Source organism: Peromyscus eremicus, chromosome 9 (assembly GCF_949786415.1).
Source record: "Peromyscus eremicus chromosome 9, PerEre_H2_v1, whole genome shotgun sequence".
Lineage (NCBI taxonomy): Eukaryota > Metazoa > Chordata > Mammalia > Rodentia > Cricetidae > Peromyscus > Peromyscus eremicus.
In genome coordinates, this window is record NC_081425.1 from 19,973,242 (window position 1) to 20,045,330 (window position 72,089).

Consider the following 72,089-nt stretch of genomic DNA (forward strand, 5'->3'; position numbering starts at 1 on the left):
AACTTTGGTACATTTCACCCAATGTACAAATGAAATTTTCACAGAACTAGTAAATTCATCGATAAAGTTAATAAGAGATTTCATATATAATGCAAAGAAAGAGATCGGTGTCTAAAGCAGTGCAGCCCAATCCATGAGGGGACAGTGAGGAGGAGGAGGAGGAGGAGGAGGAGGAGGAGGAGGAGGAGGAGGACACTTGGCGGAAGTTTGTTTCTTCCAGTGGATTCCGGCACTCAGGTGGCACTCCTTTACCCTCATCTCATTTTAGATTGTAGTTTTTTAATAAAATTTACTCATTCTGCTGTTTAAAAATAATTCCCAAATTATTAAAACACAAGCCTCAGAAAAAGCTTCAGCTACTGGAGTTAATATCTCCCTCCATTTTACAAACTGAGAGATCAAGGCTTAACTTCATGTGACTTTGTGAAGATCACCCATGGGGATGATGTTTAATCTTTGCATTTCACACAGTTACCCTTACAGGATAAGGTTAAATATTTAAGGTTAAATTTCAATTAAATGTCACCAAATCTATTAGTTAGTTTTCATTCTGATTATAAAACACCCTGACGGGGCTGGAGAGATGGCTCAGTGGTTAAGAGCACTGGCTGCTCTTCCAGAGGACCCAGGTTCAATTCCTAGCACCCACATGGCAGCTCACAACTGTCTGTAACTCCAGTTCCAGGGGACCCGACACCCTTACACACACACACACACACACACACACACACACACACACACACACACGCAGGAGAAACACCAATGAACATAAATTAAAAATAAATCTTAATAAATAAAATTTAAAAAAAGAAAGAAAACGCCCTGAGCAAAAACAATTTAGGGGAGGAAAAGGTTATTTGGCTTTCAGTTCCAGGCTGAAGGCCATCCCTGAGGGCAAGTCAAGGCAGGATCTCAAGCAGCTAATGACATCACATCCACATCCACGTGTCCAAAGCAGAGCAGCTTATCTACCACATGCAGCATGCCTGCTGCTTATGCTCGACCAGCGTTCTTCACTCTGTGCAGTTCAGAGTTCAGCCCATGAACCAGGTGGACCCACATTCTGAGTGGGTCTTCCCACCTCAATAAATATCAAGATGAGCACCTCTTCCCCCCCCACACACACACACACACTAACACTTCCACAGGCCAACCTGATCTAGATACTCTCTCATTCAGGGTCTCCTCCCAAAGCGATTCTAGGTTGTGGCAAATTGACATCTAAAATATCCAGGGCAATAGTCAAGTATTAAATTATGTTAGCAGTCCAGAAAAATACTACACAAACAGGAACAAGGTAGACCTCATTGGGAACTAGCAGGAACATTCCTGTTATGCGATGGGCGTGTGAAGAGAGATGCTGAGAAAGAGAGAGGTGGAAGAAAGAAAGCCACCAGGGAGTCCTGTGCACCCCAGGGATGAAGTCTTGCCTAAGAAGGGCAGGTTCAAAATTGCCCTTGGTGGAGTGAGCTAGGCACATCCTTACTCCAAAAGCACTCAAAGAATCCTTATTTGCACAATACTATATGTTGTCACTTGAGTCTGCTGGGAAGCAGTTCAATGTTAACCCTGTCTTCACTGAGGCAGTAGGATAAAAATTTGTCTTCCAAACAGACAGACTTGGGATTAGCACTCACACCCAGACCATAGTTCTCATTCCTTAAGCTTCACTCTAAACCACGTTCTTAACTCTATTCCACATTTGAAGTTAACCTTTTCAAATAGACATTCATGTTCTGCTTCCAGCTTCATTGAAAAACACTTGACAGGAGCCAGCAATCCAAGATTTGGGCCCTAGCTGTGCGATTAACTAGCTGTGAAAAAAAAAGCGTCAGGAGGAAAAGCTTCCAATTAACTGGCTGTGAAGTCCCTGGTCGCTAGGAGAAACTGCTGCATATGGGATAATTTCTTCTGCTGTTTACACTTTGCAGGCACTACAGAATCTTGCTGACAGCAGAGGAACGCACCCACACCTCATAGCTTTGAGCAAAACGGCGCAGAAGTAGCGTTCCCTTCTTTCCCATAAGGACAGAACTCAAGAACCGACAGGAAAAAATTTGTTTCATTGCTCTGTCTGGTAAAACAAGCATCAGGTTGAATTTGCGAGTCTGCTTCCTGATTATTTTCCTGTCTCTTGTCTCGGGTCCCTTTTAGGCACAGTAGGAAAATCCCCGTAGGGGTTTGATGACACTTCAACGCACAGGAAGGGCTGCACAGCACACAACGGAGGAGGTCTTTTCATCCTTTGGCTGGGCAATCCCTCCGCCTGAGAAGAAAGGATCCTGCCCGTCATGTTGACTTGAAACTTAACAGCAAAACAAAAAACTAAAGGCAATTCCCCCCAAACCAACCAGATTTCAAGTACCACTATGGGACATTTCTGTGAGAAGTCAGCATATTCAAAGTCAGGTTAATACAGAACCTTGCCCTAGTCTCCAGCTCCCAGAGTGCCATGGGGTATGTTAGGATCTTAGTTAAACAGCAAATAAACAGCTTCCTGTGGGACACAATTCTGAGCCAGGACTGGCCCGTCCAGTGGGCAGCTGGGGCTGACACTGTCCAGGGATCGCCCAAAGGGAAAGGTTGTGGCAAGGTCGCTCAGAAAACGCGGGAGGAGTCTGGCGGTGATTGATGCTGAGGAAGGGACGAATGAATAAAAGTATTTGTCTGGGGACAGCAGAGACCCCAGTGAGCTGCTGAAGACCCACTGTCTGGCATTCTCTCAGCCTTTCGTCAGAGCCAGAGCTGCCTAAAGCTGAAGGCGGCGTGCTGGGGAGCAGCTGAGATCCCGCTGCCAGCTGCAAGCCCCCTGGTCGGTTCGAGGACCTGGGAAGGAGGTTCCCTGCTGGTGGCTCTGAGCCTGGGGCTTCCAATTCGTGCGAGGTAACTAACCACTCTGATTTAGTGATGAAATTAAAATCTGTGAGACTGGATCTTGCACTGAGGCTCCCCGCTTGGCTTAGTAGTTTGGGGACTTGGAAGTAAGTAAAACTTACACGTCACAGCGATTCAAACTGAGACTGTGTTGTAAAGCGACTGAGGGAAGTCACTTGGAAAACACGAGAGCTGATGCTCATATTCGCTCAGTTCGTGCTGAGTGCATTGACTCATGCCCTTGGCCGCTAGGTGCCGGGTCCCTACGCTTAGCTAAAACGGTCTTGCTTGTTCCCGGCAAACACGAGTGTTCTCTCCCTGGGACACCCAGCCTCCCCTGTCTGAAACACTCTTGTCAAAATGCTCCGCCCCATCGCGACTGGTCTACGGCAGGGCCAGGAGCTGGGGATTAAAACGCAGCGAGCAGGGTCAGGAAGGAGACTGAATGCGGGCGGGCGGGCGGGCGGGTGGCGCACACCCAAGTTCCCCATTGGCGCGCAAACTTAAGTTACTGTTACGCGGGTAGTGGCGGCCGGGCTAGTGTGAGTGCTTGCAGAGGCGTGGCTGGCTGGGGTAGCTGACAAAAGTGTCCTGTCTTCATTCCCCTGTTGGTCTCCAGACTGAAAACAGCGGAGCGGCTACCGGACTCTCACTAAAGCAAGCTGTAACATGCAGCTGCCCGCAAGCCAGCGCGGACGCGCCTTAGTGGCGCTGCTGCTGGCCTGCAGCTTGTTGGGAGTTTGGGGAGAGGAAAGAGGATTCCCACCTGCCCAAGCTACACCGTCTCTTCTGGGGACTAGAGAGGTAATGACGCCACCCACTAAGACCTCCTGGACAAGAGGTTCCAACTCGAGTCTGACGCGTTCCTTAGCACCTGCGGAGGTGCCCAAAGGAGGGAGGGTGGCCGGAGTCCGGCCAAGATCCTTCCCTCCTCCATGCCAACGAAATATTGAGATCAGCAAGACTTTTAAATACATCAACACGATTGTGTCCTGCCTCGTGTTCGTGCTAGGCATCATCGGGAACTCCACGCTGCTGAGAATCATCTACAAGAACAAGTGCATGCGAAATGGTCCCAATATCTTGATTGCCAGTCTGGCTCTGGGAGACCTACTACACATAGTCATCGACATCCCCATTAACGTCTACAAGGTAATGCACCTGATGTGAGGGGCTGGAAGCGGGATGGCGGGGGAGGGGGGAGCGGGGGGGGGGACGGGGGGAGCGGGGCGGGGGGGGAGTCGGTAAGTGAAACAACCTTTGAAGTATGGGGAAGGGCTTCCTCAAGGACACTGCTCCTCTCCTGCTAGTGACCACTGAACCACATTTTCTTCTGGGTTTTTTCTCAGCCTCTGACAAGTGTAGCTTTTTGAGCAGTAACATTGTTATAATTGGAGACCTGTTAGGAAAGAAGAACTGGAGTTCCCCAACCCAAGCATCCTGAATCAGGGGCTCTGGAGCAGATGATTGCAGTTATATATTTTAAAAAATCCTTTCTGTGTGACTATGACAAATTTAACGTTTGAGGACCACAAGTCCTGAAGTCAGTCTTTCTAGGTACAGTCTCTAAAAGCATGGCCCACTAATTGGGAGTTTGTTAGGAATGCAAATCTTCCCCAAATAGATTTTACATCTGTAGATGGGCAAGGTTATTTTAGAAAGCGTTGTTTTGAGGACCCAGAAAGTAGGGGTCCAGTAAAGTTTTAGGAAACAAATGGCTTGGAAGAAAGAGGCCCAGACTGGTGAGTAAGTAAAATGTAACTCCTTACTGCAAAAATCCTTGGATATTCTTCATGGAATAAATATGTTCGGTTAGATGTGTTACTTCCTTTATCCATTCCAGCAACCCATAAGCAGACAGCTATTGTCATTTTACAGATGCCTAATCGGAGGCTCAAGGGCCCTCCGTGAGGCAGAGGCGGCCATCAGGCTCCAGTATGTCAGATCCCGAAATGTAAGCCTCCTGATACTGCCTCTGTTTATTTCATGGACAAGACAAGAGGAGAACTCTGCAGTAAAGTCTATAAAATTTTCAGTAGTAACATTGCTGTGATTTCCACAGTTATCAGAAGAAATAGGCTCAGAGAACAAGGCAGGACATGAAGATCCACAAAGTTGACTCCAGGTGGTTTGGGAAGTTGGGACACATCCTGTGAATCTCATTTTCTTCCACTGCCCAATAAAGTTTCTAGTGCTCACCTACAGTGAATTTGTGATGTAAACAAAAACAGACCAATTGAGAGAGCCAGACATGTTTAGAGTTGTGCAGACGTGTAGCACTACTTCCCATTCTTAGCAATAGAAAGTCACACATAAAAACAACCAAAGTGTAAAGGAATGAGGGTGCACTTTGTGGACCTGTTGAAGGCCAGCCCTGGCCTCTGTACACGGGTTGGGGAAGGTCACGTGGAGTACTACAACCTAAGTGACATGAGTCGTTATCACAAGACAGCCCTTGACATTTCCCTTTGTCGGTCTCTGGGAATCCTAATCCCAGTAGCCACATTTTAAGGGAATTCCAGACATTTCTGAGGCTTAGAGATGGGACATAGATTAGGATCCAGACCCTGGAGGAAAGTGCCACCAGAAATTTAAAAAAAAAAAAAAAAATGCTAAAATCTGAGGTAGCAAATGCTTTGACAAACTCCATGGGTTTGTCTGGAGACATACAGGCTGAACAGTTCCTTAAGTGTAGTCACCACTCTGGGAGGATCAGCAGTGACCCGCTTACGTCCTATAGAGTGGGAAGTGAGGTCTTTCCATGGTGGCTGAGGGAAGCATGTCAGTTCAGCTCTTCAGAACTGAACTGGGAAGGTTTGCAGTGGAAAGTGTGAGAAATTTAAAAAAGAGTGGAGATTAGAATCTACTTGCTAGGTATGCACAGAAAGTTGATAGAAGTTCTGTTGGGAGCAGCCTTGATTTACCTATACGTTTAACCAAGTTACAAGCCTCCCTACATCACCTAGCCATTGAACGGTTGTGTGGAAGATGGGGTTAGGAACATTTTCTTTCCTGGTGTTGCCACCAGACCAGATATAAATTGACTCTTCTGAGACCACTGTGCTTTCTGTCTGGTCAAATGACACTTTTGATAAACTTGAGAATCTCTGACTGAGCACGCAGATTTCTTTTCAAAGTTCCTCTATTATTTCCCTGGGAAGTTATATCCTTTGCCCTGAAGCTATTCAATATACTAAAGCTGTGTTTTTACTTCTGAAACAAACTGATGAGTCATTATATATAAAACTAAACAGTTAGTCATCTAAATCGGTCTGAAACAAACCCAAGTCGTCAACTTGGGTCCCACAACTATGAGTGTCAGTATGAATTCCTACAAATCCTGCATTGTTGCCTTTGGTTTAGTTTGGGGCAATAACAGTGGCCACTATTTATTGGGCAATATGTACTCATTTTATTTAATTAAATTACTTGGATGACGTGACTCAGAATGTGTTGCTATCAACCCTGATTTAAGTCACTGAAGAGGTGAAGAAGTAACTTGCTTGATATCACTCCATCAGAAACTGATTACTCTGGGCTTGAACCCAGTTTATGTTGTCCTAGTACCTGTGACCTTCCCTATCACACTATACCAAGGATGCTAAAACAGAGCACATCCTTCTCCAGCCTGAACTTCCTTAGAACCTCAGTTTGAGTGCACAGGTGGAATTGTGACACATGATCACATTAAGTAAGACACATGGTAAACATTTTCAGAATTCATTTGAAATGTCAGAATTGAAGTCTGGGAGTCCTCTTCAGATAGTCTATAATATACATTGTTAATAGGTGCTATTCTAAAGACTATTTGCCAAAACACCTAAAATGAATTAAAAGTCATTTTATTCCCCTAAAAAATTATGGCAGCAAGTAACTTTTAAAAATATGTCTTTAGAATTTCAGATCATTTGGCATTATCATTCCTAAAGAATAACTTTAGTGAACTGTGACTGCTGTTTTAAATGTCTTCCAAAGTGAAAGCTTTGGATTGCTAAAGAAGTAAGCTCTAACTCTTTGACAGGTTGTTATAACTCTCTTTGGAAGTCCAATATATGCAATTTGGGGGGATTCAGAGTCCCTCAGCTCTTTTACTGATATGCCCTAGCAGCTCAGAAGTATCTTTTTGAATCTATTGCATTCATCTGAAGGTCAATAAATACAGAGTTCCAAAATGCTGACAAGCCATAGAATGTCACAGCTACTGTCAATCCTTGAAGTCACTCTAAAATGTGGGCAAGGTTTTACATGAATTCTGGCAAGGAGCTGACAACCTTGGGAAATCTGCCTGCCTTGCCATGCCTTGCCATGCCTTGCCATGCCTTGCCATGGTCATGCCCTGCTTCTTTACAGCACAGGGTCCCTAGAAACGTTCAGTTGGAGCCATTCTGCTCTGTGGTATCCTTTATCAAGAGGACCCTGTGCTGAATGCCAGGGGAGAGTTTCAAAAAACTGAGCAATCTGAAACTATTAAACACTTCAAACACTCACGTAAATTATGTGTGAAACAATAACTTCTTTGAATCCTTCACATTGGGATGCACAAGGCTGTGCTTACATTCCAGAACATAAAACGGATGAAAACATGGAAAATCCAATCATCCACAGTGTATATTTTAAAATGACACAAGGATATGATACCAAATGTCATATGAATTTGTAGATAAATAAGTAGACAGATAGCATATGGCCCTCGGCCTAGTGCATAGTAAGCAAATAATAAAAGCTATTAGAATGTTTGTGTTTGTATATTAAAATACGAAGGGAAATTGATGTTTGGAGTGGTTTTTTTCATCTTCTGTCATTACAAACATGACTATAAACATCACAATTCATACACACGAGTTTGCACACATGCATATGTGTAATTGCCTCTAAAGGATAAATTTCTAAAACTTCAATTGCTAAGTCAAAAAGTGTATGTATTTGCAATTTTGATAGATTTTGTCATATTGTGTGTTATTATTGTACTCTTGGTTCTGACTACTACCTTAAATAATACCTCTAGGTTGATCTGCATATCTTAACATCTGTGATATGTTTGTGTATATATGATGACATGGCGTGTATATACACCTGAACTAAAAGCTACAGTTCAAATACCCAATATAAGGCTTAATCTCTCCTTATTCACAAGCTGCTTACTATGCACTTCCTACTTACACCACAATGATGGAGGCATCTACTCTGTTGCACATAAGGACCTGCTGTCTGACCACTGAGTTGCATTAGCCCAGGTATCAAAGCTATGTAGAAAGCAAAAGAGTTAAGAGTACCTCTGGATGCTAAAGTGCTTTAATATTTTAGTGATTGGCTGGTCCATTGCTTCGATTTGGTTTGGTTTAGCAGTAAAATATTTTTAAAAGATTGGTGGATGGCTGGGGATAGATTTTTAAGTTCTTGAGCAAATAATAAGCTTTTGAATTAATTCTGTATTTTACTTAAAATGTGGTTCTCTTTTGTATTGTACTTACAAGAATAACTGAATATATATAGAGATAAGTATATAGATATAGATATAATTCTCAAATAATTGCTTCCTTTTTGTGTAAGCAAGTTGAACTTTATAAACCCTGCTTGTAAACTGGAAGGCATATTGGATTTTTATGTTAACTGCTGTGATAAGGATCTAAATGGAATCTGTGTGCAGTGGTGGTCAAGAGCTGAAAATTAACCTAGGAACACACTGGAGTGATGTTAGCTGGCCTTGCTTTTAAGACTGGGTATGCCACCATAAGAGAGAGAACTATAGAGACATAGTCCTGACCGGCAACATTTCTGGTCCTTAACATCTACTCAGGTATGTTGGAGCACACATAGCATTAAAATGCTGGCCTGTCGAAATGTAAGAGTCCTTCACTGAACCCTCAAACGAGTTTTGAATGAAGTGACCATGGCAGGAAGTCAGGCATTTTTTTTTCTTGTGACACCATCAATTATCATTATGAACAAATTCACTTTTCTCACTACCCTACATAGATCCCTTGTAGTTCTTAACAATTTTGAGTAAAATTAACTCATTGGAAAAGTAAACATTGAGGGACCAGCCTCAGAGTTAACTTTTGAGGTGACAGTTTTTCTCCCAGTAAAGCTGAAGAATATGTAGACACAGCAGTAGAAGAGGGCTCAACGTCACTGGGAGGAAAGTATCGTCATCCTCCAAATTTAATAACAATGCTCTCATTACCAGTCAAGTAACTGAGATATTTCAGTTATATCTTAGTGTCATATGAAGATACAGTGATGGCAGAAGCATTTTGTGCCAAAAATGAAACCAAGGTGATCTTTGAGATTTATTTATTTAAAAAAGAAAAAAAGAAGCTCCAAGTAAGCACATGAAAATTAGTCTCTTTGGAAAAAAAGCTAATACATGGGAAAGCTATTGTCTCTGGGTAACTTGGAATCTATTAACAAACAGCTCTATGCACATTCCATATAGTGGCTCCACCAGTCAGTAAACCAGTCAATAAGAGAGGAATGCCTGTGCACAAGTGATGTCATACAAAGGACATCAGATCAAGGGGCTTTTCCACTTAGAGTTTCTACAAATGTCTAACTAGAAAGAAGCGGGAAAGTTGATCCCTTCTGTTTGAGGGTGTTGGCCAAACCAAATAACAGATCAATAGCAGATTCAAGTAACCCAGAAACTAAAGACGTCACGTCCCCAGTGCACTGTTTCACATGTTGGCTGCAGATTCCTGTGACAAAATGCTAACAAACATTGGGATCTTCACAGTGAAAGCTTACATTAGCCTTTGATCTGACACTTGAACACTCCATGAATTGAAGCCTCTACAATTGCTGTGTAAAGTTTCTTTCAACATTGTAAGGTTTATCTATCAAAGGCTTCACGTTATTTTCTTTCCTTATTCACGTAGAGTGAGTTGTTCAAAATTGAAAATATTTTCATAGTTGTACAAAACGATGACATGGCCAAGCTCTTGTGTCAAGGCCAAGACACTCTGTTCTTCATTTCACAAGGAAAACCATATAAGGTTATCTTTGTGTAGCTAATATTCTATAGTTGATTATTTTTAGAGAAACATGTCAAATGCTAATAAATGATTAAGTGATTTAGAGTGTGCTGACAGAGAAAGCCTGAGCTGAAATAAGATTTTAGCTGTAATTTATGATGTGAAACAGTCTCCTTCAGAACTTTGCAAAGTCTTCAAGAAGTTGGCTATGTTTCTCGATGCATACCACTGTGGTGTCTGAGTATACCTTGGTCCAAACAAGACTGATTCCAGCCTTCTGTACTCTTGGTGGTTTATATTAAGTTCTCATTCTTTCCCTGTAGACTCTCCAGTGAAAATGTAGAACAAGAAAATGACCAAAACATGGTGGAGAATGTGGGAAGGTGAATGGAGAGTAGGGGTAGAAAAGGCTGGTAATGATCATTCTTGAGGCAAAAATGTATCAGTCAAGTTGACTGAAGCATTTTTCCAAGCAATTCTCTCTTTGGGGGGGCTCTTGCTCCACTTCCCCACTTCAGTTTCACTGTGGATTCCAGGAAGAAGACAAACTAACCTCAGAATGTTTACACTGTACACAGCCTCTTCCCCTCATCCCGCGATTTAAAGGGCTTTCAGGTTTTGTAGAACTCAGATATCTGAGCATAGATTATCAGTGTCCCGTAAGTTATTACACAGACATTGCTGGGCATAACTATGGTATGAAATGACTTAAAAACCATTGTTACATTCATTCTGTCTATGTTTATTCTGAGTCCTATGACTAGAAGGACCCCAGTTCTCCAGTCTCTTTTGGAATTAGGGGGGATCTTCTTAGGAGATCCAGCTCAGATAAATGAACCTAATGGTTTTGCTCTTTCTCTTAGCTGGATTTCTTAAGAATATATAATGTGTCAAGAAATCTTTTAACCACAAACTGTGGATATGTTTTTAAGTTCAGATAATAGGACAGTAATAATCTTTTTTTTTTTTTTTGCCATGCCTGTTACTGACTTAGAAACAAATTTCATTGTGATAGTAATAGTGAATATGTTTGAGGTAAACTTGAATTTCTCCTAAGAAGCATTTTCAATATTTTTGTATTTCTGACTTTCCTAGAGATTTGTTACAAGCACTCTATTGGACACCACAAAGCCAGCATTCCATTCAGTCACAAGGGGAATGCTCCGATGTGTCAATAGATAAAACAGGTTCCCAGGGCCTCTGCTTTGCACAGCTATGCTTGGCACTGTGCACACTGGGATCTACTTAAGTGCTGTCCTGAAGGGCATTAGTTGATATAATTTCTGGCCACATATTTCTAGCCCACATAGCCTAATGTTTAAGAGACTATTTTGATCCAGGCTAAGCGCTTGTAATTTATGCTTGTCCTTGAAGGCATGAGCACATTATATATTATATATATATATATAATATATATATATATATATTATATATATAATGCTATGGACTTAGCCAGAAAGTTAGCATAAGTTCTTTCAGTGTAAATAAAAGCAGTTCAGACAAGGATGTCCATGAGTGAGAATGTCCAATCTTATTAAAACAGTAGCTCAACCATCTCCCACCAAAATAAAACTTATCTGCTAGAGGAAACTGAGATTTTTTTAAAAAAAGAAAACACTATTTTTTTTCCCAAAGTTTGGACATGTAACCACCCCATTATTCCTTAGTGTGGCTCTTATACTGTAAAAGCTCTTCTCCAATGCCAGGCATTTCAAACACATGCTCCCAGCTCACGGGACACAAGCAACTGGCTGTTTCTCCTATGCATTGCACACCCACCCTCTTAGAGATCATCTCTTAGCACCTGTGTGTACCAGCACTGAGGTCCATCTGAGAACACAGGATCTCTCTGCATAGAGAGAAGCAGCAGAGTCTGCTTCATGTCAGTCACTTCCTTGACAGTTCTGCAGTAGGAAGACAGCTGTGGGAGAGGGATTACCTTTCACCTCTTCCTGTCAGCTGGGAGAGCCAGAACTCAACAAGACCTCAGCTCACCGCTGAGCCTTCATCCCAGAGGTCCTGGCTCTGTGTCCAGAGAATCCAATCAGCTAGGTAGAAGATACAAAGGGCAAACGCAAACTAGCCTCTCCATTCTCTAAAGAATATATCTATAGTGTGTGACCGTAAGCAATATGACAAAGCTCAGCATCAATTTCTGTCTTATAGTCAAATTCAGTCACTTGTTCACTCATTTTTATTCAACATGCATTTAATGAGTGACCGCCGTGTGCCAGGCATAGTTCTGGGCACTCTAGATGTCATAAAAACATTCTACAGGAATTTTTACTCAAAACTCAGTGGACACTCCTAGTTTTAAAAATGTAAAAAGAAAATGGTATGTGTGGTTAATGAGGTGAGTGAGCATTTCTTTGTGCATGATGATTAGCTTTGGTATTTCCTGGCTTTATGGGCTTGATTCCTTTTGGTATGAGCTGGGTATTAACAAGTTCCCCCCCCCCCATTTAATTCTCAAGAATGTAATTTTTAATTAAAAAGAGAAATTAAAAATGTAAAGCTTTTTGGAGGGATTTTGTATTTGTTTAATAACCTTATAGAAAGTATTTGTTCTCTACTCATGTTACTTATCCTTTTAGAAAAAATTTTACAGATATGTAATATAAAAATAATTTTATAATTTGATATTGAAATAACTTATTTGGGTTCTCATGCCTTTTTCTTTCTAAACTTAGAAAAGATTATAAATTAAAGACATGAAAGTGGCCATATTGAGTACAATTCTTATAATCAGCCTGATGGTGTCTATTTTCAATTTACTGTTTATTTGTTTGCTTTTATCACTCAGAGGAAATGTGCTGTGGAATCAGTATAAGCAAGCCTTGGGGGAAACAGGCCAGTACAAACACAACGTGCCATTTTGTCAAATAAACACCACAGTGCAGTGCCTGTGGGACCCATCACTAACAAAAGGTATTGAGTTAGGTAAGACAAAATGAAGTAGAAACTGGTGCCAGTTACAGGAGCTGTTGCTCACTGGCCAACTGTGGTGACAATTATGTAATATATATCATCTATCTTACCTTTTTGTTGTTGTTGTTTTGTTTTGTTTTTCGAGACAGGGTTTCTCTGTGTAGCTTTGGAGCCTGTCCTGGAACTCACTTTGTAGACCAGGCTAACCTCAAACTCACAGAGGTCTGCCTGACTCCAACTTTGATTTTTTAAAAGTATCTGTAAGTTTAATTTCTGTAGAAAGGACACACTGACGCTCTTCCTTTTTTTGTGATGGGGATTTAACCCAGGATCTCATACCATGCTAGGCTTGCATTCCTTCTACCATAATAGCTTCAGATCAAGACTGATTTTTTTTTAATCACATTTGTTTCATATTCAACATCAGGCCAAACCCTTAAATTATCCAATTAAAGAGGTAAACCCAGAGATAAAAAAAAAATTGGAAATAAAAAATGTGTTGTTGCTGCCTTTAAAATAAAGTTGCTTCTTCTTTCACTAAAGTGTATCAGTGTCCAATGATTAGTGGAAGAGAGAAATTTTCACATATCATTAACAATGTCTGAAAATGTCCACTCACAAGGTTTTAAAAACTCTGTCTTGATAAAGAGTAGGTGTCTGACAAACTTGACAGGTTTTCAATAAAGATCCAAGCATTGAAGAAGTGGATGTCTCTGCAACTTCAACAAGCCCCAAACACTGACTTTCCCAAAGATAACCACTAGAGACCATGTGAATGACAGAGCTGATCGTCTATAGTGAGCATGGATTCTGTCAGAGGGCAACAGACCATGCTAGGTCTCCACAAAACCTTCTGACTTTAATTTTGTGGTTAGATAGCTTAAGGGTAGTGTCTAAATAGCGAAGATGGATCAAGCATGTCATTTAAAAAGTCAGTTTGGGGCTTTGTAGAGGAAGAGCACTAGAGACGGTGTGTAGTGCTCTTCATTACTATAGAATAATGGGAGCAACAGTGTGCACTCTTTCCTCCTCTCTTACCTCTCAGAACAGCAGCTGCCGGTTTGGAATTGAAAGCGGGAGATACTGAAGGCTGATGAAAAGTAATACTCTCTTCTTTGTAGCCCCTTTCCCTTCAAAATTGTAGACTGGAGAGTAGTAATCACTCAGCTATGATTAGGCTCCTTACTGTCTCTCTGTTGAACTAGAACAGCACTGTTACAGTTTCAAGTTTATGTTTGCCTGTCTTCTGTGATAACATGGGTCAGAGGTTGTGCTGCAGGCCTCCCAGTGGTATGAAGAGCAATAGTCCAATGTCTCAGCTGAGCCAAAAATAATATCAAGCCAAAAACAGATCCTAGATACAGGACAAAGCTCGTTTTCATTGGTCAGCATGCTTCCCCTTTGTTGGATGGAGCACTCACACATCTTGATTCTTCTTATGGCTGGTACCCACCTACAAGATGGTAGTATTAAAATATTTGGATGCAGTTTGAGAAAGAAGGAATAATTTTAAAACAACCAAATATTTGAATATGATATGAAGAAACAGTTTGAGATTTAAACCAAGTCTCTTCACAAAACTAATTGCTAGAATAAACAAATAAGTGGATAGGAAAAGTGATAGATAGTAGATAATGATATTGATGATAGATGATGATGGTGGTGATGATGATGATGAAGAAGATAGGTAGAAAGAAAGAAAGGAAGAAAGAAAGAAAGAAAGAAAGAAAGAAAGAAAGAAAGAAAGAAAGAAAGAAAGAAAGGGAAACTTAGAGTATTATGAAGCTGAGAAGTTCCACTATCTACCATCTACAAGCTCGAACATGGTAGTATATCTCCATCTGAGCCCAACAGTCTGTCAACCAAGCGAGTCATTGGTTTAATTCCTAGTTCAAGCACCACATAAAATGAGAGAAGTCCAAGCTCAAGCAATCAGGCTGGAAAGAAAGTGATAAATTCCTCGTTCTTGCACTTTTTTTTTTCTATTCAGACTCTCAATAAATTGGGTGATGCCCACTCACATTGCAGAAAGTAATCTACTTTACTAAATCCAAAGATTCAAATGTTGATTTGAGGTCTTGAATATACCTCAGTGGTAAGTGCTTAACTCACGTGAGCCAAGCACTGGATTTAATCCCTGATACTGAACATACCATTTCACTCAAAAATAAGGTTGTGTTAGTCCCCCCACACCCCACAATGTCTGCCAGTCAAGTAGGTATTTAAAGTTAACCATCACATTAGATGATTAGGGCACAGTCTTATGCTGCGGATAGATACTTTGCACACAGCTATGGGATTCAAAACAGTTTTATTTAATCTAAACATGTTCTTTCTGTAAGGCCAGCTTTTGTAAACACTGTTAGGCAGATATCTCCTTGGATACAAGCACAGACTCTAGAGGTATGCAGTTGGGTGCAGATGTGTATCTGTTACATAAGTTGTTAACTAGAGCCAGACAGGGTTAAGATGAAGAAGAACAAATCATCATACAGTTTCAAGGCTCAGACAGGGAAGCACATGTTATTTTGAACTATGGCAAGGATTGAAGAGCAGCTCAGCTGGAAGACTCCAGTGTAGATTCTTTCACCAGAGTGTACCCGAAAGACTGGATGGCCCTGCACTTCCTGGAATCCTCGACCAAGCATTTGCTGGCTCAGATACTTGTCACCACCTTGCTCCTTGGTTTTAGGAGACCTCAAATCTCTGTCATGTTGGCCACTCAGAGAAATGTTTGAATGTTCTTGTAACACAGCAGCTGGCCCACTCCAGATCAAGTGAATCCAGAGAGAGTGGCAAGGTCATCGTATGTCTTTTATCAACTTTTCAGAAACATACATGCATTTCTGTTTGCCATATTTTATACATTAAAAAGAATTTGTTAAGTCTAACCTCAACAAAGAGAAGGTAAATAAGCTTGATCTTTGGAAGGGAGATACTCCATATACTGCGTAGGTATGTATAAAATCATCATAGCAAGCTAATAAATGTCTAAGTGCCTCAAATTCCCCTTCTGCAAAATTGGAACAGCAGGCATAGTACTCCTCAGAACTCCGTTGAGTCAATAATACAAAAAAACATGAAGTATATCATAAAGCACCTGGCACCTTGCAGACAACATGCAAATGTTAATTTTGCTTCATTTTCTTGATTCATCTGTGGACAATGAGAATGATTAAGCAGAATATTATGGTCTGAATTATTTATAGGAGATAGGGGCTACCAGTGTCATTCTAGCCATTTGAGGTCTTTTTATTTAAGAACAAGTAGCAATTCTTTTAGAACTAAGTTTACAGCTGGGTCAGAACTAAGGTGCCCAGAGTCTCCCATCTACATGGCTTCACTATTCTCAAGATAAGTTTCATGAATACCCCAATTCTGAGCATCTCATGCCAAAAACTCATCAGGAATTCCTACTACCTGGCTCACATATTGAGAACGGTCTTAGAGAGATGGCCCAGTACCTAGTTTCTTAAACTAGTGAAAGAGGCCGGATATCCTAGGATATCCCAATAAACAAGTTCTTTCTATTCTCCAGACATGTCCTCAAGCCTAGGGTTCCTTCAAAACCCCTACAAACAAGTACCCAACTGGAATGCACTGGATGCCTCAATAGATTATTTAAATTGGGCTCTGGGCTACAGGATTTAGATTTATACAGGTTTTACAGATTAGGTCAAATAGGGGATCTATAACCACTGTGTTTTGAACATTTGGTCGATGCTTTATTTGTTGTATTTGCTGTTAACCAAGATAAACATCTAGAGTGGTTGGTAACCACTATAACAATGGTGCCTTATTGCACACATTGGCACATCTTGCTTGGCAGTTTGGTTTATAGTCCATGGAGTTCACTGTTAGATAAGACTAGTGTTCCACTTCTCCCCCAGCAACCTACACAACACCTTCCAGCACTTTGAAAGCTAGTCTGCAGGGAAAAGGGTTCCAGCTCAATTATTCTATATTTTACAACCATGGTAATATATGTCTTCCGATGAACTGTCCTTTAAAGGTTTAAAATAGGGGGACTGTGGACCCTGAAGATAGCAAGTATTGAGTCCTCTATAGGCCAAACAAAGAGGAAGGGCGCAGTTATTTTTCTTACCAAGGTAATCCTGGAAGACAGGGCCACATTGTTTTGACTTACACAAAATTTAGCTGAACTCCTATTGAGAAAGGTGTAGCTAGAGTTTTCTTGCCTGGTCCACAATCAGGACAAATTTCTGTCAGCGGCCAGTCCCATAGCTGCTCAGACCCAACCAAGTAAACCCAGAGATTTATATTGCTTACAAACTGTATGGCCGTGGCAGGCTTCTTGCTAACTGTTCTTATATCTTAAATTAATCCATTTCTATAAATCTATACCTTGCCACGTGGCTCGTGGCTTACCAGCATCTTCACATGCTGCTTGTCATGGCAGCGGCTGGCAGTGTCTCCCCCCACCTTCCTGTTCTCTCAATTCTCCTCTCTGTTAGTCCCGCCTATACTTCCTGCCTGGGCACTGGCCAATCAGTGTTTTATTTATTGACCAATCAGAGCAATTTGACATACAGACCATCCCACAGCAGAAAGGGAAACACAATGCTACTTTTTATTATAGAACAGGATCCAGGGTATGTCTATCCTTGGGGGTCTATAGCAGAACTAAAGCTTCACCATGGAGGAGTTAAAAGGGGGGGGGGGGCGTCTAGAACTAGAGAGTTGAGCTGACAGTTAAGAGCACATTCTGCCCTTTCAGAGGACTGGGGTTCTATTCCAGTACCCACAGTTAACAATCACCTCTGATTCTATTTCAAAAGTATCGTCTGACCTACACATGAACCATTGCACACACACATACATTCAAGCACACACACACACACACACAAACATACACATAAAATAAATGACTAAGTCTTTTAAAAAGTATGGACTGATTATACATGGCCTCTTGAGTAGTTGTCTTTACTTGGTATGTTACTTTGGATAGCCATTTTATTCTATCAGACACTCCAGTAAAGTTAGGAACCATGGAAAATTAGTTATCAGTAAAGCCAAGAAGCTGGTATGGTCACGAACCAAGAGGAATTTTGGATGACATATCTAACCATCAGTAAAATATCCTGCCTAGGCTAGGTTTTAGAAGATCCTGATCAAAGAGCTACTAATGCAAATGAATTCAAGACTGGGAAAGAAATAATGTAAATAGAAATCATGTTGATTAGTTCTAAGGAGAATAAAAAAATAAACAAACAAGAATATAGAGATAGATATCTGGAGACAAACAACTATGTTGGTAACTGTGGTGGTTGCAAAGAAAATGGTCTCCAAAGGGAGTGGCACTATTAGGAGGTGTGGCCCTGTTGGAGGAAGTGTGTCACTCTGGGTGTGGGCTTTGAGGTATTTTTCTCAAGCTTAACTCAATGTGACAGTCAGTCAACTTCCTGCTACCTTCTGATCAAGATGTAGCCAGTATCATATCTGCCTGCATGCTGCCACGCTCTGCATCATGATGATAACGGACTGAACCTCTTAAACTGTAAGCCACAACCCCAATTAAATATTTGCTTGGTGAAAGTTGCTGTGGTCATGGTGTCTCTTCACAGCATATAAAAAAGAAATACCCTAATTGAGACAGTAATAAACAACCCGAAATCAAAGATAGTCTTTGGTCATTGTCTGTTGAAGAAATTCATTTGAAGAGAAATTTTAAGTGTCTGTGATCAGACTGCTTGTCCACTTCTTGTTGGTTGCTCAGTCAGATTGTGATGGGGTGAACCTGATTGGGGTGTGTTATATTTAAGGTTTAATCACTACATATTTAAAATCCAAGTGGGCAGTGAGCAGAACATCCTAGCTTCTGCCCTGTTTTAAGGCTCCAAGGTCATGGTTCTTTTTAGGACTTGAGTGCTTAGTCTCATCCTCAAACTGATAAGGAGACATGTCTATAAGAACAACTGGTTAGAAGCAGACTCATGAATAGAATATAAGACCTCATGGAAGAGTTTTAAACAGGGCCTAAAATGATTGCCCAGTAGTTTAAAACACTGCTCTTACAGAGGACCTGAGTTTAGTTTCTAGCACCTGCAGTGGCTCATAGACATCTATAACTCCAGCTCAAGAAACTCCAATGCCCTCCAATATGGAGACGGGCGTACACATACATGTGCACACACACACACACACACACACACACACACACACACATAACAACAACAATTTAAATAGCTGATGATTGAGTTTTCCTTTCCCTAGTATCAGGTCTTTCTCTAGTGGAGAATCTGGAGTAATCTCTTCTATGTTCATTAATATGGTTGTAACTGGATCCTGTCCCTAAGTGCTACTCTTACCTGATGCTAAATAGTATGAACACCTTATTTCATGTCAAGTCAGCTTCTTGGTGGATTCTTGAAATCATTCTTTCTAAAGTATGGTTCATTTCACAGTCTTTCTGGTAGATTGTGTTCTCCTTAAAGTGTGTCATTTCCTGGTGACATTAGGACTTTGAATGCTTCCTGAGTTATTTAATCACAAAGCAATCCCTTTATCGCTCACATAGAAACCACTAAGTAAAGCTTGTGGAATTGCCGGGCGGTGGTGGCACACGCCTTTAATCCCAGCACTCGGGAGGTAGAGCCAGGCGGATCTCTGTGAGTTCGAGGCCAGCCTGGACTACCAAGTGAGTTTCAGGAAAGGCACAAAGCTACACAGAGAAACCCTGTCTCAAAAAACCGAAAAAAAAGAAAAAAAAAAAAAAAAAAGCTTGTGGAATTACAGGATGGTATAGTGGGCACTAGAGACCAGGAAAGAGAAGTGGAGGGCAGAAAGAATTAAGAGAGACTTGAGCTACTAGAGTGATGATGGGTGGAAGAGGATCCTAAGCAGATACAATGTACAATATATATGTGTATATATATATATATATATATATATATATATATATATATATATATATACTTTCTACAATTAGTATACAGCAAGACTGTAGATTAAAAATTAAATAAAATGGAAGGAGGAAGGAAAGGAAATTCTTTCTAATTCTGTTTTTGTTGATAAACCTTTTACCTTATTTTTCCACTCGTGTGGCTTCTTCAGTTTAGGACAGTCTTCCATCCCTCCAAGGTCTTCTTCCTTGCTGTAAGGGCCCTGATTATTATCCAAGGAAGGGTCATTTTTATTCATTCTTTTGGTTCTTGTCACAATCCTTTCCATTTTCCATACAACATTCTGAGTGAGTGCTACTACATTTTCTGACGTTCTTCAAATCCTCTGCTAGACCTCTGCTGTTATAAGCATTAAGAGCAACTTCCATTATGTGTGAGATGCAAGTTCTTAAAGTACCATTCACTTTTTGTCACTTTCTTTTTATCGGAGGAGCAGCTGGGCTGATGGAAATCATATTTATCTTTTCTTTTTCTGGAACTACAAGATTGGAATCTCTGTACTACTGGTATGCCCAATAGCTGCACCTCCAAAATTCTGAAAGGTCCTCCCAATAATTTTATTTAATCTCCTATATTTGAAGATGCTTTAATTTTTCTCCTGTTGAAGTCCCATCAATGTGCATTTGCATAATTTCAAAGGCACAGCATACTACCGCTATTTACGTCTCATTTGGACTCTGCCCTAGAGAGCTCCAGCTGTCTGTGGTCTAGTAGGAGTGTTTTTGGATCTGATATATGTATGAGATACTTGTTCTTCTTTCTTGCTTTCTCGGGAACCACTGGGGTTATTTAGCTAATATGATGTTCACAAAACCTGAATATCAACCCGAAAGAGTGATAGTTAGGGCAGAGCAATGGTCAGCACTATTTGGAAAACTTGTGGTGACAGAACACTGGTGAATTTAGAAATAAGTTATTCCTCCTTCTTCCTCCTATTTTGTGTGGGAAGGATAGGTTGGGGTTGTTGCCTGCTGAAGCAAAGCTGTGCATTTGCACATATCACATTCATTCTGATAAAGTAACATGAAGGCCCCTACGTAATGCACTTCTTCCCATTTTTCTTTTATCTTGTACAACAATTCTAGTAGCTAGAGGGCATGATCATCACTGAGGATCCTGCTTCTCAGCCATTTTCCTCCAGAACATGAAGTATACTGAAAGCAAACGATGTTACAAAGAAAGATCATTTTCTTTCTTTCCAGAGGCTCCTAAGTAAAAGCAGTCCAATCCATAGCTGAAAGCTGCAATTTAGGACTAAACTGGAGTTGTTTAAGACATGGAGATAGACAAAACACACCACACAAAACAATGATTCCTGCAGAAGAGGGACAAAAGAATAATCCCAGTAGTTCCTCATAGTTGATCAAAGCAACAGTCCTTAGGTCAAACTGCCTTGAAGGTACCTGTGTTTGCAACCTAAGAAACCAAATACAACTGGAAAGAAAGAGAATTCTGTAAGTGCTGAGGTGGCTCACACAACTGGTTCAAATCAAAAGAACGTTGAAGACTGAAAGTTTCACTACTTGAAAGGGTTTTGTGCCAAAGGAACATTTTCTCCCAAAGAAGAAAATACTCTGAAGCTTCAGGTATTCCTATGGTGTCTGACTTGGTGTGAATGCCCCAACTAACTCACCCTGATCACAAAACTCCTGGCTGGCTCACTGTATTTTTATACAAAACCCAAATATGAGTCAGGTGTCTGATATACAGTACAAACTAAAAATGTAGAGAAATAAAAGCTCAGGGAAAATTCAAGCAGGAAAATAACAACTGGGAAGAGTAGGGACAAGGCCTCAAATCCCCCTCCAGCTATAGTTGTGGATTATATAAAATGGAAGATCACAGGAATAGAACTGGTAGCCTCGCAAGTTTTAATGGAATCAAGATTTCCAGAATTCTCAAAGTCAGTGGACATCTGGTACACCATTTAGCAATGTACAGTTCTGAAAACTAAGCTTGTAAATTACCCTGTGACGTGCTTAGCTTATTTTTTGATACATATATAACCAAAAATGGTTATTAATTTCAATATGAGGCACCTCATTGTCCAGCCCACCACCACTTTGTACAAATCCTTCTTTTCTTGACCACAACCTCAGCAGCAAGTTGTCTTTTAAAATTAACATTATACCATTTTCCTATTCAGAGTCTTGCAAGTGGATACCATTGAGCAAACATTGGAACTTTTACACCTTAAACTCCTGTTCATTTGGCTAAGTCACCCACTTCCAACTTTGAAGGCTTCCTGCCATTTTTCCAGTTCCCTGGGCTTGTTCTGACCACAGGACCTTTGTGCTTGCTCCTTTTGCTTACTAGTATGCCCTGGGATAGTTTGCGTCTTACTTCAGCCAACTGCACACTTCAGTATTATCTCTTCAGAGAGCTCTTCCTGAGAAGCTTATTGATAACACAGCCCATCACACCACACAGCCCATCAACTCTCAAGATTTGGTTACTTCTGTTGGACATTTATCAAGTTCTGATGATTTTTATCTCCCTCATTATACGTAAGCTCTATAAGCACCAGTAGTTTGCTTTGTACTTAGAATAATCTTTGTAGTGAATACTCAATAAACATTGCTTGGATGAATTAACTAATCAGGAGTTGATTGACTAACAAATAAACTATAATACTTGTTGTAGAATCTATTTAGTTAATAGACATAATACTCTCTTTTAAAATGTGAATTAACTGAAACCTTTTATGCATTATACAATTTTATATGAAAATTGCAATTTCTGACTTCTTTAGAAAAATTAAGAAATTTTTATATTTGAGGTTCCTTAACAAATAGCACATGATGCTTATTAGACAGAGACTATTCCAGACCTCGTCACTCCTTGTGACCTTCCTGACACCAGTGACTGGCTTGCACTGGCTACCCCTTTACTGCTTTCTTAATGTGCCTGGCCCTGTAAGTTTCCAGACCCCTACATTAAGTACACATGTGGAAATTCTCCCAACCTTTGTTCCAAATATCTGTGTAATTTTTCATATCCAATTTAGAAATTAAATTGGTCTTGTGCTCATTCTTCCAATCTCAGTCATAATGAGACACACTCTGTAGCCTGTGGTGCCATGCTGATCACAGAACAATCAGCCGAGCTTGACAAACTCACCAGAGTCTCCATGACTAGTAAAAGGAAGGAAAATCCAACTGTGTTTCAGAATACTTCTCACTTTTGTAAGGTTATTTTTTAAAAAGAGTTTTCAAAACACATAGATTATAAATATTTTTCCTTTATTTTCAAAATAGCATGAATATGAGATCCAGCTGTCTACCTAAAGTGATTCATTTACCAGTGGGGGGCACCCAGTGTCTCAGAAGGAAAACGGCTACATTTAGTAGTAGATGTTGAAGCCAGACAAAGAAAAATACAATGTGTAAATATGGAAAGAGAAAAAACCACATCCTTTTGCTCAGCACCTATGTGTTTTAGCAGCATGAATGTTTGCCAAGTGCCTGCTGTATGTCAGACACCATTCGAAGCAATTGAGGAGCTCATACTCGGTCTCACACTCCAGAGAATCAGACAGCAAAAACCAAACAAGCAATAAAGTAACTTTTATTTGCAGTAAGAGTGAGTAAGAACCATAATAAAAAGGAATGAGAAGAGAGGCCTGGCCAGTGGCTGGAGTAGAAATGTGATCTAGGTAGGTCCTATGAGGAGAGGCAATCTGAGCAAGACCTGAAGGAGGTGAGAGCAGACATCTCTATCTGTAGTGAGAAGACTGTGGGATAAAGAATGGTATAGACCAAATACCCAGTAGCAGGCGCGCAGTCGGTGTGTTCAGGGAGCAGTGAACTGAGTTAGTTAGTCAACTCTGGCTGAGTTAGTTAAGTCAACTCACTACTGATAAGAACAAGACCTTAGGTCCTCATGATGCTCTCTACAGAGTACTATCCCATGGGGGCAGTCCAGTCTTCTCCATACAAGACTATTGATCTTTTGGTTTAATAAACTTACGTTTTAACATGGTCATGACCTGAGGTTTGAGGCTTTATTAAATATGCAGGTTCTATTTTTCTAAAAGGACATTAAGCAACTGGAGCCACTGGCCTTGCAGATGAGACCCTGACAAAGCCACCGTCTACACACAATGAACTCACAAACTGGCTACATGTATGTTGTTCCAAATGTAGTCTCCTGTTGTACATATGGACACTGGTGCTTTTCAAAGGGCAGTCCTTCCCTCTGCCTGTTACTCATCTGCGCTAAGAGATCAGTTCAGAGGCAGCTTTGATAAAGCCTCTCTAACAGAACTTCCTGTCTCCTCTATGCAGCTGCTGGCAGAAGACTGGCCATTTGGAGCTGAGATGTGTAAGATGGTGCCCTTCATCCAGAAGGCTTCTGTGGGGATCACTGTGCTGAGTCTATGTGCTCTAAGTATTGACAGGTAAGAGTCTATTCTAAGGCCAAGGAGATCCTAAATACCATATAACTGCTATGTGACTTAGGGGGTCAGCTGTGCAATTCAATAAAACCAAGCTCTGCCTACTTGAAAAATATCTCTGTTTACATCTTCAGATATCGAGCTGTTGCTTCTTGGAGTCGAATTAAAGGAATTGGGGTTCCAAAATGGACAGCAGTAGAAATTGTTTTAATTTGGGTTGTCTCTGTGGTTCTGGCTGTCCCGGAAGCCATAGGTTTTGATATGATTAAGACAGACTACAAAGGAAAGTCTCTAAGGGTCTGCCTGCTTCATCCAGTTCAGAAAACAGCCTTCATGCAGGTAAGTTTACTTTACTTTTTCTTTCTGCATGTTCCTTATAAATATTTAACTATTTTCCCTAGTTCCCCACCTTGGTAAGCTATTGATTTATGACTACCTTTGGCATAAATTAAGAGTTTGGATCCCAAGACTGTGAGGTTAACCATTACTAATGACCCAGCCTACAAGAATCAGGATAATTACTTCTCCAAGAACACCCTAGATAGCAGGGATCCAGATAAATCAGGTTCCTACAAGAATGACTGTGGCTTTATAGCTCTTGTATCTAAAGTTCCATGAAGATAGATCACTATTGTATAACCTACAGAAGACAACCCAACATTGTCAGAGAAGCAGATGGCTTAAACTATGTTTAAATAGAAGATACCTGATAGTATGGATTTGGAATGGCAGCCTGTCTCTTCATCCCTTCATATATATATATATATATATATATATATATATATATATATATATATACATAATTTTGGCCATCCATTAAAGAACCCTTGATCAGAAAATAGGGAAAGAATGAGGATATTAGTCTCTAAAAGACAGATCCTAAGTATAAGAGTTTTTTCCAACAAAATTGATTAATACAAAGGGGGTTGTTCTAATTATCACCAAAGACTATTTTCTATTTTACATGGACAAAGATTATATAAACTTTATGAACTATGCATTCAATAATAAGTAAAAAAAAAAAAAAAAAAAAAAAAACAACCAAAAACAAAGATGACGCCAATGTGAAATAGAGAATGAGGTTGTTGTTTACTGAAGGGAAAGTACCACATTGGAAACATAAAATCCCTTCTAAGGTGGATATATATGGATTGATAATGTTTTTTAAAAGGTAACAGCAGAAAAGAACACAGGAAAGGTAAAACTCACAAGCTTTTTCTAAATTGACCTTACATGTATACACTATGAACCTGAATGGCTAATACATATCTCTTCACGCCTGTTTTTCACACTAAACACACTTAGTAGAGAGGGGACACTTCACCCAAACACCGTGATTTGTTTACATACTGAACACTAATAATACCTAAAATTTGAAATACTTGGTTATTCAATGTCTTATCTTCACATAAGAATTTTGCTCAGTTGCTTAAATCTACTATACTGTCCCAAAGAATTGAAATTATGTCCTGTAATGTTCATTTTATTTAATGCAGGCCTTTAGTTGTGTTTTCAGTAGATATGACCCAAGAAATTCTATGAAATATATGAAAGGTCTGTTACAAAATCATTGCGGTTTTATGAAGATATTTTGCTTTTAGTTGACATTTGATACATAAGGTTTTTTTTAAAAAGAAGGTGTTGATCATAAAAATTCTCCCTTCTCCATAGTTCTACAAGACAGCCAAGGACTGGTGGCTGTTCAGTTTCTACTTCTGCTTGCCCCTAGCTGTTACCGCTATCTTCTACACCTTGATGACCTGTGAAATGCTGAGAAAGAAGAGTGGCATGCAAATCGCCTTAAATGATCACTTAAAGCAGGTAAGAGGAAGCAAGGGTCTAGTGGGTCCATAATTACCGTCACAAAGATGAAATTCACGATGATGGAGATGTGGATGATGAACTAACATGAGACATCAGAACATTCTGCTATTTTTGTAACAAAGGACATTTTATGTTACTTATTCAGAGACTGTGTATATCACCTAAGAGGATCTAGAGAGAACTATTACCTTCTGTTGTTTTGTTTTGTTTTAAGATAGAAGCTCAGGTAGCCCAGACTAGTCTTGAATTTAAGGATGACCTGGAACCTCAGATCCTTCTGTCTGTCTCCCAAATGGGATTACAGACCTGCACCAGTTTGAAACACACACACACACACACACACACACACACAGTATGTATGTATAATATATAATTTTTAGACTTATTTTACGTTGGATGAATGTTTGCCTGCATGCATGTGCACCACATGCCTGGTGCCCGTAGAGCTCAGAAGGGGGCATCAAATCCTCTGGAACTGGAGTGATTGATGGTGGTGAGCCACTGTGTGAGTTCTGGGAATTAAACCTATGGCCTTTGAAAAGCAGCAAGTGCTCTAAGCTGCTGAGCTCTCTGTCCATCCTCCCAAAACCTTACTTTTTAAAGATGAATCCCTAGCAGTTTTAATTCTAATTCACACTATCTAGTTGAAAGCTCCTTGCCCTGGGTCTTTGGATTTGTAAATACTGTTAAATATCCTGTTTGAGGAGAGTGTGTGCTGTGAATGCCAAGGGGTAGCCTCACACAGGCTTGTGGTCCTATTTCAGAGACGAGAAGTGGCCAAAACGGTGTTCTGCCTGGTCCTGGTTTTCGCCCTCTGTTGGCTTCCGCTCCACCTCAGCAGGATTCTGAAGCTCACGCTTTATGACCAGAACGATCCTCACAGATGTGAACTTTTGAGGTAAGAAAGGAAGGCTACCGTGGACCTGGGGCACATGTGACATGAAAGGGGAAGTGGTGACTATTGGGGGGACGAGAGACCAATGAGCAGAAGACCGAGGGGAGGGGAGGGTACTGAGCGAGAGGGGTGAATAAGAACAGCATGTGACCACATGTGTAAACACCCTGTGATGAAACTCATCTGAATGCTAACTTAAATTTTAAAAAATAGAAAAATAGAAATAATTGTGTAATTGCCATTCAGATGTTTCTCCATCAGTCCTCCTAACAGGCAGGAAGAATATTATTTTCTTATCCTTAGAGGCCAATTAAGACTCACAATTTTACCTTCACTCCTGTTTTAGATGGACAAATAAAAGAGATGTAAGAAAAGTCTGGAACTATATAGGCACAGAGTTGTCAAAATGATGGGTGAGTGGCAAGAGGAAACGTACCAGATCTGAGTCTTCACTATACACATAAACTCTTTCTTTTCTGAAAGTCTCATCATTTCCAAATGAGAGCTTTATTTTTAAAAATAGAGCTGGATATGGAAGATAAAGATAGGAGAGGGCCGTGTAGATGACAAGGACCGAGAGGAGAAAGGCAGGAAGAGAGGTGAGGACAGACAGACACCTTCACTAGCAAATTAGTGGTTCAGCTTAAATTGTCGGATGTGGGTGATTTTGGTTTTCTTCATGAAAACATAAAGGCATGCATAAACTATATACTTGAAGACACATAATTTTTACAAACACATTTTGGGCTTCTTGCAGCTTTTTGCTGGTTTTGGACTACATTGGCATCAACATGGCTTCTTTGAATTCCTGCATTAATCCAATTGCTCTGTATTTGGTGAGCAAAAGATTCAAAAACTGCTTTAAGGTAAGAGAATACTCTAAAATAAAACATTTCTTGTGATCTGGCATCAAATATAGGCCTTCAAAACCACTAATATTTCTATCTATGGTGCACAAGTTCTGCAGTGTGTGTGTGTGTGTGTGTGTGTGTGTGTGTGTGTGTGTGTGTGTGTGCTGCATAGACAAAGGTGTCTGTTCTCTTTCCATCATTCATTCTGGCACACAAACTCAGGTCGTCGGGCTTTTACCCAAAGAATCATCTTGCTGACCTTAATTACATCATTTTTGAGGGGGAAAATGAGCGGATGTGGAAAGGCAGGGATAAGAACCCAACCCTTGCAGGGAAGAGTCAGAGCCCCGAGAGCGGGAAGAGTGGTGGCCTCATGACTGAGTAAACCCGTAACGGTTGTTCGGTTGATCTGTTTCGTACAGTCCTGCTTGTGCTGCTGGTGCCAAACATTTGAGGAAAAACAGTCCTTGGAGGAAAAGCAGTCCTGCTTGAAGTTCAAAGCTAATGATCACGGATATGACAACTTCCGTTCCAGCAATAAATACAGCTCGTCTTGAAGGAAAGATTATTTGCTTAATCTCATCGTCCTCATTTTGGACAGATATCATTGGAACAAAATGAAACCTTCACCAAATCCAGTGGAAAGCAGTGTTTGCAGAAAGGCATGCCCAGATGTAAGAGGGGTTATTTTCAACAGTTGTGACTTTTAACACCTGATATTCATGAGCTGTTTACAACCTAAGAAAGCAATGAAAATGGATGAAGCCTCTATGGGAAAGCACTTAGATTTTCAGTCAGCACTTCAGCACAGCTCTTAAAAGCTCCCAGTATATTCATATGCCACTTACATTTAAAAACAAGTTAACTCAGAACTTCTGTTAAGGAGTTTATCAACCAGTCATATGAATCTGAGTCAGGCAAAGTGTGACATTGGAAAAAAAAAAAGTTTAAAATGAAGTTTCGAGTACTCGATTTGAAACTTAAAATAAATGCATTAATAAACTTTTTATGTATAATGTCATGCCATTTAAATTGTAACTGTATGTGAAATGTGAAAGCAATGTGGTTGGTGTACTCTTTGGGTCATTACAAACACCGAGATGATCAGAAGCGGGTATAAGAAAGAGAGATGGGGAAATGTTTGGGAATCATTATGCTCTTTACATTCAAATAAGAGCAAATGTCACAGAGAAAAAAATGGGGATGTGTGAGCTGCTCTCACTGAGACTTCTGAACTTCCCATTCACACACACTAAAGGAAAACACAGAACAGAACACTACCTATGATTTCTCATGGTTCTTTCAAATATCCTTCCTTTTGATTAGTTTCATCATCTGTAAATACTTAGTTACAAGCACTACATGTAGATGATTTAACAAAGGGCAGGTCCCAGCATTCATAGCTTTATGACGAAGAGATGCCAGTAACCAGGTAATAGACAGAATGTGAATTGCCCGGTGCAGTGTCCACATGGCAAAGAAGCAAGGCGCATCCTCTCAGCCGTGCTACGGCTAAAATGGTCACAGCACGATATGATAGTTAAAATACCATCTTTTAGAGTCATAGAAATTAGTCACTGTAACCAGCTATGTTGGAGTTATATTGCTAATTTTTTATGTTATTTCTGGAAAAAGTCGGTAGAAAGATGATCTGGACATGGTGCTTTTTCTAAAACTTAGAGGCCAAACTGCTTTGGGAGACCGCAAAACGCTCCACACTGTGTGCGTTCTTAATCTGCTTCCACGACATGCCCTAGGTTCACTCCGGATGAGCAGCGTGTGAAGAATGCCCAAGAGAAAACCAAGAGAGAGGAAATGAGGTGGGGTAGGAGGAAGCCTGTGGGGGAAGAGTCCCATTCTTAGCCTTGCGTTCGTCACCGCCGCGTCATATCAGAGCGAAAGGTCCTGGGTTGGCTCCAGCAAAACACAGTGCAGCGTTCTCAGAGTGACTGGGGAACAAGTCAAGCCCGAGAGCTTTAACTTTGTCTTAAAATATAACAGAATTTCCTTTTTTTTTTTCCTTTTAGTAACCCAGGCCACATGTTGAAAATGAGCTAAGAATGCAGTTTTCTGCCAAAATCCACTGTGGCAATACAATAAACCCAAATACGACAATGAGGTAAAAAAGAAAGGACAATAATGAGCTGGCATGCCACAAGGATTCTACTTAGGAGTCACCCAGAGTTCTGGTTTACGGGTTCCGTCTCATCATTTTTTACAAATACTTTGCATCATAAAAGACACCCCAGATTTTCAATTTTAAATTAGTTATGGGTCTCCAGCCCTTTCCCAGTGTGAACAAACGTGTTTTTAATTCCCATTATGTTTTAGATGGATTTCATTGCTGTGTACTAAGTTCTTGCATCTTAATGTCCTTCTAGTTTAACTCAAATGCTTTTCCCTCTAAATGTCAGACTCGTGAGCAAAAATCATCTTGCCAAATTATGAAATGGCATAAGTAAACTATTCATACAGTATTTGCAATACAATTGCATTCAGTGGCTTTTTTTATTCAAAACTTTAGCATACAGATAAAGGGTGATAAGAAACATACATAATCTCAGAATAATTAAAAATCAAGAAAACATGCCACCATCTAACTTTAAAGCATATTTTCTAATATTCAAGCTGCCTAACCTAGCAACACATAAAAGTAGTGTTAATAAGGATGTTTTAGATCAAAAGATTGATAAGTGATTTTAACCTATTTTCTCCTCAATTACCAGTGCTAATGTTGGTCTGTGTTCAAACATTTCTTATATCGACAATGTACAACAGGCCAAGGAACACTGTTTTCATCAAAACTTGGGTTTGTTGTATCTAACATACAATAGTAGTATAGGTATGTAAAATAATTGTGTTTGTTTTGCTATGGTCATTTAAAGTGGCGGCTGGTGTAATTGCTGACTTTGTATTGTGTGAACAAACCAATAAACATTCAATTCATTTCCAAGAGCAGCTCATCTTTTACTATGTGGACATTCATCAATTCATACTTCTTAAATGGTTAAAAGAATGAGGATGCTGTAAATAAACATTATTTATGTTAAATATATAATTATCAAGGAATGAAAGCTAAATTAAAATGCCTCGATTCTGACTTTTGCTATGTTTCATTGTATATGTATAGCCATCCTTCACAACTGATTATCTTCTTGACAATCACTGGGATCTCTACCTTTCTTTGTCTGCATAGCTTCTTTTGGAGGCTTCCCATCTTTAAGTCTTATTGTGCTACATTAAGGATGACATGAGACTTGGGGATTACTCAATGCATTTCACAAGCAGCCTTTCAGTGTTGACTATGTGCATGGTAGAATAAAATTATTATAGGCTAAGCACCCCTCATCAGAAAATCTGAAGTCTGAAATACTCCAAAACCACAGACTTTTTGAAAGTGAAAAATTTCACATTTGATCTCCTGCTATATAATACAGTTAACATCCAAATAAAACTAAAAATGTCAAATAAAATGATCTAAATACAAAACAGATAATTGTAAGTCCAAAGGACCGGATCCTAGCATCCCAAACTGCTGTGTGTAGCTAGTGAGTGCTACACAGTCCTCTAAAGGACAGGTGGCTTACTTTTTTTTAAAGACTGTGCCAAATTATATATAGAATTGTAAGCACGGTCACAGCAGGGACAACAGAAGGAGGGATTTGTTCTTTTCCTGGAATTGAGGATTGAAGAAAACTTGACTCCATCAATAGTGAGATTTCCAGCCCTCACCAATTTTAATAGTAACTAGGAGCCATGTACATCGTTGAGCAGGAGGACGAAGTCTCTATTGAAGAAGATAACTAATCTGCAGATGGAGGATCCTTAGACACAAACATGGGGAGGAAGAAGGTTCTCACTGAAAGGGGTTATGTGCCTTCTTCATTCTGTGCACAGACATAGAATCTTTAAGCTGACTCTTGGTGCCACGTTTTAAAGTATGAATGAGTGTCAGAAGTCTATAGGTGTTTGGGGAATCTTTGTAGTGAAAGACATAACTGATCACTAATAGGAAAATAAAATGTGAGGAGGCCGAGGAAGCAAATGAAAAAAAAAAAAGTCAAAACAATCAGACTTAATTTTCCCAGAGTAATAAGACTAAGAGAGCAAAATCAAGGTGTTTAACAACCAAAAGAACACTTGGGGATTCTGATACTGTTCTTGAAAGCTGAAAATATGCTTGAAGAGATGAAAGACAAAAGGAAAAGAGCTCCAGCAACCAGAACTGACAACAAATAGAATGTGAAGAGACTCTACCCAGCTGTGCTCACTAAGTTGGACTCAGGAAGGAAACAAGGAAGACGGCCAGGAAACAGGTGAATCCAACACAGGAAACTCAACAACTGATGTCAGCAGGTGAAGTGGTAAATATTTAACTGTGTAAGGAGCAGTCAGTCCAATAGAAGCAGAAGAGTGGACAGAGGACAGCTTCAAGAGAGAAAAGAATTAAAAACAGAAAGACTGCCTGGTATGTTTAATGACAGTCACAGGCGTTTATAATTGTATGACATCATCTGACGATAAATGAATAATGGTTCCAAGAAAACACTGATATTAGATGGTTGTGAAGAGTTGGAGAGAGAGTTAAGCAGTTAAGAGCAGTAGTTGTTCTTGTAAAGACTCAGGTTCAGTTTCCAGCACCCACAGTGTGACTCACAACTGTAGCTAGAGTTTTCCTGCCTGGCCCACAGTCAGGACAAATCTCTATCACCTGCCAGTCCCACAGCCTCAGACCCAACCAAGCAAACACAGAGACTTATATTGCTTACAAACTGTATGGCCGTGGCAGGCTTCTTGCTAACTGTTCTTACAGCTTAAATTAATCCATTTCCATTAATCTATGCCTTGCCACATGGCTCGTGGCTTACCGGCATCTTCACATGCTGGTTGTCATGGTGGCGGCTGGCAGTGTCTCTCTGACTCAACCTTCCACTTCCCAGCTTTATTCTCCTCCTTGTCCCACCTACACTTCCTGCCTAGCCAATGGCCAATCAGTGTTTTATTTATTGACTAATTAGCAACACATTTGCCATACAGAACATCCCACAGCACTTCCCATTTTTTTTTTTTCAAAAAGGAAGGTTTTAACCTTAACAAAGTAAAATTACATATCATTTGGGAATTTGGGCGTAGCTTCTCTTACTACTTCCTGCTGGAGGGGGGCGCTGTATCTTATGGGGAAACAAACAAAATTTTAGAATTATGGAATAGTCCATGAGGGTGTATCGTCTGAGTCAGTTGCCTTCAAATCATTCTGGATGTTGGATCATCTGGGCCATGGTGTCATAGGAGACCTTTCAGGGGGTCTTGGCTGGTCAAACCTGATGTATCTTAATCTTGAACAAATCCATAGCCTTTGGCTTTCTGTGGAAACAAAAGCAGAGTCTCTTTTCCAAAGTAACATATCCTTACATTCAAATTTTGAAGTCAAGGTATCTATAAAATATACATTTTGGCATAACTCAACAGCTTTTACAATCAAATGTTTTTCTGCAGTTAAATACCCAAAGACAACACAATCCAGATTCTCTGTGTAATATCCATTTTTACGTGGCTTATTTTTTATACTACCTTTACTGTCTCTTTAAAGACTTTATTTTTTAAAACTATGTATTTGTTTCTATAACTGTATATATCACCTTTTTTGTCTCTTTCAAGCCTACGTATATTTTACACACATTGTAAACTATTACATCTGAATCTGTCTTATTGTGAATCTATTGCTTTAAACTGCAGCAGCTGTGGCTGCTGGCTCTGCCCACCTCAGCTTCCCAACATGGCTATGTTTACCACCAGCTCTGGGAGCTATTGGGGGTCTATGCTTTTAGCCAAGCAGCGTGTAGTCCAGAAACCTCTTTTTTGGTTTTGTACTAGCAAAGGCTAAATCCACCACACAGCTTAATGTGCCACTTGCAGAGGCCTCATTTCTGCCATACTGCAGGTTGAGCGCACACACTAGGAACACTCCAGCAGCTCAAACCAGCAGCTGCCACTCATTTGAGAGAGACAATTAGGAAGCTGTTTTTAGCTCCGTTTTAGAATCTTTTTTTCTCAGTTTTTAGGTGGAAACTCTTGCCCCACGTTGGGCGCCATTTGTAGCTAGAGTTTTCCTGCCTGGCTCACAGTCAGGACAAATCTCTATCACCTGCCAGTCCCACAGCCTCAGACCCAACCAAGCAAACACAGAGACTTATATTGCTTACAAACTGTATGGCCGTGGCAGGCTTCTTGCTAACTGTTCTTACAGCTTAAATTAATCCATTTCCATTAATCTATGCCTTGCCACATGGCTCGTGGCTTACCGGCATCTTCACATGCTGGTTGTCATGGTGGCGGCTGGCAGTGTCTCTCTGACTCAACCTTCCACTTCCCAGCTTTATTCTCCTCCTTGTCCCGCCTACACTTCCTGCCTAGCCAATGGCCAATCAGTGTTTTATTTATTGACTAATTAGCAACACATTTGCTATACAGAACATCCCACAGCACACAACCATCTTATATCTCCAGTTCCAAGGGATCTGATGTCATCTTTTGGCCTCCACAGGCAACAGGCATGCATGTGGTGCACAGACATAATACAGGCAAAGCACCTGTACGTATAAAAAAATTAAAATAAAAAATAACAATAAATCTTTAAAAATTGGTTTTAAAAAGGCAACTGTTATTCTCCCTATAACTTCTTGTCTAGATTAAAAAAAAATAGACATTCATAGCTTCACGGCTTGGATAAAAGCAAATTTACCTTGTAAAAATAACACTGTTTCAATCTAATCTGTGATATGAATAAATTAAAAAGTATCGACAATAATGGGGTAGGAAACGTGTTCTTAATGTGCTGCAGTAAAACAATCATGCATCCATGTTGAGAGGCACTTGGGAATTAATATAGGAAAGAGATACTTATCCTAGAACCAGATGTTTCCACTTACAGAGAGTTTCTCATGGGATCATGACGCAAACATCAGAATGTTCACAGGGAGCACTGTTTCAGTCCCCAAATGAAAACACCTCAAACTCCAATAGCAATGTTTTAAATTACTAGACCATATAATATGTCAATAAAATGGAACATAGAATGCTCTCCATAGGTTGATCAAGCTTGTCATGATTAAAATTTTGATCGAGCAAATTGTTATGAGTGCTGTCCTGTGCATGTAAGATGTTTGGCAGACTACTCAGCCTCTCTCCACTAAACATCCTCTGCAGTTACGAGAGCCAACACATTCCCAAATATCATCAAATATCTCTTGGGGATGGGTGATCAATCCTGCTGTAAACTACTGTGGAATAGTATCATTCTGATGATATAAAGTTCAAAATCTGGCACAGTGAAGCTCTATGAACAGAGACACATACATCATCAATAAAAGTTAAAGGAAATTATAAAACAAATAAGAACAGCTGCCATTCTCTGAGGATGGGCGACAAGTGAGACTTGGAAAAAAATACGTAAGGATCTTCCATCCTTGGATCTGTATTTGTAGAGGCTACCTACAAATTTACATTGTTGTTTTGCTTATAACATATCATACAACATATTTCTGCAATAAATGTCTAATTATTTCCCTTAAATAAAAAGACACATGCCCTCCTCTGTATAATGTACAATTTTAAAAAGTAAAGAAAACAGAATGTCCATAGTTACAATTAATTGAAAAATTAGGAAATAGCATTCAGTGCAGTCCCAGCACGTTTATAAATGTGAAGAGGGAAGGATGGAAAAGCTAGGGCAGAGAAGGAAAAAGTTAATAATGGGCAAAGCCACCTCAGAATGCTGTGTATCTTCTTCCTATGCACAGATGGCTAAAAACCAAGCAGCATAAAATGGAGTGGTAAGGGGATGCGGACTCAGCCCTTCTACCTTATGTGCAAACATGGCAAGCTGACCTCATGCTTAAAGAAGACTTGCTTTCAGATCTGCACATAATCATGCCATTAAGTTGTGACAATTGAAAGGTGAGTAATAAAATAAAATTTCTAACCATCTGTCCCCCGTACCCCACCCCAACACATGCACACATACAAAAACACATCTACACACACAGGTGGACACTCACACAGAAACACTGCACCTCCAGCTCCATAAGACATGTTCTCAACTCACCAACAGATCAGAAAACCTTGTTCTAGCAGGGTGCAGTGTGTTTTCTGAAATAAATCCATATCTTGAAAACTCTGTAAAGTCCCTAACATACAGGTTGCAGGTACTTTCTTTTTCATGTTCACTTGAGCTGAGATCATTCATTTCTAGGAAATCTGGGAAAATTTAGAATTATAGTTGTATGAGAATATGTTTTCCTCACTGGGGGATATCCCAGAACTCAGGAGGCAGAGGTAGGCAGATCTCTGTGAGTCCGAGACCAGCCAGTCTACAGCCACAGCTAGTTCTGGGACAGCTAGGGCTATTACACAGAGAAGCCCTATCTCAAGAAAATAGAACATATTTTCATCTAAATGATCTCAAATTAACCTGGATTTACTTTATTTCAAACTATGTATTCATATATGTGTGTGTGTGTGTGTGTGTGTGTGTGTGTGTGTGTGTGTGTATTTACCGTTGTTTTTTATTTTATATTATTTTTATACAAAATTTCACTATATAGCCTTGTATGCACCAGGTTGGCCTTGAACTTGCAGTGATCCTCCTGTTCAGCCTGAGTGCTGAGATTACAGTTGCCAGTTACCACATTACACATCCCTCCTAGTACGTATACTATCTCCACCTATTAATGATGGTCCCTTTCTCCTCTCATTTAATATTTCCTGTCACAGGCCATGACATAAATACAGCAGATGATAACTCATATTCAACAGACAGACCCACCAGATGGATAGCTCTCTGATGGGGAGCCCCACTAAGCAAAGACCGTGGGGTCATTGACTGTGGAAACTGATTGCTTCTGTCTGTAATTTTTCTCACGTGCTGCCACAATTCCTCCCTGAAAAGAACAGCTGTGGGGTTCTTTCCACAGCCCATTGGTGATGTGTTTTCTGCTTTTTGCGCATCTATTCTGTGGATGGTTGGAAAGATGATTTCTTCAATAAGCTATATAATGTAGCTGAAGTTTTCTCCAGTCCTGCCTGGCTCACAGTCAGGACAAATCTCTCTCACCTGCCAGTCCCGCAGCTGCTCAGACCCAACCAAGTAAACATACACTTATATTGCTTACAAACTGCCGTGGCAGGCTTCTTGTTATCTAGTTCTTATATCTTAAATTAACCCATTTCTATTAATCTATAAGTTGCCACGTGGCTCGTGGCTTACAGGTACTTTACATCTCACTTTTCATGGCAGCAGCTGGCAGCGGCTCTCTCTGACTCAGCCTTCCACTTCCCAGAATTCTCCTCTCTCCTCTCTCCTCTCTCCTTGTCCCTCCTATACTTCCTGCCTGGCTACTGGCCAATCAGTGTCTTATTTATTAACCAATCAGAGCAACACATTTAACATACAGAACATCCCACAGCAGTATAATTTTGATGAATAGAGATATACTAGGATATACTTCATAACTAGAACTATTGTTCCATGAGGACTGTAAGACACTTAGAAGCCTGTTTTATTTCTTTAGCTCAAGCTGACAAGACAAGCTACATAAATTTAGCTGATTTAAGACCTCAAAACTAATTCAAAACAGACTAGTTGTCCCTACAAATGAAATGCTCAAGGACAGATTATCAGGTATCTGTTTATGGAACCAAGGTCAGGCATGAAGCAACTTTAGTAGACATAATTCTCTCAGCAATTGGCTCTCTGCACGTACTCCTAAATCTCAGTTTTATGATACAAGGCTCAAGGTTCAGCCAACTAACTGTTCATTGCTTTTCAATGTCACTCTCTATAGGGGAACCACTCAGAGCTGTGCTTGCTACACAGTCTACGTATCAGGGAACTTGACTGATAGCTGAAAGTTGCCTTAGTTTCTCACCATGCCCAGTCAGGACAATATTTCTAGCCTGAGAGAGGCTTCGTGATTTCTCATGGCTCTTATTGTTTACTCAATTAATGCTTTGTGACCCTGAATATGCAACTTATTTATTGTTCAGAGTTTTTTCTTGGAGAGAAGAGTGTGTGAATGAGTGAATGAATGTGTAAAAGAAGGATGAGTGTGTGAGTAGTGAATGAATGAATGAAGGAGTAAGTGCGTGAAGTTGAGGGTGAATGAGTGAGGAGTGAGTGAATGAGTGAGTGATGTAAAAGAAGAGTGAGCATATGAGCAGTGAGTGAGTGATAGAGTGAGTGAATGAAGTAGAGAATGAATGAGTGAAGAGTGAGTGAATGAGTAGTGAATGAATAATGTTAAAGAAGAGTGAGTGTGTGAATAATGAATGAGGGAGGAATGAAGGAGTGAAATAGAGAGTGAATGAACGATGTAGAAGAGAAATATATGAATGAAGTTATGAATGAAGTTATGAATGAAGAAATGTAACAGGGTAGAGAGAAGAAAGATGTGTAGAAGATAAATATATGAAGAGAAGAGCTATAGATGAGATGTATAGCTGCGTAGAAGTATGTGGAAAATGTTGTGAAGAGAGAAAAGAGTGAAAGAAAAATGTATGTTGTATGGAAATAGAGAAGGAGAGAGTTGTGTAGGAATAGCTGCTGTGTAGAAAGAGATGTAGAGAGGAAAGATATGTAACTGTGTAGGAGAGCTGTGTGGAAAGATGTATAGGTGTGTAGAGAGAGGTGTAGCAATGTGAAAACAGATATGTAACTGCATGGAGACAGATTTTTCAGAAAAGGACTTTTTTCAAAATGAAATAAAAAGGAAGTTACCATCAGAAAGCATGCATTTCTTTCTTATTTCTTCAGATAGAAAAGGTCTTGCCCTCACCACATTTGTGGATTTTTTTTTTACATACCCTGGGTGCTGCATGGAGACTGGCTTTCCAGGCAGTGATAGTTTCCCTCTTCAGTTTTCATCACAGGCCTGAAAACATACATGCAAGTATTTTTGTAAAAGGTCGCATGCATATATAAAATATTAGTAAATAATTCTGTTCTATATTCACCCAAGAGAAATGAATGCATACAGTCATAAAAGATCTGTACACAAATCCTGATGGCAGTGTGGATTCAAGTTCCTAGTGTTGGGGGAGCCACCATTCCAGTAGGAATTCTATAAGGTTGACAGATTAGAACTTCTGGGGCCATGCAGATCCAGAAACAAAATATCTTGGACTATCATCAGTCATTATTGCACCCACTCCCCTTCATTTTGACAAGACAGAGCCCTGGCTAGCCTGGAAGCCTGGAAATCAATATGTAAACTAACCTCAAACTCACGAAGATCTGTTTGCCTCTGCCTCCCAAGTGCTGGATTAAAGACATTAATCCTAGTAATAACCATTCATTAGCCACCTCTGTGTTTGGCCTAACATCCTGTGACTACCAGGTTGTATGAAACATACAAACACAGCCTTAGTTTCCACCAACCCAAAGACTGAGAATGTCACCAGGTAACATCTGGGCCTATAGCAGAGATTTCTTTCCTTTACTAAAACACGTCTACTTGATGTTCCTACCAATGTATTATAAAAATACCTTCATTTATGATATTCTTTATTCTATTACTATAAAAGCATCATAAAACTGTTGCCATGTTGGAACCTGGTATTTGGGGTAACCCTAACCTTTGTTCCCAGGTCATAGTCACTCATACTTGGCTCCAGAAAAAAAAAATGTCTTGTCTTCTCTTTGAGCTGAGAGCTGTATTGTTTTGTTTCTTAGTTAATACCAGTTTTGCTCACAATATCCTGAACCTGGAAACAACCTAAATATCCACAACCTGGTAGAGAAGCAAAGAGTAGGATATCCATATTGTGGAATTCTGTCATTAACAGAAAGGAAAAAAAGACCTGATAAATGTCATGACATGAATGGGTCTCAAAAAATTATGCTAAGTAAAGCCAGACACAAAGACTACTTACATAGTCACCTTATGAAGTGCCTTAAATAAGCACAAACAAGAAAAAAGACTACTGACAATCTAAGACTGGAGTCTGGAAAAGGATACTGATGACAAGCAGCTTCCTGGTGATGAGGCTTTTCTAAGAACAGATTGCAGCAGTGGTTGAAAATTTGTCAAATTACTAAAAATTATTAAGCTTACATTGAAATCAGATAAATTTTATTATATAAACTGTATGGAAATATAGTTGCTTTCTCAAAAACAAGGCATAGACATTTACGAGATGCCAGTAAATCCTGCACACAGAAATATAGCTTACAGAAACTAGAGTAGCAGTGCTCCACAGCAGAGTCTACTAAAACTTACGGTAACTTAGGCTGGACAAAGTAAATGTTATCCTACCAGAAGATTCTTTGAACCAGAGCCCACAGTAACATTAAACCTTCACGCTGTCCTTAGTGTGCCCTGTGCTGACTAGTTAGGATTTGTTTTATTGTGGCAGCACACTAACACTAACTTTGCCATCATAAATATTCTTTTTTTATTGAAAATAGATTTTTATACAATTTATTCTGATAAGGATTTCCCCTCTCCCTGCTCCTCCCAGTTTCTCTCCTCTATTGAGATTCACACCCTTTCTGTTTCTCCTTGGAGAACAAACAGGTAACTCAGGAATAATAATGAAATAAAATCAAGTAAAAACACAGAAACTGAAATAGGACAAAACAAAGAGAAGGAAAAACACCCAAGGAAAAAAACATAAGAAACACGTATAGACACAGAGACACATATTCATACACACAGAAATTCCATAAAAACACAAAACTGGAAGACATAACATTTACACAAAAGACCTGTAAGGTTTAAAAAAATGCCCTTAAAAAATCTTTATCAAAGAACCTCCAAAGATGCCACTGAGTTCGTTTTGTGTTGACCATCTATTGTTGGACCTGGTGCCTTCCTTTAAGAGTGGTTTGTTTCCTCAATGACACTCCCCTGGAAGAACTAATTTTTCCTTGACAAGTGGCTATCAATAGGAGATGGCTTCTGGATTATGGATGGGTCATGTGTCCACTTCTTCTTTGAGCCCTAGGACCCTATTTGGTGCAGACCCGTGCAAGCCCTGTGCATGCTACCACAGTCTCTGTGGGTTCATATGTGCACAGAAGGCCTTGTTTCCTTGGTGTCCTCTGTCTCCTCTGGCTCTAACACTCTTTCTGCCTCCTCTTCAGCAGGGTTATCTGAGCCCTAAGAGAAGGGATTTGATGGAGACATCCCTTTTAGAGCTGAGTGTTTCGAGGTCTCTAACTCTCTGTATATTGTCTGGCTGTGGTTCTCTGTATTTGTTCTCATCTGCTGCAGAAAGAAGCTTCTCTAATGATGGTTGAGCAAGGCACTGATCTATGAGTACAGCAGAATGTCATTAGAAGTCACTGTATTGCTTTTATTTTTTTAAAGAACAGTAACATCTAGTTTTACCCTAGTTCTCTGGGCTATCTAATCTCAGGTTCTTGGTCACACAAGCAGTGTTGAATATAGGTTCATATAAAGGAGTGGGCATTAAGTTGAACAGATATTAGTTGGTTACTCCCACAAATTTTGTGCCACCATTGCCTGTTCTGGGATAATTGATCACACTGTGAAACTTCGAGGCTGCTAATAAAATTGACTGGTTCAGAGGTGGAGCCAGCAACTAGTTGACAGGAATTAGCCATAGAAAGGATGTAGGAGCCAGGAATATGGATAGAGAGACACACAGGAAGGAATAGGGAGGAACTTAGAGAGTCATGGTCTTTTTGGTTTGGGACAAGTAGAAAGATGCTTCTCTTGCTGGTTCTCCAGTCAGAAAGGAAGGCCAACTGGTTGCATTTCGGCTTCTCTAGCAAGTTTTCATCCCAACATCTGACTCCCGAGTCTTTATTGGTAAATAGAACAATAGAGACTTAGTTAAAGCCCACATTTAGTGGCCATGACCAAGCAACTGCTAGCAGCACCAAAAACCCCAGCAGGCCTTGGGCTGACCAGTGGGGTGCTGACTGTGGGGCTGCAGGGCACATATAGTAGTTAAAATATTGGTAGATTCAGGTACAGCTGCTAAGCTGTAAGAAAAACATTTGGCATTCCAATGTAGGTCCCAACCAGATGGAAAAGCCACTGAGGCCCCACCGCAGTCAGCTGCCACTCTTGCAAGGCTTGGCTCCAGTCAACAATGCTGCTTGCAGGGACAATAAAGGATGGACTAGCACTCAGGAATTGCAGAAGGGACAGTGGTCTTACTGCTGATGTCACTGTTGCAGACAAATGAGAAGTCAGCAGAACTGGTGAAACACATGGGAAATTCTTAGAGAGTTAAGTAATATTTTTAAAAAGTAAATAAAAATAAAAAATTTTCCCACATTAAATGGGAGTTAGGAGTCTGTTTAGTGCTACAATGGATGTCTTAAAAATGGGAAAAAAAATCAATGAAGGAATAACCAACTTAGCTGGGATTGACATAATGACAGTTATAATTGCTATCAGTTTGGTAATTCACATTTAATCCTTAAAATTTGGTTTGATAACTGTGCCAAATATGAAAATTTGATTGATAAAATACAAGCTTTAGAAAGACTTTCTATTGATAAGATACATGCCTTAGAAAGACCTACTAATGAAAATAAGAAAAATACTCAGACACAGACAGAGAAATTTAGAAAAGAACCTGTCACACCACTGCATGATGAAACTGAAAAGGGGCAATCAAAGGTTTTTGGAAAATTAACCTTAGTTTATCCAGTCACTAAAAAAGAATAACTAGCAGACAATAGGCACCTCTGAGGTTATACAGAAGTTAAATTGATTCCTATAGAAATATTAGGTTTGAGGAGATTTAAGGAACCAGTCATTTCATATGGTATGCATTCACCCTGTGTGAAGCGGATGTTAAATTCATGGACAACTCAAAATAGAATTATCCACCAATATTGGAAAGAATTAGCTATGGCAATATTGGAAGCTGGTCCTCAGTTACAATGGAGAACATGGTGGAAAGAGGAAGATAGGGCCACAGAACAACGAAATAGAGCTAGAGGTATTGATATTTCCCAAGAGCAGTTTCTCAGTGAAGGTCAATATGATGAATTGCAAAAACAGTTTGAATTTAATGATCACACCTTAGCCCTATGTTGTTTAGCAACTTTGAATGCTTGGAACAAGGTTGAAGAATCAGGAAAGAGATTTGAGTCATTTGCTAAAATTATACAAGGCTCAAAAGAAGCCATCACTGATTTTTTGCAAAGATTGATTTTTAGCTGCAAATAAAATACTATCAGATCCAGAAGCCAGATGAATATTAATTGAATCTTTGGCTTTTGAAAAAGCTAATTCAGGATGCAAAAGAGTGATGAGGCCCTTAAAGGCAAGATCAACACCAACAGATGAAAGGATCAGAAACACAGTTGATATTGAATCTCATGTTTGTCATGCCTCTTTGAAATAAGAAGCAATTTCTAGAAATTTAAGAAAAATCAAAATGTCAAATGTTACAATTGTGGTAAACAAGGTCATTAGAAAATGGACTGAAGACAAGACATTCCTAAAAACAATGTTTTTTTCAAGAGATGATCCAAACAGAAGGCACCAGCCTTCTGGAGTATGCAGAAGGTGTAGCAAAGGCTGGCATTGGAGTAATGAATGCAGATCAACAAGGGACAGGAAAGACAACACTTTACCATCAGGAAATACCTTAGGGGTTCTCTCACAGGCCCCAATATCAAATTTTGTTCAATCGTTCCCTGCCAGTATCAGAGAAATTCATACACAGAGCAATTGAAAGGCTTAATACCTGTTGTTAAAAACACACTGCTATAGATGTGATTAAGGACAGACCAGCTTCAGTAGATACAACAAAATTTTCAGGAGAGACCAGAAAATAAGTATTTTGGCAGTCTTCTACAAATGATCAGAGGCCAAAGCTAAAAATAGAAATAAATGGCATTATAGGTTTGTTGGACATAGGCACAGATGTAACAATAATTTCACCAAAATGTTGGCATCCAGATTGGCCTCTTCAAGAAGTAAATATTCACCTTCTAGGGATTGGACCTTTTTTTCAGGTGAAACAAAGTACAAGTTTGTTTGAATGTACAGAGCCAGAAGGACAGATAGGAAAATTAAAGCCATATGTGGATGACATAGCAATGTATTTACAGGGATGTGATTTCCATTGTTGCAGAAATGGAAAACACAGATTAACATTCTTCCAAACTCAGAAACAAACCATAAAAAAAGAATACTTCTGAGAAAAATATTAAAATGTATTATCCAGAACAGTCACAGACTGTATAGGTTATATATAAGCAGGGCACAACAGGTGTTGGTCTTTCAAAGGTACCAAGAGCCCTATCTTTAAAATGGTCAACTGACAAACCTGTGTGGGTGGAACAATGGGCTTTGACATTAGAACAATTGCAGGTACTGGAACAGATGGTACAGGAGCAGCTAAGTACTCAATATATTGAAGAATTGACCAGTCCTTGGAATTCTCCTATATTTATCATTAAAAAGAAATCAGAAAGATGGAGAATATTAACAGATCTAAGAGCCATAAATAAAGTGATTCAGCCAATGTCTTTACATCCTGGAGTATACTTACCTTCTTTATTACCAAAGGATGGTCTATAATAGTGACTGATTTAAAGACTGCTTTTTCACTATACCTTTACAAGAACAGGAAAAAAATTTGCCTTCACAGTGCCCACTTATAATAACTCTCAACCTGTTAGAAGGTACTAGTGGAGGTTTTTATTACAAGGAATGTTAAACAGACCCAACTTGTGTCAATATTTTATACTACAGCCATTAGAAACAATTTGTAAATATTTTCCTCAATCTATGATTTACCATTTTATGGATGATATCTTTTTTCTTCTTCTTTTTTATTTTTTTTTTATTTTTATTTTTATTTTTTTTGGTTTTTCGAGACAGGGTTTCTCTGTGTAGCTTTGCACCTTTCCTGGGACTCACTTGGTAGCCCAGGCTGGCCTCGAACTCACAGAGATCCGCCTGGCTCTGCCTCCCGAGTGCTGGGATTAAAGGCGTGTGCCGCCACCACCGCCCGGCCTTTATTTTTTTATTATTAAGAAATTTTCTATTAATTTTAAATACCAACCACAGATCCCCCTCTCCTCCCTCCTTCTGCCCCCAGCTTTCCCCCCCCACCAACTCACCCCCTATTCCCACCTCCTCCCATGGGGAGTCAGCAGAGCCTGGTACCTTCAGTTGAGGCAGGTACAAGCCCTTCCCCCTGCACCAAGGCTGTGTAAGGTGTCCCACCATAGGCACTAGGCTCCAAAAAGCCTGCACATGAACCAGGGACAGATTCTGAGCCCACTGCCAGGGAGCCCCTTAAGCAGGTCAAGCTACACAACTGTCTCACTTATGCAGAGGGCCTAGTCCAGTCCAATGGAAGCTCCACAGCTATTGGTCCACAGTTCATGAGTTCCCACTGATTTTGTTTAGTTGTCTCTGTAGGTTTCCCCATCATGATCTTGACCCCCCTTGCTCATACAATCCCTCTTTTCTCTCTTCGACTGAACTACTGGAGCTCGGCCTGCTGCTTGGCTGTGGATCTTTGCATCTGCTTCCATCAGTTACTAGATGAAGGCTCTATGATGACAGGGTATCCACTGATCTAATTACTGTAGTAGGCCAGTTCAGGCACCCTCTCCACTATTGCTAGTAGTCTAAAGTGGGATCATCCTTGCGAATTCCTGGAAAATTCCCTAGCACCCTATTTCTCCCTATCCCCATGTCCCATTCTATCATGGTATCTCTTTCCTTGCTCTCTCACTCTGTCCCTGTTCCAGCTGGACTATATATGGATAATATCTTACTGGCATATTCAGAGGCAGGTACCTTAGAAAAAAATGTTTGATGAAGTAAAGAGAATTTTGCCTTGTTAGGGATTACAAATTGCTCCTGAAAAAATACAAAGAGGAGGGGCTGGAGAGATTGCTCAATGGTTAAGAGCACTGACTGCTTTTCTAGAGGACCTGGGTTCAGTTCCCAGCACCCACATGGCAGCTCACAACTGTCTGTAATTCCAGTTCCAGGGGACCTGACACCCATGGCAAAACACCAATAAACATAAAGTAAAAATAAATAAAATTTTAAAAAATACAAAGAGGATATTCTATTAATTACCTAGGACAGATTTACAAAAATTCAACCACAGAAAGTAAAAATCAGGAGAGATCAATTATGAACTCTTAATGATTTTCAAAAATTGCTGGGAGATATTAACTGACTATAAGCCACAACTGGATTAACTACTCAAGAGCTAAGTCATTTATTTCAAACTTTACAAGGTGATGAAGACTTAAATAGTACAATTACAATTCTCAGCTAAGGCTGAGAATTGGCTCCTCAGGTAGAAAAGAAATTACAGCATCCACATGTGTGGATCACTTGGATCCAGAGCTTAATTGTATTCTTGTTATTTCACCTTCTATGCATTCTCCCACTGGAATTTTTATGGTATTTAGAAATAAGTTTCTACCTATCTGACAGGTAAATAAGGAAACACACAGGCTTTCTGGTAACTTTCTCTTTTACTTCATCTTAAAAATTCTCTTTCTCTAAAAATCTCTCTGTCTCCTATTTACATACAGCTATTTACATACAGCTATATATCTCTCTTTACATACATACAGCCACATCTTTTCCTGAACAGCCAAATATTTCTAAATACAGTTACATCTCTTTTTTTACATAGCTCTAAATCTCTCTTCTATACACATTCCTTCACACACTGCTGGGATCATCACTCTTTACTCACTTACTCTCTCATTCATTCACTCTTCTCTACACACACATCTCTCCCCTACATCTCTTTTCTATATAACTACACAAGCTCTTTCTTCTACAAAGCTACTCATTTTCGACCCAGATCTCTCTGCACATATCTGTGGTGGTATTATGTTCCCCAAAATATTGTGCATTCTAATAAACTCATCTGGGGTCAGAGAAGAAAACAGCCACAATACTAAACATAGAGGATAGGCAGTGGCAGCACATGCCTTTAATCCTAGCATTCCAGAGGCAGAAATCCCTCTGGATCTCTGTGAGTTCAAGGCCACATTGGAAACAGCCAGGCATGGTGACTCACACCTTTAATCCCAGAAAAGTGATCCTTTAATCCCAGGGAGTGATGGTAGAAAGCAGAAAGATATATAAGACGTGAGGACCAGAAACTAGAAGCTTTTGGCTGGTTAAGCATTCAGGCTTAACAGTTCACACAGTTCAGCTGAGATGAGGACTCAGAGGCTTCAAGTCTGAGGAAACAGGATCAGCTGAGGAACTGTCAAGGTGAGGTGGCTGTGGCTTGTTCTGCTTCTCTGATCTTCCAGCATTCACTCCAATACCTGGCTCCAGGTTTGATTTCATTAATAGGACCCTTTAAGATTCTGCTACACATATCTCCTGCTCTCTTAGCAGCCTATAGAAAAACAAAGAATCCTTCTTGGATCCTGATAGCTGTGGCCATTTTAGGTTCCAGGTAAAATGTGTTTCTGGGCTGATACATAGGCATGGGGATGGGCCAGGAGGGAAGGGCTGGAGGGTCCACAGGCAGGAGGAAAGCAAGGTGTTCAACCAACATCTGCTTAGTCCCTGGAAATGAAGGCAGAGAGTGAGGAGAGACCACAGCAGGTAGTCTACAGAGCTGAGGATGAGACTCAGGAACTGGCTTTATAGGAGCAAGGAGAGTGGAGATCTGGAGCTGGTCTACCTGCTTTGCTGGCTTCCTTGCGTCTCTGGCATGCTTGGCTGATGAGTTTCTGGGGAATGCTGTTGGAGTTGGGAGCTGAGAAAAAAGGATGCATGGGGAAGAATTTTGGAGGAGAAAATCTGTGTGATGCACTGCAGATGGGCGAAGATAAGAGGGAATGCTGCAGCCTGTGGTTGGCTACAGAGCTGGGGGTGAGGCTCGGGGTTGGATTTGGAAGAGTGGAGGGATAGATGAAGGTCTGCAGTTAGGCCACCTGCATTCCTGGCTGGAGTGGTCTATGGGTTCCCAGTGAACTGCATCTTCCTGACTGTGATTTATGTGGGAGGGTCCAGCTCACTGTGGTTGGTTTCAACTCCTGAGCTGGTGGTCTTAGGTGTTATAAGAAAGAAAGCTGGCTGAGCAAGTTATGGAGAGCAAGCCAGTTAACAGATTTCCTCTGTGACTTCTGCATTAATTACTACCCTGTTTGAATTCCTATCCAGACTTTCTTCAGTGATGGCCTGTGATGTGGAACTGTAAACTAATATAACCCCTTTCCTCCCCAGGTTGTTTTTGGTCATGGTGTTTTATCACAATAGAAACCCTAACTAAGACATGTACCTTGCTAGAGAATTCATTATAGATGGGAATTTGGTCCTGGGAGGAATCAGACCTAGTGTATTGCTTCTTTAATCATAGTAGCATACCTTCCCACATCCTTCACTGTATGGCCTCCCTACAAGCCAAGACACAATGTTTGTTTGTTTAGTATGACCATGATCTAGTTCCCAGGCCCTGATGAGAGGACAATTCTAACCACACTCCAATATCTTCCCTTTCCCTGCCCTCCCTCCCCAACAGCCTTAATGGCCTCAGGGCCAAGCACCAGAGGATTATGAGCCAGCTCTATGCCCAAAGTATTCAAATTAGTCAATTAGTTGGGAAGCCAGAATCCTGGAAATCCACACTCTTTTGACACAGATAAACTGCCTCCTACAATTTCAGCTTGCTGTTTCCTTCCCTACCTCAGAGTCATTTGCTACAGAACCCTCTGTGACAACCTTGGCCTTCTCTCCTTTATACCCACATGTAAGGAACTCTTCCATCTATCCAAGTGCTGGTGTGTTTTGTCCTACCTTCCTAAGGACCCTTAAGTCATGTACAGCCACAGAGAGGACTGTGATGGCTGAGGAAGGAGGAGATGCTTTCATGGATCTTTGCATCAATAGGGCTTTGGAATAAGCTACTCAAACCTCTTCTGTGCTAAGTTCTTTGGGAAGCCAGTCTAACTAGCCCCAAAGTGTCTGTCCCCAATTTTTCCCACATGTTATTGTATTCAAGTATTTGCTCCAAAGTTATTTGTTGGTTGTTCATTCTCAGACGAAAGACAAATAGTCACAGAATTTTTTGGTTGAGGATGATTTTGATGCTGAAGCAGACAACATATCTTTTTATCAACCCTACACAAAGAACTACAGGCAACTAAGGAATGTCGAGAATGAAAGAAATAGTCTTCCCAGGGAAGAGCATACCAATTGGTTAACCAATACCAAAAACATAAACAGACAAGTAACATTATACAGAATGAGCAAGTTGTATTTAGGACTATATATGTGTATAAATATACATATATGTATATAGCAACAATTAATGTAAAAACAATTATTTAGGGAGGGCCCAGTGCCACGAGGCCTGGGTGCATGGAAGATAACTACAGCTCTGCCTCAGGACTCTCACGCAGGGCAGGCAGAGGTCAATTACCAGTAACTTGGTGCCTGTGGCTCACCATTGTGGTAATCAAGTATATAGTTGAGAAATGGAAGAGAGTGAGAGTCAGAAAGGTTCATGTGTATGGATTGCCCAGAGTCTGAGGAAACTGCTGCATCTGGCGTAGGACATCTGAGGGGAAAAAATCTATATACACTGTGCTCTTATGTCTGCTAACTTTATTCTGCTAAAACAAAATTTTATCAATTCAGCTACAGCTCCATCAGGTATTCAGGGCAGGAATAAATCTAGATGCACCAAGCTCCTTGTCTGTCTACTTTATTTCTCTGAAATGAAATCCTGTCTACATAACTTCAGTTCTGTCCTGACACTCAGTTCTTCTTTGTCCTCTCTTTTACTGTCCTCTCAAAGTCCTGCTAACAACTAAGCTCTTATGTTTCCCGCCTCATCTTTATCCTGTTCCTTCTTCCTCCATCTCTACTTGCTCTCTACTCCTGCTCAAGAGTTCTGCCTTACCATCTACATTACCTCTGCCATTCTGTCTCTACAGACAACGCCTGTTCTTTCTTCCCCTCAACAAGCAGTTCTCAACAAGCCTCCTCAGGAACGTTGCTCCACTCTACCTTCCACCTTGATATGTAAAAACATTTTGTTCTCAGTCAGTTGCTCTGGAGAGCCACTAGGCCTCAAGGCAAGAGGATGATCTGAGCTTCATTTGCACAAGTAACGAGTATCTCCAGCCGGCTTGTCTCCTAGGCTGGGTGAGGGAGTTAGTTACCTAGAAGTTCAGCAGGTCTGAGGAGCTGAACTGTTTGCCAAATGTTCTGGGAATATTTGGGAACGTAAGAATTTCATAGCAGAAGACAGCTGAAATATTAAAGGCTGGATAACACCAAATACTCATAGTAAATGGCTTGCCTTTTGACAGACCCTTGTCTGGTCAAAGTATAGCTTTAATACACAGCTGAATCTCTATAATATATTCTTGTGACTTGCCACACATGTGCTGGAGAAAGAGGCAGATCTGAAGAGGCCAGAGCAATAAGAAACAGGCTGAGGTTGGTGGCCTTGTTGCCACCCAGGGCCATAGTGATGTCTGGGCCTGGGCTGCTGCCAAGAACCATGTCTGGGTCCATGGCCATGCCACAGTCTAGGTCTGTACTGATGTCCATGGCTTCTATTACCACTGAAGACGGTGAGGATAAGGCTGCACAGGGTTGTCTCCACCCCTCACTGGCTGCAGCACTAAAGAAAGCTGGTCTTTCCCCCCACCCACTACAGCATTCAGGAGAGCAGGCCCTGAACCTCACCTGGGCAGCACTGGTGGGGGTGCGGTGAGCCTGCCCTGAAGGCATGAGAGTGGGAGAGTTGGTCCCATTGTCTGTTTGTCACATGGTAGTGTGGCTGAGCGAGAGATGCCCCCCTTACCCCTTGCCACCTACTACAAGCAGAAAAGTTGGTCCTGGGGTCACAAGAGTAGGAGAGCTGATCTTGCCCCTTACCAGCTTCAGCACTCAGGAGAACAGCCCTGTACCTTGCCTGGACAGCACAATAGGGCTGACCCTGTTGCTATGGGATGGTCTTTCTGCAGGTTGTAAGTATGTGTTGCTGCCATTGGTTAATAAAGAAGCTGCTGTGGCCTATGGTAAGACAGATTATAGTCAGATGGGAAATCCAAGCAAAGATACAGGGAGAAGAAAGGCGAAATTGGGGGGGATGCTGCAAGCTGCCAAGTTGAGCAAGATGTAATAGAACACAAGTAAAGCCACAAGACACATGGCGATACATAGATTAATAGAAATGGGTTAATTTAAGATGTAAGAGCTAGCTAGCAGTAGCCTGGGCCATAGACCAGTTTGTAATTAATATTAAGCCTCTGACTGGTTATTCAAGAATAGATTTGTCTGTTTACACCCTGTTGACAGGGGCATAGGTGATCTGACCCCACCCCTCATCTGCCTTATGGTGGAGTGGGCAAGAAAGAGATGCCCTCTACCACCCCCAACCCCCAACTCCTTGAAGCATGTGGCTTGTGGGAGAGCTGGCCCTGAGGTCATAAGAGTAGGAGAGGGACACTGCCTCCCACCAGCTATAGCACTAGGGAGAACAGGCCCTGCACCTCCCCCCAGACAACCTAGTAGAGCTGACCTTGTTGACTAGGGTGCAGGTGAGCTGGCCCTGAGGGTGTGAGAGTAGGAGAATTATTCCTGCTCCTTACTACGTGCTGCAGTGGATGAGCCAACCAGGGCAATGTTGGAGAGCTCACCCTGTTAGTGTCAGTGAGGGAAAGCTGGCAGACTGACCAGCCCAGTTACCACTCAGGCCCAGAAACAGGGATATGAATTGGCCCATCCTAACATCCACATCATCTATGAACTGCTGAAGATGTGAAGGGGCCAGACCTGCAGATTCAAAGCTGCAGGATCTCCATGACACAGGCAACAATAGGATAGCCAAGAGAAGTCCCAGTATCAATAGTGTAGCAGAAGCCAGAGGCCTCGAACCAGAACAATGACTCCTTGTAGTGAACACTTACAAGTAAAGATGTATGGAATAAAGAGTGTACTGTGTGACTCCCTTTGTCACATAGCTTCCACACTGAGACTGTGTGTGTGTATGTGTGTGTGTGTGTGTGTGTGTGTGTGTGTGTACTTTGGTTGTTTTTGCTTTTGTTTTTTGTTTTTCTTTTAAATTTTGTTTTGTTTTCTGAGGAAGGTGGCAAGGGCAGAGGGCAGACATGAAGGGATGGGGAGATGGATGGGATTGGGATGCAAGTGAAGCTCATAGAGAATCAATTCAAAAATAAAATAAAATAAGTGTGAATATTGCCAAGAAAAATACTGCTAGACTTTACACTATGTGCACACACAAAATATAGAACAACAATTTTGTAAGTCAAAGTCCCATTGAAATGTGCTAGTTGTTGTAAGATAAATAAGCCATATTAGAAATGCATTTTAAAAATTATTGAGCATAAAAAAATTAACTTCCAAATAATATATTTAGGAATGTATATTATGTACATATATATATACATATGTATATAGCAACAATTAATGAAAAAGGGGACCCTGAACTTCAAAGAGAACAAGGAGGGGTACATGGGAGGTTTTGTAGGGGGGAAGAGAATAAATAATGTCATCATATTATAATCTCAAAACTACAAGAAAAATTCTAATACACAGACACACACACACACACACACACACACATATTCACTGCTGCTAGGATTTTATTATATCCTAATACTGCTGTCCAGGGGTCTTGAGTTAAGTTTGCTGTCTCTGCTGCTGAAAGAATTAATAGGAAGGAAGTAAATCACAGTCACTGTAAGCAGATGTTTTATTGAAAGTGTAGGAGCTCCCAACATACACAACACGCAGAGTCAAACTTTCCACAAGTGAAAAGGGAATATGGAGACTGAAATCCATTTCTTCCTGGAGGGCTGGGGCTTTAAGGGTTTTAGGTGGCCTGGGAAAGGTCCCCCTCCCCTCCTTTTGGATTAGTCAGCTCTTAAAAAGTAGACTTGCTCACAGCCCATGCAAGCTTAGACACAGGACCAGAGCCTGCCTAGGACATATCTGGGCAGGTCAGCCAGAAGGGAGCTCTTGGTAGGTGTGAAGGAGAAGAAGCACACCAAGTCTTATCTGGCTTTAAAAGAAGCCAGAAGTATGCCATCTTGTTGTTTGTTTATGGCCTTTTCCCTTTCCTATCTGCCTGTCAGAGTCCCATCTGACTCCCATATTCTCTCATTAGGAAACTTCAAAATGAGAGGTCAGTGAAATTATAGCAACCAATCACACCTCTTCTCAAATACAAGTAAAACTAACACTTTTCTCCTTATAAAATTTGAAACTGAGATGTAGACTTCCAGGGGGACAATCAGCATTTATTCTCATGACTGGTGAGTTAGAGGTACTTTGGATAATTAAAAATTCTTCTTCATCCATCTGTCTTCCAGAAAGCTGACTGTTATAGCAACAAGGTACTCATTGAGAGAGTAGCCTTTAGTGCTTCCAGATTTTCTTTGGTAAACTCTTACATCCAAAAATTAGTAGTGTGACGTACTTTAGTGAAGAGGAATGCATTGTTTACTCCGAGAGTCTGTCTGGAAGATAGTCTTATTCTCTACACTCAGAAGTTTGCTCTTTACCCTGCTCACTAGTACAGGAGAAGTCAACAGCTGGCCATGTGGGTCATAAGGTACCTCTCAGAAGTGTGTCTTGCCTTCCACCTCTAATAGTTGACTTGGATGGTCTCAACTGCTTCAGTCTAGCTTTCTAAAGTCAAGTAACAGTAGGGGATACAGATGAGACTTAGTGAGTGTTAGATGCTGAAGCTCATCCAAGTGAACATTGGGCTTACCTCTGTAAATTTCTGTTTTCCCCATCAGAAAAAAAATTCATCTGCACAACCACAATCATTTGCATTTATATGGACTTCTGAGAATTCACTCAATTAAGTTATTAAATAGTATCTGAGAGAACATGGTCTATAGAGACTTTAAGCCCTCCAGTCCCTTTACTAGTTTGCCAAGTGCTAGAGTTTTTTTTTTATGTTGGGAAGACAGATGTGGAAAAAGGTTGTGGCAATGTTATATTTTTGAATAGTTATTGCCTTGAGAATTTCCATATTAAAGGGCAACACTGTCACATAGGAAGATTGTGACCATAGATGGGCTTATGGAATTTCCCTGTGACAGAGAAATGACGTTCTGAAAGAATGTGACCCAGCATTGCCTGGTTATACTAAAATCTGCTTTCGGGATGGTGAATACGGAAAGACCTTTTTCTTATTCATGTTTATTTGTTTGCACAAACCTTAAAGTTTTACTACTCCTGGGCTATCAATCATCAAAAATTTGTGACAACTCTCTTATGCCTGGCATGAACCCTTGAGAAGTCATTCTACTTCACCAACTTCATCTCCATTTGAAATTTGACATAATGAACAACAAAGACTGTTGTCTAAAGAGGTTGATAATTTATATATAAGAAATTATAAACAACCTGTTTTTCACACATAAGTTCAGATCTGTACCTTTCCAATGAATATGCATGATAGCCTAGGAACTGACTAGCATCATGTTTTCTATATAAAAACCAAAATTCTCTGGATTTCACCAGTGAAACAAAACTTTTGTCTATGAGAAAATTTTACAAAAAACCTATTTAGAAGACACTAAAGCACTCAAAGAACAAGAACAGAGTAGGGGCTCTTCCGAGAGTATTGTGTGCAAATTCTTGAAGTCAAGTCTCTACAATATTAGAACAGAGAACTACCAACATTCTGAGTAAAAGCTGTAATCATAGTTATCCATGTGTATCCAGCCTCCAGAAAAGATGTGTATACCCATATGGGTATTTTAAATAATTACATGTTGAAAAGAGGTAACATTTTAAAATGTATTTAGATTAACTGAAGATTTTGCGTGAGCTAAAATTTATATTTTAATTCTGTTCTCTAACAAGTATTGCTGGAGATTTGTTGACTTGTTGTAGGGAGTAAAAAATATCAATGTCATTGGCTTGAGAATTCAGATTCTATTACTTTATACACCTTAGCCTTGACAGAATGGCATTAATTCAAATAAAGAAAGCAAGGCTCTGTTTGATTAGAAAATGTAAGAAAGGAGATAGAGGATAGACTTTTGGCAGGCTGCTGCTGTCAGAGACCCAGTAAGCATCTCTGTAGAACATAGAAAATAGAAGTTCCCTCCCAGCAATCATTTCTCTGTAAAATGATGTTTGCCCCATTTCCTATCAAGTGTCAGTGTATGATGATTTTGATAGAAGTATAAGAATTGGGCATTTTATATTTAAAGACCCATCCATGAAGCCTTAGGGTGTAGCTGTTTATATTTTGTCTTGTCTTCTTAAGTGTGTGTGAGCCCAAATCACCCCTGATTCACTTCAGACATTCACTGGAATCCTCAGTTATAACAGGATATTGCTTGGCTTCTTTTGAGCTAAACCAGAAGAGCTCAATGAAAAATCAAAATTTGTTTCTGTGGTATGTTGTGGACTTTAATTTCCTTTTGATTCTGTTTTAGGAAGTTAGTAAAACCTTAGTTTTATTTTTTGAAAGCATGTTTTGCTTTCTTCAGTGGCAAACTCTAACTGGAATAGAAGTGAAAAATGAAAGTTGAATATTTATCCTTGAACATTTAACAGATATTCCTATAACGATGACCTTAAGCAACTGAAAAACAACCTGGTTAGATTCAGGAGGCTCCAAGGAGGGACGCGAATGCCATGAATAGGCTCCTGTTGCTTCACTGTTTTAAAAGGCTATCCTCATGTACTCATGCATCATCAGTACAAGTGCTTGAGAGGGATAAACCTTACATTAAAATTCCAGTTCCAACAGTTGGCTCCACTTTTACCCAAGCACAAGAGAAGCTTCTATGGATCACAACTAAAGGATTGAATTTGGCATCCATTCAGTATTGCTGTCCTTTAATATAGAGTACCTGCTCTACAAAATCAGAAATAATTTAGTTCCATTAAGCTGGTGATAACATTTCCAACTATCTTAGAGTTGAGAGAAAACTGAGAGCTGATTCTAGCATCAACTACCAAGTCTAGGTTGCTTTTTATGAGCCTCTCACCTTAGACATCCACACCATTGCCTGTTTATTGACCACTAGGTCTCTTTAATTCGGCTCAAGCTTCCACTCCACATTTCCAGGCATCCAGCACCGGTGGCATGCAGCAGAGCCACCCTTAGTCCCTCTTCTCAAAACCTCACTTCCCACAAATCCCAAACTAATTTTAAATTTTCCTCAGCCCACTCACTCACACATCCTCACACCACGTATACCCACACACAGCCTTTCCGTCAAGTGATTCATTCAGAGAAACAGTCATTGAGAATCCTCGAAGGACCACATTGCAGGACTCATTCTATTTGCTACTTTGTGCCAGCTCAGAGCAGCAGCTGCTGGCCTTGACATTAATACCAGACTTGGTGGTTTCTTCCAGATGTTCTGAGGAACACAGAGTATCAGCAGCTGTCTCCTTAAAGCGTTTTGTGTCAACATGCAAGGTTTTGTATGTGTGTCCTGGCTATTTAGCTATTTCCTAAGTCATCTCAAGTACCTTGTTAGTGCCACCATTGCTAACTGATGTCACAGTGGAAATTACAATGGTGTAAGCCTCTTCTAGAGAATGGATCTACTTAAGACATAATTGATCCTAGTGTCTTGCTGTATTATGGCTCTTCCCAAATTTTCCAGAAAAATTCCACTGACAGCAGATGAGAAAGGATATATGACCTTCAAGGTTTTGACACATAACATAAAGTTGTGCAAATTTAGGGAACTTTGCAAGCACACATTTCTTTGATGTCTCATAGTTTAACTAAAATTCTATGTGATATGTGAAATATATTGAATAACACATCTGTATTTTTCTTGATGAAGAATGCTTCTTTCCCCACCTTAACCTTTCAAACTCTTAGAAATAATAATACCATTGCTAATATAGGAATTCAGGTTCATTTTTTATTTTGCCTGCCTAAGAAACACTTGTGTATCACTTCAAAGATTAAGATAAAGTTGAAGAAAGAGAAGGAAGAAACATCTATGCTACTCACACAAAATCATTCTCTCTCTCTCTCTCTCTCTCTCTCTCTCTCTCTCTCTCTCCCTATCTTTCTTTCTTGTCTTTCTTTCTTTTCTTTTCTTTTTATTTTTTGGCACTGTGGATTGAACCTAGGGTTTCAGCAAGCATTCTAACACCGATCTAAACCCTAACCCTATTTTGTGCTTTTTCTTTTAAAACAAGGTCTCACTAAGTTGCCAAGGTAGGCTGGATTGGTTAATAAATAAAGTGCTGATTGGCCAGTAGCCAGACAGGAAGTATAGGCGGGACAAAGAGAGAGGAGAATTCTGGGTACAGGAAGGCAGAGTCAGGAGTCACCCCAGTCAGACATGGAGGAAGCAAGATGCAAAGATACTGGTAAGCCATGAGCCATGTGGCAAGGTATAGATTTATAGAAATGGGTTAATTTAAGATGTAAGATCTAGATAGCAAGAAGCCTGAGCCATTAGGCCGTACAGTTTTAATTAATATAAGCTTTTCTGTGTTTATTTGGGTCTGAATGGCTGTGGGCCCCAGGCAGGACTGGGGAAAACTCCAGCTACACTTGACCTTTCAATCTTCCTACCTCAGTCTCCTGAATAGCTAGGATTACAGTGCTGAGCTGTTTTACCATGTTATTACTGTGTATCAAGAGTTATAGAAAACCTTTGGCAAGCAATACCTCATTCTTTAACATCACCAGTTAGTATCAATACCATCCTCATTTTATAGATGAACTGCATGAGGTACAAGGATATGAAACAATTTGCCAGTTATACATTATGATCTACAAAATTAAGGATTCACAATATGACCCCTCTTGGTGGTGGAAATTATTCATTTGTTTTTCTTATTCTTCATTAAGAAAAGGATCTAACAGTTTCTTTTTTTTTTTTTTTTTTTTTTTTTGGTTTTTTCGAGACAGGGTTTCTCTGTGTAGATTTGTGCCTTTCCTGGAACTCACTTGGTAGCCCAGGCTGGCCTCGAACTCACAGAGATCCGCCTGGCTCTGCCTCCCGAGTGCTGGGATTAAAGGCGTGCGCCACCACCGCCCGGCTGATCTAACAGTTTCTTATCATGAATCCCAGAAGGGCAAAGCACCTAGAAACTTAAGAGGATCTTGAACCAATTAACAGAGACCCTTCAGCAGAAGACAATAGCAGAATATTACCAAGAAGGCTATTTAGGGATAAAACTGAAGGAACTAATTAATGCCTAAATAAAATCATCTGTTCAATTCTTTTTCTACTTTCATTTTATCAAGCTCTGGATGGAAGTTATTTCATAAATAAATTCTCTTTTTGATCGCTACAGAGCATATAGTCTATATTGCTTACGACAGAACCCATGCTCCAAGACACATGCCCTAGGAAGGGTTAGTGTCACACTTCCTGATGACAACTTTAGCTCTGTTCTCTTCATGCCCTAAAGCAGGACTCAGGTCCTCACTCCTCTTATGTCTCTGATGTAGCCTGTTCCTTTAAAGTTTCTCACCCTACCTTCATCAGCCTTCTCCAGGCAATAAATAAACTTCAAATAACTAAGAAACTAAGCCAAAGTTGAAGTAGATCGTAATAAGTATCTCTTCGTAGAAAACTAAGATACCTGTGCAAACCAGAGCTCAGGAATACATAGAGCAACTGCTCTGTGTGCCACAGACTAGATGTGAAAACTAACCGTAAGGAGTAATTAATTTATACCTGAAGTGCATTAGGAATAAAAGGTCTTCTCCCGGGACTTGGTTCTTTATCGAGCCAGCAGCTGCTTCACTGACCCACTTTAAGTATGTAACATCTGTATTCACAACATGTCTCTGCAAGAAGCGTTCACTTTAGCAGTGTGCCAGTGTCTTTTGTAAGCCTTTCGCTGACACCATCAGTCAGCATTCAAGACCTTACATGAGGGTCATCCCAGGAAATTTCCATTTCAAATCTCATTCCAAAAACATGTCATCTCTGAAGAGTACCTTTTGTGTACTTCATTTGGAAAATGAAAACTACCTCACATGTTTCCCCTTTGCATTGCTTGCCAGGGATTCTGAGCTCAATCAGATGCCCAAATGAGGCAAGCAATATATTCCAGGTACTTGCTGCTATCTTTTGATATCTCCTATTGCTTCAGTAATTATCAACCCTTAGTACACAATAGGTTCTTCTTCTGTTTCAAAAATACTTGACGTCTTCCATGGAGCCAGCCCAGACTTAAAGGTAACGTATTTCAGAAGACTTCCACCATGATTTTGAGTTGAAAGCCACGTGAGAAATATTTTTGCTTTGTTTTTATGTCAGGTGTTTTATTTGTGCCCTAACTTATATATCCCAGCTCACATTCTTTTAAAAGTTGCAATACATAAGTGTCTAAATCATCAACCTTAGGTAATGACTAGATCTACTTTTGAGTCTTTCTGGGCCTTGTCTACTCTTTAGTATCACCTGGGGAGGTGCTAGGGGTCCTAAAACTCAGTCTTTACCTTAAACCAATTGAGTCATAGTCACTAAGCATAAGATTGAAACACTGGCCATTTTTAAAGTTCATCAGCTGATTTTGCTGTTCAGCCAAAGCTACTTTTCCATACTCTCTCCCTACGGAACAGTATCTGGGCAGAGTTCTGAACAGATCAAGCTTGGCTTGAGTTTCCAACCAAAGCTTCTTCTGGTCCTTGTTTGCTCCTACAAGCTTAGCCTCTGTATCCTGTTCTTGATACAGTACAAGCTGGCTCCAGAGACACTTGCCTATTTCACCCTGGATCTCCAATCATTCAAAGACTATTTCCCAAAGTACAGAAACTGATCTCTTCTCCAGTCTCTCAAAGCCTGACTAATTATGTGCAAGGACACTCATGTACAAAAAGAAAATCTATTTATTCTAATTAATCTCTACAAATGATAACCCATTCCTCCTTTTCTTTTGTATATTTTTTTTCTAAATTTATATTTTCTGAGGAAAGTTCCTAAGTATCTCTTTTGGCTGAGTGTGCTTTAATTGGCTGATCAGTTTTGCTATTCACTTCATTAGTCAGCATCTTTGAAATGCTTATTCAAGAATTCTAATTTAATTGCCAAACATAGTGGCTCACTTCTGTAATCTCAGATACCAGAAAAGCTAAAGCAAGAGAATCATGAGTTCAAGACTAGCCCAGCTACTTTGCATGACATTGCCTCAAATTTTTTTCTAAATTATTTACAAGTGAGTAACAGATTCATATTATGAATTATCAATAGGGTCAGCAGACAAAGGCATTTGCCACAAAGTCTGAGGACCTGAGTTCAATCCCTGGAACCCACATGGTAAAAAGAATGGATCAATTCCCACAAGTTGTCTTCTCACCTCCACATATACATGTGCACACACACATACACACACACACACACACACATACACATACACACACACACATACACACACACACACATACACACATACACACACACACACATACACACACACACATACACATACACACATACACACACACACACACATACACACATACACACATACACTTAAATGAATAATGTGGAAAAATAAGAAGAATTATAAAGTATTTTATACTCTTTAGCTGATGTTGACCCAACTGCACACCACTTCTTTGTAATGTCCAACTCCTGCAAAGCACTTACCTGGAGCCAATTGCTCTCTGACCATTTGTCTTACAGAAAAGAGCAGACTTGTACTTTCTTGGGGACAGGAAAGTAGTACGAGCAAAGGGAAGGTGAGTGTGGTTGTACACGGGCCACATGCGGCAGCAGGGTAAAAGAAAGGATGTAGTCAGCATCCTTCACCCTGACTACATCAATGTCACTGTCTGGTTGAAATACTTACTATGATTCTTCAAGACAATCTGAGGGACTGTATAGCAAAGAGGCTCAAAATGAAACAAATTTAAAAAAAAAAAATTACTCTTCTTCCTTATGAATCCCTGCATGTGCTGAGACCTACTTCCCCAAATCTCACTTGGGACTTTCTTCTCTTTATTTCTCTCCATTCACACACAGTCTTTTTTTGTCTCATACATGTTCCACACGCCCTTGTCCTAAATCAAGACCAATTCGTCTCCCAGAAGCATGCTAATCTCATGGATTCATTTCTCTTTTACTTTTTCCAAGAAGCAAGACCCAAATCTCCTTTGTTTCTCAGAGTACCTATAGACGTGCATTCTCCTGCACTCTGTTATAAATAAATAAGCCCATCTGGGAAGACTGACAGCGTTCTCTGTACTTAAAAAAAAAGCACCTCTCTACTGAGGTAAAATCTCCAGCCCACCAGAGCTGGAAGCAGGGAGAATGGCTGCCTCTCTCAGAAAGATGCTTATGCTTTGTGATCAGGGTAGAAATGTGGCCTCTCTCCTTCCCAGCCGGCCTCTCCTGACAGTCTCTCTGAGCAGTTTGGAACTGGCTGATTTAGAATCTGTGCTGAATATGGAAAGATTAGCCTTCAACTTCCTTTCCCGAGTTTCCTCTTCAAAAACAGAGGTATGAAGTAAAAATGGTGATGCTCTGCCCTTCCCAGGGAAGATACAACAGCATTTACCTGGGATTGGGGTAAAGGTGGGGTGTTCAAAAGCAATCCTGTCTTTTCATCTGTACACACCCAGATTGAAACTTCTACAACAGTTAGCTAGAGGAGAAGAGGCAGATCACAGATCCAATGCCTGAAATGCACTGCCATTACTAAGACAGGGCTTGAAGAAATGAGATTTCATTGGCTGGATCCCCTCATACTGTTTCTGGATATCTTATTTTATTTTATTTCCTTCTCTGTTTACTTTAAAATTATGATTTTTACTAGTTAGGATTGTTTCTCTGGAGAGTGGGCCTGTGGTGCTCCTAACACCTCTATGACAGAAACCACTGAAATAGTGGTTAAACCACTTTGATTCCTTACAGAGATTCTTGAGTGGACTTTGAAAAGAGAACTTAACTTGCTTCCTTAGAGATCCTTAAACCTGTGTTCAAAATCTCCTAAAATGTTGGTACTTATATACCAAGAATAAAGGACAAGTGCCCTTCGTCATATTAAAAGTAAATATATCCTGTCTGTCCTTTCCACAGAGAAATAAGTGCCTTCTCTCACATAACCAAAAATTTAAATTCTCTCCACAACAAAGAGACTTGAGAAGGACTTGGGTATCTACTATTAGACATAAAACTGACAGGAGTAATAAACTGCAGTTTTTCTTCTCTGTGTCTGTCTGTCTGTCTGTCTCTCTCTCTCTCTCTCTCTCTCTCTCTCTCTCTTTCTCTCTCTCTCTCTCTTTCTGCTTGTTTGGTTGTTTCGGTTTTTCATAGTCTGCATTATCAGTTCTGCAGTTATTTTGACCTTACCATGTTGGCTGAATGTCAGTCTTTCCAGCCAGAAAGTAAGCTCCATGGAGACAGGAACGATCTTGCGCCCAGCAAACAGTATACAATGTGTGCATAGAACGTTCTCAATAAATACTGGGTGACGGAACAGACATTGCTGTAGTGAGAATTGCTACCAGCACATTGGTATGCTTGCATATTCAAAAAAATATTTCACTAAGAAATGTTGTTAATGAAGAGATAATTTTAAAGTAGTTTTAAAACGAGGCCATCATAGGTGAATACAAATTTAAAATCTCTGTCTGATCTGTCCGACCCTTGTGCCCACACTGTCTGTCTCACCGTTCTTCCTCTCCCAGACTACAGCTAATGCCAAGATTAGCCTTGAAATAAAAAGTCTCCTAACAAAAGCATGGGAAGAAAAGGGAGCACTCATTCATTTACCCAGGTGATTGAAATAGTCACTTTCCTCATTGCTATAATGTGGTGATATTGTGTTCCCCAAAATATTGTACACCATAATAAACTTATCTGGGGTCAGAGAACAGAATAGCCACTAGATTTAGAGGCCAGAAAATGGTGGCACACACGTCTTTAATCCTAGCATTCCAGAGGCAGAGATCCGCCTGGATCTCTGTGAGTTCAAGGCCATACTGGAAACAGCCAGGCATGGTAACAAGAGCCTTTAATCCCAGGAAGTGATGTCAGAAAGCAGAAAGGTATATAAGACGTGAGGATCAGGAACTAGAGCTGGTTAAGCTTTTAGGCTTTTGAGCAGCACAGTTCAGCTGAGAGGCATCCAGTCTGAGGAAACAGGATCAGCTGAGGAATTGGCAAGGTGAGGTAGCTGTGGCTTATTCTGCTTTTCTGATATTCCAGCATTCACCCCAATACCTGGCTCCAGGTTTGTTTTTATTAGTAAGACCTTTTAAGATTCATGCTACACTATAAGAAAATACCTTACAAGAGCAAGGGGAGTTTCCTTTCAACTCTATTATACAAGGGATAATGTCTATTATGGTGGAGAAGGCAATGCAACATGATGCTGCTGGCATTGAGTCCAATCAGGAAGCAGAGAGAGATACGTGCCCTTGTCCTTCTCATTGAATCTGCAGCCCCACCCCACAGAACGCTGCTGTCCACAGTTCATGTTCAGGTTGAGCCTTCCCTCCAAGTTAGCTCTTTATGGAAATGCCTTCATATACACACTAAGGGATGTGTTTCCATGGTGTTTTTCAATCCAGCCAAGCTGACAATCAAAGGGGACTGTACAATGCTAGTGTGGCCATCATGGACTGATTACACTAACTCACCTATGCTGAGACTATCTGCAGACTGGATCCACTTTTCCCATAATGAGTTTCTTTTTTTGATCTATGCTTCAGTTTCTAGGCTTTGTATTGACCCAAAATTTCAGAACCAACATTATAACAAGATTTGCTGTATGAATTTCTGCATGCAGATCATCCCTAGAGCCATTTACTTCAGTTTTTATTCAACCTGATTTCTTTAGGAACAAATAGCCCTGTTCTAAGGGCCTGACACATGAAGTTACCAATATTGGACCCATGTTTCCCTATTGCCATATTCTGTCTTCTGAGATTACAGCATGCCCTTTTGTTTAGGAATTATTAGATTACTTTCTCAACACTGAGACTCAGCTGAGTCCCCAGAAAGTTCCTGACATGCATTAGAAGCAACATATATCATCCCCAGGGTTATTTTTATGTGCTTATATTTCTTAGTATTTGAAAGGTAGCGATTGGAAACATAAAAGAAAGTAATGAATATTAAAATATTAAACAAGTGGCATAACATAGTATTCATTTTTACTTTTTAACTTATTTGCCTCTAGAAATGTTGATTTTTGAAGGGAAGGAAAGAAAGAAAGAAAGAAAAAAAGAAAGGAAGGAAGAGAGAGGAGGAAGAGGAAGTATAGGGGCAAGAGGGGCAGAGAGATATGGAGGTTCTTAAGGTAGTTGTTTAATAAAGTGAGAGCTAAGGAATGGAAACCATGAAGTTAAACTGGGTCTGTGGCAGGAAACACAAACCGTGGGCACCTGCTGTAGAATTCTTGGAGTAATGCTTAAAATGATTCAAAAATTGCTTTCGTAGTAACTTTCTCGAGGCTCACAAATCTTACTTTCCTTCCCTGAGATAGAATGTTTTGGTTTCTGTTCTTAATCCAAAGATGACAACAAGCTGCCAAAGTCAGGTCAGTCCAATCTACCAGCAGGTATTACAGAATTCACCCAGACAGGGCCAAAGTCAAATGATTTTCCATAATACCAACTCAAACATTTCAAAGGCATTGACAATGTCATCAACTAATGTTAACCCCTACTAAGATAATAGTAATCAAAAAAATATAAATAGAAATACTGTCTGTAGTCTGTACGAAAGGTACAATAAAAATGATTTAACACTTTAGAAGCCCCACAAATCACAGAGCAAAATTACTTACAATGAAAACAGCTAGCAAAACAATTCTATGTAAAAATAAAAGGTCTCCAGTTCATATTTTAAAAGCTTTTGCATATTTAAGAGGTCCAACTTCTTACCACTTTAATTAAATTCAGCACTAAAATCTAAACAATGTTTTTATAATTTATATTTCTAATATATATTAGTTATTTATACCCTGAAGCAATGAACAGATGATCAAACTTGTAAATGTAAAAAGCATCACAAAATTTTGCTATAAATAATTGAAATGATCTACCACCACATAGCATGTTGCTTATATTGAAGTGAATTTTCCATTTGTCTGTTTATTCTAATAAGATTTTAGAATTTCAGTAAGCCCAGAAAAATGAGGAACAAAATAACTTAATTTGGGGGATAATACAACTTGCCAAAAATTCATTTGTTCCAATAGTGGAGACCTCTGAACTATCCCTCCGGAGACTATGCTCACCCCTTGAAGGACTCTTCATCCATGTCCACCAAGGATAAGCTCCTTTGTTACAACCTCAATCCATTCTAGTCAGTCCTTGACCCTGCACTGAAAGATGCACCTCAAAACAGACCCCCCAAATCTCATCAGAACCATACTGTTTTATTCTAAGCTACAAAAACGCTCAAGGGAGGTGTCCTTTGCTGAAGTAATTAGTAACTCAGCTCGGGGGTTGAGAGCGAAGCTCTGTGGTAGAGTGCCAGCCCAGCACACATGAGGCCTTGTGTCTGGTCTACAGAGAAATAAACAGCTATTCCAGTAGTCACTTCAGGGACTTGAGCACTCGGTAATTAACACACAGACTTTCAAGTCACCTTAAACATGGTTTGTGAGTATTTTATTGAGAATTTATGCATATATGGCTATCAAAGAGAGAGGCCTATCCTTCTCTTTTCGCTGTATTTTTATCTCATTTTAGATCAGGTTAATACTAGATTCATGACAGTTTGTAGGCATTACTTTGATTTCTATTTCATGGAGTAATTTGAGTAGAATTGATGTTATTTCTTTTTCGAAGATCAGGTATAATTTTGTGCTGAATCCTTCAGGCCCTGGGATTTTTTTTAGTTAGGAGATTTTTAATTATTGCTATCTCATTAGTTGTTATAGATTTGTTTGATTTATTTACTTCATCTTGTTTGGACTCTGGTAGGTCATAAGCATCTAGAAATTCATACATTTCTTTTAGACTTTCCAAGTTAGTGAAATATAAATGACTAAGTATATCTTTATGGTTCTCTGACTTTTCTTTGTGTTTGTTATACTTACCTTTTGATTGATAATTTTATTAATTTGGGAGTTCTCTATATTGCTTAATTTTTGCTAAGAGTTTGCTAATTTTATTTATCTTTTCAAAGATAACTCCATTTCTCCTCCTCCTCTCTTCTTCTTCTTCTTCTTCTTCTTCTTCTTCTTCTTCTTCTTCTTCTTCTTCTTCTTCTTCTTCTTTTTCTTCTTCTCATTTCATGTATGCTTCATTAATTTCTCCCCTAATTTTTCTTGTTTTTCTCAATCTATTGCTTTGGGAATTTTTTTATCTTGTTTTTCCAGTGCCTTTATGATCATCACTGGGTTGTTTATTTGAGATCTCTCTGAAGTTTTGTTGGTTTGTTTGTTTGTTTTGTTTTTTATGTAGGCACTTAGAGCTATAAACATCCCTCCTAGGACTATATTCATATTCATTGTAGTCCATAGATTTGGCTATGTTGTATTTCTAGAGTCATTTAATTCTAAGAACTTTTGTATTTTATTCATGATTTCTGCAATGATCCATTCATTATGCATTAGTGTAGTGTTTGATCTCCATTAATTTGTATATTTTCTGTAGTTTCTCTTGCTATTGGTTTCTAGCTTTAGCCCATCATGTTCGGATAGGATACAGGATTATCCTGTATTTTTTGAGAATTCCTTTGTGTCCTAATATGTTATCTCTTTGAAAAAGGTTTCATGGGTTGTTGAGAAGAATGTGTATTCTATGGTATTGAGTATAATGTTTTGTAAATGTCTGTTAGGTCCATTTACAAAAGATGTTATTTGATCCCAGTGTGTCTTTATTCACTTTTTGAATAGCGTATCTCTGTCTAATGCTGAGACTGGGATATTGAAGTTACCTACTATTTTTATGTTAGGGTTAAACTATGATTTTTAAAATCTAATAATATTTGCTTTATGAAATTAGATGAGCCTATATTTGGTGTGTATATATTTAGAAATATAAATTCCTCTTGATGGATTGATCCTTTGATCAACATGAACTAACTCTTTCTCTTCTGATAAGAACTGGTTTGGAGTCTATTTTGTCACATATAAGAATAGCAATAGCTACTTTTTACCTCGTTTCATTTATTTGGGATATTTTTTCTTATCCTTTCACCTTAAGACAGTGTTTATCTTTGGCAATGAAGTTTGTTTCTTGGAAGCAGCAAAACAGAGATTCTGTTTTCTAATCCAATCAGCTAGTCTGTGTCTTTTGATGGGTGAATTAAAAACAATGATATTCAGATTTATTATTGATAAAGTATGTGTTTTTTTGCATCTCTTTGATGATTTTATGGTGTTTGAGACCTTCTTAGTCTTCTTTTGTTTAATAAATAAATTGCATAACATTGTAGTGATATTTTATCTAATGTGAGGTCAAGCTGTAGGCCTTGTGCACATCCTATTTCACAAATGAGTCTGTCAGATACGCTAAGACTGTAGGCCAAAAATGATGCCCCAACGTGCAGAGAAACCTTGGGTGACTGTCCAGGCAGCTGGCTGTTTCTGTCAACTCATAATTTTTTTTGGAAATTACTTGTTTGCGCTTCCTATTTTACTAGGTAATATTATTTCCTTCTTGGGTCTCTGAGGGAGTTGAAAAATAGATAGTTATAGTTACAGTTTTCTTTATTAAGAAATTCAGAAAAGAAACTCACTAAGAGGTGTTAAGTGTATAAATTTGAAAGACATCATAAGATAGTTTTCTGTTAGTAATATAAGTTAGCATAGAAAGTGAATTAGGTACATTTTAGACTCACCAAAATAGAATAGATAATGGAATATTTTCTCTGAACTTGTCAAATGCAAATGGACTAGATGTTGTTGATGTATTTATTGCTTGTATATATTGTATATATTGTACTTATTGTATATAGTTTTTTTATATTAGTTATAACTTTTTTATTTTTATTAGACAAAAAAAGGAGAAATGTGGTGATATTTTATTTGTACTGAAATGTGGAAATATTTTATTTGTGCTTTGATAAATAAAGCTTGCCTGGAGATCGAGGCGGGGGAAAGGCCAGTCATTTTAAGCAAACCAAGTCAGGTAGCACACACCCTTAATCCCATCACTTATCAGGCAAGGTCTCTGTGTGCTCAAGGCTATATTAGGGAACAGAGTCAAACGTGGTGACACACGCCTTTAATCCCAGTATCAACCATAGAGACCTGGAGGTCTGTACAGACAGGCAGTGACAAGGAAGTGAGGTAGCTGGGCTACAATAGCCAGTGAGAGGGCAGAACAAGAAGGCAATAAAGGCATGGGTAGACAGGAAGTAGCTCTCATTTTGGAAGCTGCGGAGCTGGTGAGGTAAGGTTGGCTGTTGGTGTTTCCTATTTCCCTGATCTCTCCAAGGCTTTCACCCCTATATTTGGCTCTGTGTTTTTTATTTAATAAGACCATTTAGAAATTCATCTACATAACATCACATATTATTTTCCACCTGTGGTCTCCTCAGTGTGTTTATTTTTCTCTTAAGACTGAGGTATCTTCTATAGGGCTGGATTTGTAGTCACAAATTCTTTTAGCCTGCTTTCATCATTTTCCCACTGTCAATTTTGACAGTTTTTTGATATATTAGACTGTGTTGGGTGTTTTGTTTGTTTGTTCCTAAATTCATAAGACATCAGTCCAAGTCCTTCTTGCTCACACGGTTTGGACTGAAAATCCAGCAATTATTCTAATGGGCCTGCCTTTATGTAATTTGGCCCTTCTCTTTTGCAGATTTCAGTATACTTTCTCTGCTCAGTGCATTTAATGTTTTTACTATATTATAGCCTGTGGAGTTTCTATAAAGGAAGGATTTATTTAATATATTTTACATATGAATGTTCTGTCAGCATGTATGTATGTGTGCCATGTGTGTGACTGATGCTCACAGGAGTGCGAAAAGGGCACTGGATCCCTTGGAACTGGAGTTCCAGATGTGGGTGCTGGGAATCGAACTCAGGTCCTCTGCAAGAGCCACAAGTGCTCTTAACCACGGAGCCACCTCTGCAGCCCCAGGTGGGGAGTTTCTATCTGGTGCTGTTTGGCAGTCCGTATACCTCTTGCATCTGGATGGTTTTTCTTTCCCTAGAGTTAGGAAAATTTCTTCTATGAATTTATTAAAATAAATTTTTGTGACTTTTGAGTGAAATTCTTTTCCTTCTTGTATGCCTATAATACATAGGTTTTGCCTTTTTATGGAGTCTTGAAGTTCTTGTATGTCCCATTCATGAATTTTTAAAATTTTCTATTGACCTTGACTAAATGATTCAATTCTCTATTTTGTGTTCATAACACGATGTTCTGTGTTCCACATAATCCATTCTACTGATGGGGTTTCCCATTAAACCTTTTATTTTACCTATTGGGTTTTTCATTTCCATCACCATTTCAGTTTCAGTATTTTAAAGATAATTTTAAAAGAGTAAAGCCAATAGAATTTACTTAATTCATCAGTTAATGAAAGAATCAGGATGATGATAAGACTGATTCAAAAAAATTTGGAATGCACAGACACACTCCTGTGAGAGGGCAAGACAGTCCAGAGGTTCCTCCATCTTGTATTCTTACTGATGGCATTTCAGGTTTAACTTGAATTTGACCTCCTTGATGGAGAATCCTAAGGAAAATTATTCAACTCTATTCTAGGGACCCAAAGTCAAAATGTCCCAGCTAATTTATCTTAGCTTCTGTTAAACTGTCTACTTGTGCAAACCTCTGTCTCCAGCTGTGCTGTTCCCAACCCTTTGGGGGTCAAACAACCCTTTCATAGGGGTCACATATCAGATACCCTACATATCAAATATTTGCAATACTATTCACAACAGTAGCAAAATTGTAGTTATGAAGTAGCGATGACAATAGTTTTATGATTGGGGGTCACCACAGCATGAGGAACTGTACTAAAGTGTCCCAGCCTTAAGAAGGTTGAGAACCACGAGCTAACTGCTTATGTTAACTGCATCAAATATTTGCTATTTGCTATACTATGAATAGTAATATATAGTTTTATTCATAACAGTAGCAACATAGCAGTTATGAAGCAGCAATGAAAACAATTTTATAGTTGGGGGTCACCACAACATGAGGAACTGTATTAAAGGGTCACAGCCTCAGGAAAGTTGAGAACCACTGCGCTAACTGCTTATTTTAACTTCTGTTAAACTGCCTGCTTGTGCAGAACCCCTTCAAGCTATCTGCTATTTTAGTTTCTATTAAACTGCTTGCTTTTGCGAAGTTCCCCAGAAGCTGCCAAGTGAGATGCTAGGAGATGGGTTTGGCTTCAAATACCCCATGTTCTGGATCCACAGGGCTATACTTGGATCCCCAGTACTTGAATGTAGTCCCAGCCAGCTAGAATAAAGACTTTCAACTGTCTATAAACTGTATCTGAGTGGTCATCAGAGACATGAAATGTAAAAAAAGTGAAGAGCTTCCATTGGTTATAAATCACCATGGTTACACATTTCCCATGGCCTCAGATGAGCATCCATCCCCTCTAGGATCAGCTCAGACATATGTGGCCTGGAGGGAGGAGAAGTGGATGTAGATTTCTCAGGTATTAAAAGAAGTACAGGGGCTGGAGAGATGACGCAGTGGTTATGAGCACTGGCTGCTCTCCCAGAAGACCAGAGTTTGATTCCCAGCACCCACATGACAACTCACAGCTGTCTGTAAATCCAGTTCCCGGGGATCTGACACCCTATTCGGGCCTCCAGAGACACCAAACATGATGTATCATGTGGTGCATAGACATACCATGGAGGAAAAACACAAATATACATAAAAATAAATAAATAAATAAAAATTAAAAGATAAAGTGCAAATGGAATAAATGCTTTATTATCAACAAAAACAAAAAAGAAGACAAAGCCAATTCATTGTTAATTAAGGTGGCGATAAAGGGTTTGCTGTTTGGGGACTAAGGTAGAAGTCAGCTAGCTGCATCTGTCTGCTGTGGTTATCCTCAGAAAAGAAAAAAAAATCCCAAGATTGATGTAGGTGGGCCTCATTCTTCATTTTGTAAGTGGTTTATGTTGAAATGCTACCTGGATCTGTTGTGTTGATGTTAGTGGATCCTGCTTTGATTTCTAAAAGGATCTACAATTTATTATCATTACTGTTAACTGCTATAACTTACAAAACCGTTTCAGATTTTGGACTGTCTATGCCTAAAACAATCTGGCTAACACAGGAAGAGGGAGTTTACACTTTCAGGGAAGCAACAGCTGTTGGATGTCCCAAGGAGAGAAATGAGGACAAAATACAACCTTCTGGTGACCGTGCATGCGGGCAATCCTCAGAGATAAATTACTGATGATGTGACTCATTTCTCTTTCAAGTAAACTTTGTAGCTTCAGGCCCTCTAATTCTGGGTTAAATATTTAAATGCACCTTTAATTATACCATGCCTGGACATCAAAACTTAAATTCTCTCAGCCTGCCACAGAGGAACATTAACCCCCAAAATAACTTTGTTAATTGCTTTTATAAGGCATAAATCTGGGAGTGAATCTTGGAAAATAAATATTGCATGTATCAAATTATCTAATTACTTTAGACAAGCCATGGATGTGTGTGAATGGCCAAAATCATAAAAATGCTGGATTTGCTGAATGATTTGGAGGGAGTATCAACTTACGTTTTGCTCTGTTTTGTTTTGCTGTTAATAGTGTTTTAGTGCATTCTGATAAGACTTGGACTGGTTCACAATATGCAGCCAAGGAACTCTCCATTCTAATTGAAAAGAAAAATAAATAAAGCAGCTAGGATTAAAAAACCGTCAAAATACTATCTTTTTTTTCTATTTTTGCATTAGCCTTTTAACTTTCCATTCATCTTCCAAAATCTCTAAGAAAAATAAAAACATGAGAATAATAAGAAGAGAGAGAAGGCTGAAAGGAGGAAAAAGAAGGGCAAAATAGGGAGGGACGGAGGGAGGGAGGGAGAGGGGAAGGAAGGAAGTAGGGGGAAGTAGTGGCAAAGTAGGTGAGTGGCAGAGAAACTGGGGTTACAAGTTGTAAACAACAGTAACTGATTCCAGCTAAGTAAAACAAAATCCAGGAAATTATTATTAGATTCATAATGAGTAGTTCTTAGTATTACGAGTAAAATTTAGACTCCAAGGTTAGGAAAAAACAGAAATGAAGACAGACATCAGGTAGCAGAAAACTTCCAGACAGAGGTAGTCAGTCTAGTAAGATTTCCTGTCCTTCTATAGCATGGTATCCTGGATATAAATATGACATTTATAGAGGCAGCCCAACCTCTTTTGGGTTAATGTCCTACCCCTTGGCTACTGAGGCCCCGTGTGCATTACGTCCATGGGGAAATTTGGAGAAAGGAGATGACCCTACCGGTGAAAATGAAGGAATGGAGACTAAGAAACTGTTGAAGAATAATCAACTTGAGCAGGGAAGGGGAGTACTGACCTCTTTGAATATTGTACACAGC

The 72,089-nt window shown here is 39.8% G+C and overlaps 1 protein-coding gene across 1 annotated transcript; it reads left to right on the forward strand.

Annotated features, from left to right (window-relative positions):
- Positions 1-3,358: 3,358 nt before the first annotated feature.
- Positions 3,359-30,762, forward strand: Ednrb (endothelin receptor type B). Its single transcript, XM_059273233.1, has 7 exons — positions 3,359-4,026; positions 23,983-24,095; positions 24,227-24,431; positions 25,764-25,913; positions 26,681-26,814; positions 27,569-27,677; positions 28,085-30,762. The coding sequence occupies exons 1-7, from the start codon at positions 3,544-3,546 to the stop codon at positions 28,217-28,219; spliced, it is 1,329 nt and encodes a 442-aa protein (XP_059129216.1). The 5' UTR covers positions 3,359-3,543; the 3' UTR covers positions 28,220-30,762.
- The last annotated feature ends 41,327 nt before the right edge of the window (positions 30,763-72,089 follow it).

Bases quoted from the DNA above. Each gene is read 5' to 3' on its own strand.
- Ednrb (XM_059273233.1), top strand. From the start codon at position 3,544: ATGCAGCTGCCCGCAAGCCAGCGCGGACGCGCCTTAGTGGCGCTGCTG. The intron at 24,432-25,763 runs GTAAGTTTACTT...CCTTCTCCATAG, and splicing joins AGAAAACAGCCTTCATGCAG to TTCTACAAGACAGCCAAGGA. The intron at 27,678-28,084 runs GTAAGAGAATAC...TGTTTCGTACAG, and splicing joins GATTCAAAAACTGCTTTAAG to TCCTGCTTGTGCTGCTGGTG.